General features: G+C 37.1%; 1 protein-coding gene and 1 pseudogene across 1 annotated transcript; one reads left to right on the top strand and one right to left on the bottom strand.

Moving 5' to 3' along the window:
• Positions 1–736: 736 nt before the first annotated feature.
• Positions 737–1,927, bottom strand: LOC149229099 (U-box domain-containing protein 14 pseudogene; annotated as a pseudogene).
• A 24,119-nt stretch (positions 1,928–26,046) lies between these two features.
• Positions 26,047–49,837, top strand: LOC149229098 (putative serine/threonine-protein kinase At1g54610). Its single transcript, XM_089378462.1, has 8 exons — positions 26,047–27,332; positions 42,981–43,265; positions 43,606–43,923; positions 45,177–45,404; positions 46,494–46,594; positions 47,742–47,850; positions 48,351–48,968; positions 49,061–49,837. The coding sequence occupies exons 1-8, from the start codon at positions 26,847–26,849 to the stop codon at positions 49,451–49,453; spliced, it is 2,538 nt and encodes an 845-aa protein (XP_089234588.1). The 5' UTR covers positions 26,047–26,846; the 3' UTR covers positions 49,454–49,837.
• The last annotated feature ends 22,252 nt before the right edge of the window (positions 49,838–72,089 follow it).

Below are 72,089 nucleotides of genomic sequence, written 5' to 3'. Positions count from 1 at the left end.
GTAGGACATTAGGAACAAGGAAATTTTATAGAGGTTGCTCTCAATGCAAACCCAACTTCACTGCAATATGGGTTTGAACCTCTTTCACTTCCCTATAATCTCAATTTTCCACCTTCCTTAGCCAGAGGCATTGCAACTGAATTGCAATTCAATTCATACCCTTAGCAGCAAACTGTGACACACCTAGATTTTATTAACTTTCAATCATAATTGCCCAATGCCAGAGGAAGAATGAGAGTGAATGATGGATTGATTAGGGAGGGGAGCATAAGCACATTTGTACTATTAACGGAATTATACTGGGTTTGTATGTTGATTCAATGGGTGTTGTGAGTAAAGGAAATGGTACCATTGCAAATGTCCTCTCCATTGAATGATTGATCAAACCCAACAGTGATCAAGGAGTCTAAATGAAAGAGAGAAAGCGTTTATCTTTTTAACCAATAAAAATCCTACTTTGCCAAAAGGATGTCCTGCTTCAACAATTTTATCCACACCACATAGCCTTCACATATAACAAAAGAATATTACCCTCCACACATCCCTACATCCTCATCTCAAAACCACTTGGAGTATTTCACCTTATGGCTATGACACAAGTTTCAATTTTCCAATAAATATACAATAAAACCACAAGGAGATGATCTTTGACCACCATACCAAAAAGGAATGCACAAATGAGCCAACCAACGCTTATCTTTTCCAAATATTGTAATCAGCTACTTGGAGCTTGCTCTCATATGTTGATGTGCTCTAATAATGAAGCAGCCTTACGCTTAGCTCTTGTTGTGCCATTATGGACCAAATATGACAAGGGTTCATAAGCTCCAAGTTCTCGGGCTACAATAAGATGTTGTGGATCACTTGTACATAATGCAAGCAAAACAACAACTGTGTTTTCCCAATTTCGAGGTGAGCCAACTATGATTAATTCTACCAATATTGTGATTGCATCAACATCGTCGATAGTTATTTTCCCCTCCTGATGAATTGCAACAATTTCTAGTATCGCAACTACTTCATCAACCATCCTTCCACTGGGATCTACCAGCAAATGCATCAACAGGGACACAACACCAGCTCTCACAGCCCTTGCCTTGTTACCTTGATAGATTGATAAATTGAAGAGTGTTGTGGCAACATCTTTCTTGCCTCTCTGGCTCCCCTCACAAAGCAAGCCAACCAAAGCGCACCAGATGCACCAATGGTTATCTTGTTCTCATCAACAACTAACAAACTAAACAGAGTTGTAGCAACATTTTCTCTTGCTTCAATGCTACCAACCTTGAGAACCTCAACAATAGGAGGAATTTCCCTAGCCATAACTATTGCACCCTTGTTGTTTTCATAAATGGAAAGGTTAAGAAGAGTTGTCATAGAATGCTCTTGTGTTCTAGCATCTGGTGTGGACAATGGATTAACTATTAAAGGAATAGCCCCGGCCTCTGCAATACAAATATTGTTACCTGCATTTATTTGGTTAGAAGACGTAGCTCACCAGTTGCTGCTCTTTGGTCTTCAGGAGTCCCACTCGACAACTTTTGTAGAAGAACATCCACAGTTGCTCAATCATCAGAGTTATCAAGCATAGATCCACATGCCTTTCCATATCTGCTACAACCCGATCTCTTTGGTAGTTCAACTACATTAGTTTCACATCACTGTGCAATCAGACTTCGCAATACATAATTAGGTGTCAAAACTACATGCATCAACATCCCTGTGCTTTTGGACAAGTTCTATGTCCAGAATCTATCCATTTCTATATGCAAGATCGTTCATATGTCTGTCTTGTAGGCATAACAGGAGAGTTAGATTTATTTGTAAGACCACCACAAGTATTCAATCCTTTCTCACTATCAAGGGAATCCATCTCAGGATTCTCTGTCAAAACTAAGTCCTTCAACCTCCTCATAATACCTGACATTTTCTCTAACCTCTCACTAGCATCTCCACGTTTGATAACAATATCATGTAGTGCCAGTGATTCTTGCTTAAGATCGACAATGGTCTTGAGTTGTAACTTTTATGCTAATCTTCTTAATACTAGTTGGTCAACATCTCTGTCACTCCTCTGAGACAAGACAATACTTAGATCTTTCTCGAGTTCCAAATCAAGTGTGTCAACTCTTCCTTTAGCTCTTTTGAACTGGGCTTGTACAAGTTCAACTTGTTCTCAAACTTCACTTGACAAACCAAGTTTTTCATAAGCCAATTCACTTAAATCCTGCTCCAACTGAGTACTTACACAGTGAAATTTTCTTGCAAATTGCTTTCTTTCTAGAGCCATGAACAACTTGCTGCCCTCGTCGCTAAATTTGAGTATCTCCGCAGCATGTTTAAGATCCGAGCTTAGAGATTCCAAGGTCTGCAGGGTATTATCCTTAAGCAGGGGATCCTTCAGTTCCTTGAGTTCTTCAAACATGGTTGCTAATAATTTAAGCCTTCTCACCAAATTAGCACCTTATTTCTTCAAATAGTTTCTTCATTCCCCGACACCTACAATCTCGTTCACCAATTCCATGCATGATTCCACCACCACCATAACATCCCCGTCATCTCCTCCTACTTCCACTAAATACATCTCCAAATCTGGCACCCCTACTCCCATAATTTTTGGTGCCATCTTTGGCCGATGATCTATTGGAATCCCAATTCAAACTTAAGTGTCTGAGAAAACAAAAACATCAAAGAAACAATCGCTTCCTTCTTCACGCGGCCCGGTTTCCTCGACCTATGACTTCTTCAGCTTTCGTTGGACCTTAACACATTGTTAGTATGAGCTTCCCTGGGCTCTAATGTCGCTAAGGTTTGTTGTCACTGTCAGTTGACTCGAACCCTGGTTAGCCCACTTACATCTGCCAAGCGTCTATCTATGTATGCCCTACATGCATGTTGTCCTCTATCTGGCATGGAGGGTATGACACCGCCCTGAACATGGAAGATGACAAAGCCTAGTTCTTCACCACGCCACACATACAAATATTTGAAAAAGGATTTACATTTGTTATATTTTCACTCGCTAGAACGACAAAAATAGAGCGTTGGGATTGGTGGGAATGAATAGTGGTTGCCGGTGAAACCCCACAAAGAGAACATTGTCAGTGTAAATATAGTCATTTACAAACAATCTTTATTGTGATCAATCTAGAACTATTTTATTCTACTGTTCTTATTGTCACATCTATTAGTTTTTCCATTTTCTCATATTGATCATATGAAAAGGGCAGTTGAAATCATAAACCGTTCAAATATTTAACTCGAGTTGTTGTAGTAAACATCATACCTTATCTATGTTGTTCTTCAATATTAATAGTATTATTCTCCAAAGTCAATCACTGTGAGAGAAATGTTAGAGAGAGAGAGAAGGGGAAGAGAGAGAGGGGGAAGGGAAAAGGGAGGGAGAGATAGATAAATAGATATGGAGAGAATGTGTGTATGTTTGGGGGGTGAGATATAGAGATAAATAAGGAGTGACAATGGGAGATAGAGATATAGATGGAGGGGGCAAAGATGTGCTTACACTGAAATCAATGCACATTATTAATTTAATTACTTTGAAATTAATGTACATCATACATCTAGTTGCATCAAATCAGAAATCAACATCTACACTCAAATCAATGCATCTAGTGCAAACAATCAAATAGGATTAGAAATCACCATCTACATTGAAATCAATGCATCTAGTGCAAGCAATCAAATAGGAGTAGAAATAAACATCTACACTGAAATCAATGCATCTAGTGTAACGTATTAAATAGGATTAGAAATTGACATCTACATCGAAAACAATGCATCTAGTGCAAGCAATCAAATAAGAGTAGAAATCAACATCTACACTAAAATCAATACATCTAGTGTAAGGTATTAAATATGATTATAAATCTACGTTTACACTGAAATCAATGCAACTAGTACAAGCAATCATATAGGATTAGAAATCAACAACTACATTGAAATCAATACATATATTTTAGTGAAAAACCAAAATATTCATGACTTTCTATATTAGCCTACAAACATACACACACAATCCACACATATTTATCTATCTATCTCTCCCTGTTCCTCTCCCTCTCCATCTCTTCCCCTTCTCTGTCTCTCTCTGTCTCTCTGCCATCTGTATATATATACCTCCCTCTATCTCTCCTTATTTGTCTCTCTATCTCAGCCCCCTAAACACATGGCACTCTCTCTCTTTCTCTCTCACTATCTCCATATCTATCTCTCTTCCTCCCTCTCTTTGTCTCTCTCTTCTTCCCTCTTGCCCCCTCCATCTATATCTCTACTTCCCTTTGTCTCTCCTTCTTTATCTCTCTATATCAGCCCACAAACATACACTCTCTCTCCTCCTCTCCATATCTATCTATCTATCTCTCCTTCTTCACACCTCTCTCTATTTCTTCCCCTTCTCTCTCCTTCTCACTCTCCTCTCCCCCCCCCCCCCCCCCCATATCTATGTCTCCCTGCCTCTCTCTTCCCCTTCTTTCCCTCTCTCTATCCTCTCCTTTTCTCTCTCTTCCCTCATCTCCTCTCTCCCTCATTCCATCTTCATCTCGCCCTTGCCATTCCCTCTCTCTTTCCACATCTATCTCTCAATGTCTTTGTTCTTCCCTCCCTCTCTCCCCCCCTCCAAATCCATCTTTCTCTCCCTCCCTCTCTCCTCTCCCCCCCCCCCCTCTCTCTCTCCCACCTCTATGTCTCTCTTCCCCACTCTATTCCCCCTCCATCTTAATCTCTGTCTCTTAAATATGATCCCATTGTATTGTATTTAAGAAAGTATCTAAAAAAAACATAATTGGTTATAAAATATTAAACCTATATTTTGTATCAATGATGTCAAAGCAAATACAATAATAAAGAACCTAAAAGAACCATGCACTATCTTTCTTTTATCATTGTTAGTCACTTTTCTTTCTCTCTTCGCTTGGACCCTTGGTTAAGATGCATCTATCCTGGTTCTTTATAATATTATTTATATTTTATAAATTCATATATGTATTTATAGAAGTATTCTCATTTTTAATTTATTAAAACCTAGATTTAATCTTTATGGGAATGTTTTTAGTAGTTGTGAGGGTGGAGGGTTTAGATATACCTCAAAAGTAATTATAACCTTTATGCTTTTACATTTAATTAAAAAATGCTATAAAATTAAATTAAAATAAAGTATTTGTAAAATATTTTGATTTTGAAATAAGTTATGGTTTTTGGGCATGTGGTATTGATAAGCCTTGATATTGGCCCATGGTATTGTAACAGAATAATTAAAAGCCTAGATCCTTAACATAATAATCAAAAGCCTAGCTAGCCCATGGTATTGTAAAAAAGTAAGCTAATAATATCCACGATAAATATTCATGATTAAAAATCTTGTTATATTGTAAATATTAAATTTGTATATGCTTATTAATTAAATTTAATGATGGTTATGGAATCATTATTTTAATTTATATAGTAAAGCAGATGTTAATTTATAAGTACTATTTATAGGTTATATATTTTAATGTGATATGTATATTATATTTTCTTTTATCTAAAAAAAATTGTTCGTAATTTTATTAATAAAAGGGATTCTGCTCATATATATATATATATATGAGCATTTTCTTTTATCTAAAAAAAGTTGTTTGTAATTTTATTAATAAAAGAGATTCCGCTCATATATATATATATATATATATATATATCAACCAATATTAAAATTGTTTACATACAATCTTACATCTTAGCTTAAATATATAAGCTCTAGGCGGGGCTTGAAGAGATCATGGTTCCTCTTGAACTGAGGATTGTGGTGATCCGCCACTACGACATTGCCACCAACGAAGGGTGGTCTAAAGATATTAAATGTAATATCAAGGTTAAGCAAGGTTGTTCTCTTTCCCCTACCCTTTTTGGTGTTTGCATCGATAAACTAGAGGAGTGTCTGGAAACTGCATGCCGCAAAGGCACCAAGCTTGGTGGTATTATCATTACTCTTCTCCTTTATGTTGATGATATTCTTCTTCTTGCAAGGAGCCATGATGACCTAGACAAGAGCTCGGTGATATTATCATTACTCTTCTCCTTTATGTTGATGATATTCTTCTTCTTGCAAGGAGCCATGATGACCTAGACAAGAGCTCGGTGGTATTATCATTACACTTCTCCTTTATGTTGATGATATTCTTCTTCTTGCAAGGAGCCATGATGACCTAGACAAGAGCTCGGTGGTATTATCATTACTCTTCTCCTTTATGTTGATGATATTCTTCTTCTTGCAAGGAGCCATGATGACCTAGACAAGCAGCTTAAGACTCTTCATGTCTACTGCTCCAAGATGGGTATGACAGTTAAAACGACAAGACTAAAGTCATCTTAAATTTAAAAATAAATAAATAAATAAACGGAAATCATAGAAAAAAAAATTCAAAAAAAAAAATTCAATTTTTTTAATAACTATCATAAATACAAAATACTAAAGAGAGAGTCTATAATAAGACGTCAACCAATCACCTTACAAATAAATAAATTTAAATAATAATAAAAAATGAATTCTCAAAATAAACTATAGATAAGAAGCGAAATTTCTTTTGATAAAAAACAAACTAATAAACAACCTAATTTTTTGATTAAAAAAAAAAAACCTAATACACAATCAAAACAAAAATAAATAAATAATACATATTTTAAATATAATAAACCAACTCCGTTATATCATTATTTACTAATACGCCATCAAAACAAAAATAAATGAATAATACATACTTTGAATATAATAAACCAACTTCATTATTAATTAATTATATCATTATTAACCATAATTATTTTTAAAATGATTCCTAAATTGAAGAAACTTTTAATACAAGTAAAGTCTCATAACTTCTTTGTCTCTTTTCATTGCTACAGATATAAAGTTATTCGGGATACACGTACGAACTTAACGTGGGAAGTATACTAAAGCGTCTACTTCCATTTCGTTTAGCTTAATTTTTTTTAATTGATTTAAAATTCACCTATTAGCATTCAAAATTTCCACTTTTTTAATTCATGGCTCTTTATTCATTCATATTTATTTTATTTTATATGATTTATAATTTATTTTATTATTATTATTATTATAATTTAAGTATTGAGGGGTTTTTGCAGTGTATTATATTAGATATTATTTTTGGGATCAATCATTTATGACCATTTTCATGAGAGGTAGTTGTAACTCACTAATTTCTCATGATTTTTGAATAGTTTACTTAGTAGCACTCCTTGCATCGGGTGATGCTCACAGGGGTGAAGAAGTGGGATTGAAACTAGTGAAATGAATTACATAGCGTCAATCTTCAATCATAGATGATTGACTTACTTAACAGAATTGAATCCCAAAAATAATATCTAATAATTATAATTATAATTATTTTATATGGGTTGTAATTTTATTTTTTTCCATTATAATAATAAAAATAGACGTTTTAAATTTTCATTATATTTATAAAAAATCATACACTTAAATTCAGAGGTTGGGGTATATATTCTTTCATATATTTTAATAGTCAAATCATTATGTAAAAGAGATCTCTTATCTTATTATTATTATTACATTAATAATAATATTATTATTACACTAATAATAGTAATAATAATAAGAGAAAGAGTAGATGTTTTAAAATTTCATATAATTTATTTATAAAAGATCACAAATTTAAATTTAGGGGTTAGTATATGTATACCTTCAAATATTTTAAGAGTCAAAAAAGATCTCTTATCTCACAAATAGAGGGTTCCAATTTACTAATTTGATGTGTGGTTTGGTTGTGACCTTAAAATTACACTATTATAATTATTATTAATTCCTTAAGCAACATAATATAATTCCTTCAAAACTCACTCATTACGTCAAGAGTATTGAGGTGCTTTACAACCCAGTATGGGGGAGATGTCACAAACAAACATAACGTTATTGTAACCAAAGTGGGACGAGATGTTATGACAAACGGATATAATGTTATTGTTGCAAGAGTATTGAGGAATTTACGACTCAATATGAGATAGATGCTGCCATGAATGAACATAACATTTAAATATTATTAGACTCACGAGAATACAAGAGAGATTCATGATAAACGTGAGATTGCATATTATTTATGAGATACACATATAAATACAATTGCATGTGACCTTTGGATTATCATTCCAAGGTCCCTTAGAATCCCAGTGACAGTTCACATTCCTCCATACCAACCCTATCGGATTAGGTGTCCAACATTCCCCCCTTAATCCGAAGGGGCTTATTTGAGTCGAAGAAGATATCTAGAATATAGAGGTGGATAAAAACCAATGACTAGATATGTTTTTTGAATATGGTGGTCAAACGAAGGCCACAAACCAAATGAGGTAATGGAAGTTGGAGTCTTTTATCGGTGGTGGTTTAAGGCTGTCCACCAACTCTGGAACTTGGCTCGAAGCAGTTATTGGAACGATTTTGAATCTAGTTAGAAGTTGAAGTCTTTTGCAAAATGGAAGTACTTCCTAGTGATGGTTTAAAAATGACCACAAACTAATGAAATGGGTAGCAAAAGCCAAGGTTTTTTGCTAATGGTGGATTAAGGCTAGCCACCAACCAAATCGTGCTCATGGAACATGACTCTGTCTTAGACTACAACTTTGACTTTGTCTCTGGTTGGCTCTTGCTTTGGCTCAAGCTTGTTTAATATGACTTCGAAGCTAGTAGTTGTCGATTCCCCCTGCCCTATCAGATACAAGGTGAGAAAATGAAGATCTATCCACTGTAAGACATGTAAATACTCAAGAATGAACTCTACAGTATGATTGATATATCTTATTGGCTATTGAAGACCATTACCAAGAAGCGATCCATCTAAGATTAATATTTTCTCTTGCGGAAGTCTTGTGTCTAAAACATATGTTTGAATGATGAGTATGTTTTCCACAATGCTCAGAAAGGGTGAAGATCAAAACATTAATCTTACATGTGGTCAACTCAATCACAACATTGGATTTGATAATATGAAGTAGTTGTGGAGTAGGGGAAAGTAAAGATGATCTATCCTGAAGAAACCCAACACTCAGAAACTGGATTGGTTTGGAGTAGTGTGAAATGTGAAAAGTCACTTCCCTTTCATATCTGAGATCGGATTTATGCTCGTTATTGATGACTTCTTCGCAAGGTATGATGGTGGGCTTGGAAGTGCAAGTGGAACCTCTGCATCTTCATGTGAATCTACTCCTGGCATGTCATCATTGATCTGATCATGTGGAGTATGCTAACAATATTATTTCTTAAACTTAAAAATAGAGTTACTCTGAACAAGAACCAATTCAAAATGTTGACTCTTTTGTTGTAAATCATCTTGCTGGAGCTATGACTTGAGTTGAATAAACTCGATTTTTTCTTGTGCATCTTGTAAACAAGTTAGAATATCAATTGGGGAAAAAAGTTAGAATATCAGTGGGAGTGGCTTTACTAATTATGATTGTATCAGCAACAATAAAGACTATTAGTGTGTTTAATAACTCTAATAACTCATCAGTTCTAACCATTTTCTCAACAATCAAAGCTTAGGCGCCCAAGAAAGTGTATTATTCTATATGAAATTTATCTTCATTGATGATATAATAGGAGTTATATGAAATCCACCCGAAGAGTTTCTAAGTATATAAGGTCTACAAGTTTTCGAAGTTTCCCCTATCTGTCATGCAGTTGTATGCTTTGTTGTCTGTGTCGAGGTTGTGTCTAGGAGCATGAGAAGACGTTGAATATGGGATGATTTTTGTGACATAATGTCAATAATTTTACATTGTATTTTATTAGAGCCAGCTTCCGGAGCAAGCACGACCAACATAATCCTTCAAGAACCCTTAATGTTGCTTGTTTTGATGCAAGAGAGAACTAATTGAACATTTTACTAATCGAAACCCTCATATTTAAGCGGTCCAAAAATTAGTGTATTTTTCTTGAACATTATACTAGAAGCCCTTGGAACAAATGGGATGAGTAATGCTTGTGCATGATTAACTAACAAAAAGATTCCAAAGCTTATCTTTTATTTATTTTTTAAGTTCGACATTTGAGCACAAAACCTTTATTCCAAGAAATTACATTTAGCGTTATAGTTTCTTTTGTTGCTGATATGTTTTAGCCAAAATTTGCTCCTCCAAAATGTTCAAAAAATTGTAAAATTTGCCCTTGACATACTAAAATGCTCCAATAGTTGACCTCACAATACTTCAATCAACATACAAGAAAAATGTCTATGAATTACAAAAAAAGAAGGTGAAGCGGAGAAGTATAAAATTTGTTAGAGCGGTTTCCTGCTCTTCCTTGATAACGAGCACAAAATTGGTCTCAGTTGCAGAGAGCAAGATGTTTCACCTCAAGCAATCAAAAAAACTTGTGAGAAAACGAACTTCAAAAAAAGTGCCCATGGTTTCAGATTTACACAATTCATGGTTCCATAATCTTTTCCTTGGGCATACACTGGGTGTAGACATTGATATTCCTAGATGCAAAGAGAAAAAATGGGTGTTAAGGTTACAACTGAATTGTTGGAGGAGTAATGTCATTTCAACTAGAGAAGAGATGGGGAGAAAATCTGCTCACAGTAGAATGATAGATCTAACATGTGTTATAGAGTGTCTAGGCTTAGATATTGTAGAGACAGGTAATTTATAATTGCACACACATAGAGAAATGGTTATTAATAGAGGTAAGGAAATGTCTAATTTGTAGATAAATGTTACCACAAAGAGGTGATGCAATGGATAACGATCAACATGGAACGCCAAACCTAACAAGGAAAATGTGATAGGCTCTATACAACGCTCAAGGCTATGGCCAATTCCATAAATTTGTGGCTCTAATACCACTGTTGGACTCACAATAATGAAAGATAGATTTAAGATAAACGTGAGATCGCATATTATTAGCTAGATATACATATAAATACAATTACAAAGTCCCTTGGTACTCCTACTGACAATTCACATTCCTCCACACCAACCCTAACAGATTAGGTTTCCAACAAATATAAATAAATAAAATAAAATATAAGTAACTACATATGTACATAATCCAACCTGAATTCAATAATAACATTGAGTTGTTATTGTTGTTTTATCTATTGAAATTTGTTAGTTCCAAGAATTGTCGCACATGACGGGTGATTCAACTTTAGTGATTATAACAACCCCTGGTTAATTTCCTATTTAAATAAATAAAAATAATAACCAAGGTCACGAGACATGTATTCCAAGCTAAATGTTGGGAAAAAACATAGTGATGGAGATCATTGTTGATTAATAAATGGCTATGGAAATTGGCAAAAGAAAAGTGGCATTAATTGGCATTTATTTATGAAAATAATGGAAAATAGGAGAAAAGGAAGGTGAAAGGTCACACAATTGCATGAGGAGGAAATTGAAGGAAAAATGAGGGAAAATGAAGAAAAAAGAGGCCTCAATGATAAAAATGATTTTGAGGATCAGTTCGCAGCTTTTGTCAGTTTAGTTTTGGAGCTCTCTTCTATTCTCTCACTCTCTCATACTCTTGCACACTTAGAGTTTTCTTGGAGAATTCTTGGAGCAATTTGGAATACATTTGATTTGGATAAAGAAGGCAAAGGAAAGTAGGAAAGCACAAGGCACTGGTGGATCAACAACTATAGTGGGATTGCCTTATAGGTATTGAGTTTCATTTATGATTTCCTTGCTAGTTTTGACATGCATGGTATATGAATGTGGCTATTTGGTTATGATTTTTCATTGGCATGGAGGATTGTCTGGATTGACCATGGTTTTGCCTAGCCTTGCCATTTCCTAGATAGCCACAGTGTCATGGGTTTTCCACTTGTTGTTTCTGATTGGTGCTCAAGTTCTTTATGGCTGTGGGTTGAGTTACTAGTTCCTGGAGTTGTTGGTTGGAACAAACGCTTTGGAGCCCTGGAACAACTTCGGTTGAGTTACTAATCCTAGAGCCTTGGTTAGAAAAACGCTCTAGAGCCCTTGGTGGGTTGAGTTACTAGTTTTGAAGCCTTGGTTAGATAAACGCTCTAGAGCCTTGGAAGGTTGTGGGTTGAGCTATTAGTTTCTGGAGCTGCGGTTGGGACAAACGCTCTAGAGCCCTTGACAAATTGAGTAGAGACCAATATGGTTGGTGTTAGTGGTGTCTAATCATGAGGTGGTATCATTGGTTGAGGGTTGAGGTGTTTTGGCCTTTGGAAGCCCTGGTTTAGTGTTGTTTGGTTTATTCCATGAGATCCCACATTCACACTTGGAATATGGCGCAGGGGTGATTGGCTCAAAGAGAGATTTGGTTCAGCCCAATCTATGGTCGAGTGGTACGTGGAAGTCCCTGACTTGGTTGGATTTTGCATATGTTACTAAGAGCTCTTTTCCTCTTGTATTTCCATAAGTAATTGTACTTGTTATTATGTGGCTTTGATAGTTGTTTTATCATGGTGTATATGTTGTTCATTTGTTGGTTATATACTGGTTATATGATGTATATTAGTTATGGCTCTTGATGCGTCTTGCTCTGTTAATGAATGGTTAATGAATGCATGAGCTAATTGATATTATTGCAACTATTATGAGAGGGAATTATACCTTCTTGACGATTCTTAGATAAATATCACACCTCTATGTTTAAATATGCTTTCATGACCTGCAGATTACATGTCCTCAACATGTTTGATGAAATCATTGTCATAGTCAAGCCTGGTTAGGTCAAGTACTGATCAAATTTTGTATGAATAGCTTTATCCTGATGTCATTATTGATTCTGAAAGGTATCGCTGAGTTTTGGGCAGTGGTCTAGAGGCTGACCTGGAATTTAGGCTCGGCATGCTTTGAACTAGACATTTTAGATTGCAACTACATGCATGCAAGCTTGTGCATATAGTTGGAGGCTTCCAACCACATGGATGGCTTGTTGTGGGAGAAATTGGGGACCCAAGTTAGTGAAAATGGTGTCCAACTCAAGTTTTGGCCACCTGGGGTGGTTACTTAGCCTCTGAGTGACCTGTAGCCCCTGTAGAATGTTATGAGATGTCAGTTTGTCTTCTGTAGTCGGCCCAACTTCCTTAATGGAACCTAGGAGGTCGGGTCATGTCATAGTAGCTCTTCCTCACATGTTTACCCTAGCAGGCTGGTGAATCTGGGTAAATGTGGGAGGGGGCGGTTACAGCGAAGAGGAGTATGAAGGATGAAATACATGTGCTAAACATTAAACTTATGGTTATTGCTCACCAGGTTAAATAATCTTTGTGTCTTTTTGACGAACTAGATTTTCTCCACATATATAGAGAACATAACATGTTGTTTGATACATTATCAAAGGAGGGTTTACTTCTCTTAACAAGTTCATACTAGTTGTTTTTTTATAAGGGTGGCACCAAGTTCATGACATTTGGCAGTTTGGATGCTTCTCTGATGTCTTGAAATTGACGCTTCTTAAGCAACAAATACTATTTTTTGCAGTCGATATTTTTGTTTGTTTATTACATAATGTGAGTCTTGAGGTGATTGACACGCCTAACTTGTGGCTTGAGTAGTTGCGACCTAGGGGCATCTAAACCGTCAAAATCACCAAGGCATCGCACCAGGCCTCGGCAACACCAGCCCTTAGAATCGCTGGATTTTTTCCCACGAGGTTTTGAACTAATGACCTTTTCACAATGAAGTGCCTTAACAAAACACCCTTTCACTATGAATTTTACACCCTGTGGGCTTTTGGTAGTCAATATTTAAATTAAGGTTTTATTCGTTGCTTTATGTATACAGACAACTTATTTTTTTAAAGTTTTTATCACATTGATGTATGATCATCAGTTATATTTTTAAGACCCTTAAATAATCCTATTAAGGAGTACTTTTACAGTGAAGGTGTTCTCTCAATGGGCTTGGGCTGGGAAAAAATGTGCAGCCCAGCCAATCATATTGATCTATTTTCATCTTCCTTGCGAATCATTTTTCACTATGTCGCAATGTCCAGTCGGAGTCATTTATAGCTTGTATGAGGTCCATCAATATCATTCAATAGAGTCGACCTATAGCTTGTATGAGGTTATGATGTTGTTGTTGTTTTTTACTCTCATCTCCTGCACTAGAGAAGCGAATTTGCCCCTAGTGTTCACCCATTACTTGCTCTATGAAAATGATAAAGTGCAGATGCTGAAGGTAGAGATACAAGTTGCAATGTCCAATTTCCTTTGTCTTTTTCTTTTTCCCAACTAAGAGTCAATAGGCTAGATGGATGAGATAACAACGATGGGGAATATCTCTATATATTTATCTCTGTTCAGGCAGGGTTCAAAAGTTTAGTTTGCAGTGTAGGTTCCATCTTTCAAGACCCCAAGTGGCCTAGCTCCGCAACCGAGGAGGTGACACACTTCAACATGAGTTGGGCAGGCCTAACAAACGATTCATAATAACTGGATATGGTGCGACACTTTCCATGGATAGTATAACCGGAAAAAGACGAAACACTTGGTATCAACGCTTTCACCCTCAATCAATGTCTAGTGCCCAATGCTTGCCACTAACATCTACCAGGTTGCCTAAGAGGTCAGCTCTGACTTCAAGCTTTTCTTCAATGCCAATATCCACAGTGGCTCTAATGGCAACCTTAGCCCCATAAACATAGATGACCAGATACAAAAGCCACCCAAACCAGTTGACATTCTAAGGAAGGTATTTCTCCGCCTAGGTAGGGAATGACAACTCTTGGTGTCCCAACCGCACTTTAATTCATCCGTCAGTTTTGCAAGAAAAAATTTGCCTTTCTGAGAAGGAATTGCCATGGATTCCTTATATATAGTTCCATTTGCATCATGGCTTGTTTGAACAACAATTTCCCTCCATATCAATCAAATTTTAGAGCCCCTCTTAGTCATTTTGAATTGTTGGTTTTTCATTTTTAACCTTCTAGATTCACGACGTCGCGAAGTTGCAAAATTAGTCCAACGGGAAATCGCTGTCGAGGCTTAGTATCCTTCCAATCTCCTACTTCCTAATTTCGGAACAAGGTTGGTACTTTCTTCACCTTTACTCAAATACACACCCAATCCATGTTCATTTTGGATCCTCTCACACATCCTTTCCTATCTAAAGGGGTTTTCCCATACCCCTAAGATGATAACGAATAAAATTCAACCTATATGGAATTCCAGTTTGAAGATTTATGCAGTCTAGCTTTTTTGATGCGTCTCAATGCTTTTAGATTCAAACAGGAGCATTACATTCTTTATATTTCATTTCTTTTCCCTACAATTAGATCCTCATTCTTTCAGCTATGTGCTAGTTTGTTAGGGAATAAGGTTTGGGTTAAGGCCCATTGGGATATTCATGGCATGTTTTCTGTCATTCTTTTGCATCAAAATTGCTTTGTGAAACAAGCCTTGAGGGGCTGCAATGCATAGAGTGGGCTTTTTTGGAAGAAGGACTGGGTCTGAGGGATGAGTCTTATGCTAAATTGTATGAGGAAGACCACACCAAGATTGAAAATATGGTGAATTTCCACCCCACCAGTGAAACGACATGCCATTGAGATGGAAAAGTATTTGTTACCTAGATATTTTCCTCTATTTCTAGATCTCAACAAGTGTTCATTAAAACAACTGCAATATTGGTTTTCTTTTGCAACCCTTTGGATTTCCAAGGTTCATTTGAGGTTGCACAAATCCCTGTTTCCACCCCTACAACATTGGATTATTAATTTTTTACTTCATAGTTTTTGTTTAGGTTTACCTCTTTATTCTAGCATATTATGATTTAAAAACCAAATGAACTATGTTTTTTAAGTTCCAATTTATAATGGATCAGGTCACATCCTAACTATGCACATTCTAAAGTCGAGGCCTGTTTGAGTTTTCATACTTGTTATTTATCAAAAGTATTACACACCCAATCCATGTTCGATTTGGATCTTCTCACGCATCCTTTCCTATTTAAAGGGGTTTGCTCATACCCCTAAGATGATAATGAATAAAACTCAACCTATATGGAATTCCAGTTTGAAGATTTATGCAATCTAGCTTTTTTTATGCGTTCCAATGCTTTCAATTCAAACAAGGGCATTATTTTCTTTATATTTCATTTATTTTCCCTACAATTAGATCCTCATTCTTTCAGCTATGTGCTAGTTTCTTATGGCATAAAGTTTGGGATTAAGGCCTATTGGGATATTCGTGGCATGTTTTATGTCACTCTGTTGCACCAGAATTGCTTTGTGAAACATGCCTTGAGGGGATGCAATGCATAGAGTGGGATTTTTTGGGAGAAGGACTGGGTCTGAGGGACGAGTCTTATGCTAAATTGTATGAGGAAGACCATGCCAAGACTAGAAATGTGGTGGATTTCCACCCCACCAGTGAAAAGACGTGTCATTGAGATGGAAAAGTATTTTTTACCTGGATCTTTTCCACTATTTCTAGATCTGAACAAGTGTTCATTAAAAACAACTGCAATATTGGTTTTCTTTTCCAACCCTTTGGATTTCCAAGGTTCACCTGAGTTTTCACATATCCCTATTTCCACCCCTACAACGTTGAATTATTAAATTTTTACTTTGTAGTTGATTTCTTTAGGTTTACCTCTTTATTCTAACATATTATGATTTAAAAACCAAATGAACTCTGTTTTGTAAGTTCCAATTTATAATGGATTAGGTCACATCCTAACTATGCACATTCTAGAGTTGAGGCCAGTTTGAATTTTCATACTTGTTACTATCAAAAGTATTGCTTTGTGGGTTAATATTGTTATTATATGTCAAATTTATACAAGAATTTGGGTTCAATTGTCAAGGCGGTGTCATATATCTTTTGTTTTCTCTGAAAATTTGTGATTCTAACGTTAAGGTCCATTTTCAACTTTCAACAACACATTTGTTTGATTTGATTATGGGTGACAGGGTAACGATTAAATTATGGTTTACATGGCCTTTTTAATGGATGCATTTTCTGTATACTTATATTAACATGAATGGGAAAACCAGTGATTATAAGGGCTTACTCGAAGTTGGGTTTGGTTCACCAGCTCTATTAGACAAATATCAAATAGTCGGGATGCACATACAAGCTTGTATTTTTCATTGTAGATGAGCTTATGTATTTACATTTGAATATTTGTAATAAATTGCACAATTTGGATGTTGAAATGTTTATCTCCTTCAAAAACTGTAGGTTTTCTCAACAATTTTTTTCATTGAATTTATTTTGCAGCACCACTCATCGTTAATGAGTCCCTTCAACATTCCCATTTGTTTTTCATACTCCTGGAGACCAAACATGCAACATGAAAAGAGCAAGAGAACCCATATATCTGCTCTCTTTGCAATGTAAGAGACATCTTTAATGAGATTATTAGATCTCAGCCAACAAACTCCTAGTACAATTTTACCTGGACTGCGGTTAGCATTTGAGGATGAACATGGATCTTCAGCTCCAAACAAAACCAAGGGTGATAATGCTTCTATATTTTCTTGTCTTTCATATGAACTCAATACAAAGTTACAACAACAAGAGATACAATTTAACATGATTCCTTTTAATGTGAATTGAGTAAACTTTATTTTAATTTAAACAACATTGCATGTGAATTTGGTTATATTGCCATGAAAACATTGCCCAAGAATCTATAATGGAGCCTTATTTTGCAAGATTAACAGGAGAGTGCATTGAATTTTTGAATTAGTTGAATTTTTGAATGAACTGGATTCCACGGAGTAACTTTTTTTTATATATGGAACTCCTTCGGTAAAAACGTGAGTCAAATTTCCCCAACTCTTCTATAGACTATTATTTAAGACTCACGTCCATCGCATGATTAGGTGTTATTATCTTTTAATTAACACATATAGCAACCTTTGTTTGTTCATTTGTATGTTCAAATTGTAATTTGTTTTGTGATACTTCATCATATTATTTTTCAAAGTGTTGGATAACGTGTTCAATTTTATTAGCTTTTTATATTTGTCTAGAGATTATAAATTACAATACTAACATCAATTTTTTTGTAACTTATTCTTTATGTGAAAAGAGTTTGTTTGCATAAAACTGATTATCTCACACGTTGGATTTGGACCTTCGTTGGGATTTGACAAATAATTGATGTAACTTTTCAGACACATATACGAAAACCTTTAATGAGAGAAGACAGTTGGAATAGTCTTGTTTTCTGGCATTGAATGAATATATACCATTATGTGAACACCAAATAAATTTACAAGATAAAATTCAACAATTATTACATACTCAAAGAAACTCTAAATTTGTATTTGCAAAATTCTGATTTTCAAGGATCAACAGATATATATGTAGGGTTGGAATTTGAGTATGAGAAGAAAAATCTTGATCTTGAAAATATGAAATATAGGACCCATAAACTTATATACAGTTGTTCTTCCATGTTAGGGTCTATGAGGTAAGGACCCGCTCCACATTTTTCAGTACTTTCAACGTTTGAGGATTTCTTTGAAACTTGTAATTGTTAGATATTGAGTAGTCCCTCAAAAAGTCAATTTTTCTTTTAAAATGCACATATTTCAAATTCACTTACAACATGCATGGAAATCCTACCTTAGCTGAAATTAAGTTTATGCTTTGAATAGTTTGGTTTAACTGGACTACTCTGTTTGACTTCATGGTTCAAATTATGACTTAAAAAAATAAATTGAGAAATTGTCAACAATGGGATTAACTCGTTGGTTGTACTGTCGTTCTTGCATTTTTTTTATATTGTTATGTTTGGCCATAAGAAACATTAATGAGAAAACACAAATACCATGTATCTAAATATTTTATATTTATAATAATAATAATGTAACACCCTCCTCCCACATCTACCCAAGTAACTGACCAACTGGGGTAAACATGTGACAATAAGTTAGTATGATATGATTCGACCTCCTAAGTCACCTTAAGGAAGTGGAACCGATGGAATCACACCATACAAACCTTCCACATCAGCAACAAGACTCTCAGGAACCATCCCAACCTCTCAGGTAACCAACTCCTGGGTCCCATTGAGTTTTTAGACAAATTAACCCCGACGCGCCCGTGATCTGGGCATGCATGTGTCCAAAAGGATTTCACTGCTCCCACAGCATGGTATTGCAACATCCAAGGACTATTCTGCTTAGTGTTGTGTCAACGTCCTTGGGATTTGAGCCACATTTTCAGGTCCAGAGCCCAGGTCGCTGCCCAAAACTAAATCACCTTTAGAACAAAAAGATAACAATGAAATGATGATACAAATACAATTACTTGAACACACCCTTGACTGGACCCCTACTAGCCATGACAGGCATTTCGTCAAACATGTCACAAATATGTAATCTACAGGTGTAAACAATAGATCTAAGCATAGGGGCCTCATACTCATATGAGAATCGCTAAGAAGCTTTGATGCCTCAACACATTAGTTGTTGTTTCATCCATTAAGCCATAGATACATTGTTCAATCATTTACAAGAAAAACATGATAAGAGGCGTACATAGCTACTGTCATAATACATGTTCATAACCAACATAATAACAACAAAAATACCAAGGAAATAACAGCCACATAATCCACATATAAACCAATATAATACTCATGAAATAACAAGGAGAAACAACCTCATAATAATGATGCAAAGGCAAACTAGTTGTGGGACTTCCATGAACTACCCGACCATAGACATGGCTAAGCCAAAACTCTCTTCAGCTAGTCACCCATGTGCCATATTCTAAGCATGAATGTGGGATCTCATAAAACACATCAATCCAAAACCATCCAGGGCTTCTAGAGGCCAACCACCTCAACCCATCAAACAATGATTCCACCTCACAATCAGACATCACAAAACCATCATTAGATTGGTCTCTACCCAAGCCTTCCAAGGCTCCAAAGCGTTTGTTCCAACCAAGGCTTCCAAGACTAGTAACTCAACCCACAGCTTACTTTGGGCTTCCAGAGCGTTTGTCCAACCAGGGCTTCTAGGACTAGTAACTCAACCCACCAAGGGTTTCCAGAGCATTTGTCCAACCAAGGCTTCCAAAACTAGTAACTCAACCCAAGCTGTTACAGGGCTTCTAGAGCGTTTGTCCAACCAGGGCTTCCAGGAACTAGCAACTCAACCCAAGCTAAAGGAAACATGAGAACCAAGTAGAAAAACAAAGAAATGAACCCATAACATCATGGCTATCCAGGAAATGGAAAGGCTAGGCAAATCCACTGTCAATCTAGACAATCCTCCATGCCAATGACAAATCATGACCAATAAACCACATGCATATGCCATGCATGCCAAAACTAACGAGGAAAAATACATGCAACTCGGTACTTGCAAGAAAAAACTGATGTAGCTACTGATCCCGATGTCCTCTTGTGTTATCCTGATCTTCCTTTGCCTTCTTTCTCCAAAACTCCAAGTATGCCACACTCCTCTAAGAGTGCTCTAAGAAAACTCTAAGTGCCCAAGAGTATAAGAGAGAGAGAGAATAGAGAGAGAGCTCCAAAACTGAACTGACAAAAGTATGTGTACTGATCCTCATAAGCCTTTTTATTAATGAGGCCTCTATTTTCTTCATTTTCCATTATTTTCCTTCATTTTCCTCCTCACATGCAACTTGTGACCTTTCACCTCCCTTTTCTCCTAATTTCCATTATTTTCATAAATAAATGTGCCAAAATGCCATTTTGCCTTTCCAAAGCCTTTGCCATTGCCATTTTCCTTAGCTATTAATTAACCATAAGTGATCCCCATCACTATGATTTTGCCCAACATTCAACTTGGAATAAGTGTCCCATCAACTGTGGTTATTATTTTGCCTTTATTAACTTTTATTACATGGAATTTTCACCAGGGCTATTACAAATAATGATATTTAATGAAGGTCACAACTCAACCATAAGCAAAATGATGTATGAGATCACCTTTGTGGGATAAGGGACCCCTCTATGCTGTGATTTACCTGATTAGTCTATAGAGGTGTATACATCCCGCCCTCACTAGATTTGAACTGAAGAGAAAGCATATATTCTTGAACATTAAGTTTACTCAAACTGCATCACATTTCTACACACAAGAAAGAAGTTGACACACAATCACCATACTCGCTATCTATCATATGTGGAATTTAGGCTTCCACCGAAGTTCTTTGTTTCTTGCTAAATGATGCACATAGGTGATTTCTATTTTATTTTGTCACTAAGGTTTTACAATGATGAAATGACATCTAATGTGACAATATTTCATATTGCATTGTAGAGCGCTGTTACAGAATGAGAGAGATTTACCAGAGTTAATGGTACTTCTGCAAAGAAAAGGCAATCCTTACATGCTAAGATAAAAAACAATCACAGATAGATTCCTTGACGCATCTTAACTTTTTGTGGGCTATTTTAGTGATATAATTATTTTTGTTGTAGATTTTCTCTCAAAAATTTAGTTCATTCAAAAATTCAACTAATAGGTGCATTGAGTGTCCATGAATGTTGAGATCCGGGTTTTGTAATAGTTTCCTTTATCACTAATTTATGATTATCCATCATTCTGTCTTACTGATCAACTCCAAAGAAAACATTGGGTCAAACTATTTTAAACAACACCAACTATTTGTCATTCAGTTTCATGGTTGCATACAAATTATAATGTAACTTTACATGATGAATTAGATAGTGGTTACTCCATTTATTATGTTAATCTTTCCATGGTTATTTGACTCTAAAAGGAGTAAAAAAAAAGTGTCCAAAAATCTGGATTCTCTTCTTTGTAAACTACTAATTCATTTTTGCCGTTTGTATCACATGCAATGTAAACAAGATTGCAACAACAGCTCTTAAGGTGCTCAACCTTTCTTCAGATGCACTTTATCTTCCTATTGATCAACTTTTTGTTTGATAGTGCCGAGATCACCATATTTAGTGATTTAACTCGCTAGAAGTGGACTGAATTAAAATTGCATAATTTGAGTTTGGATAGACTTGAGAAACCCTATTGTTGCAAGATTTTCATCTATGTTTGATTGGATGTAATTTATAAAATATGTTGTGTTGCATTTTGATAGAAATAAAAATGCGTCAAAAGTCACATAATTTGTGTTCTAAATCAAATGTGATTTGATGCTTTGAAATGAGAGTGGATTGTTTGAGAAAATCTCTCATAAAGAAGAAGCAAAGGTATTTGATCTCCCTTCTGAATGTCATAGAAGGAGGTCTTTCTATGAGTCTTAGGGATAAGGACTTGCAGATGGAAAAGTTGAATCACGTAAACATGGAAATGGAGAGGGTGAAACAACTAAAACTATAAGCCCATTTATGGCAGAGAAAAGCTAAGAATCATGGAGCGATGGTGGCAACCATAAAAAGTAATCTTTAGCAGGCTATGATGCAAAGCAAGGAGAAAACTACAGAATGAAGTGGCAACAATGAAGCAAATGGTGCAGAAATAACTTATTTAGATCCCAATGTGGAGGTTAATTATGCTAAACCATTTAGAGGTAGCAAGGATCTCGAAGATCAGATAACATGCAAGATTTGTCGAAAAAATGTTTTCAGTTTTGTTCTTGCCATGTAGACACCTCTGCCTTTGCTGAGACCGTGAAATGGTGTTCGATACATGTCCTGTTTTTCATGCTACAAAGAATGCAAGTGTCGAAGTCTACATCTCATGAACTATTCTTTAGTTTATGTGTTCTTTTGTCACTTCTAAAGGTACACAAACTATTGTTGGATTTCTTATTAATGTTAAAAAACACTTAAGGAGGGGTTAGGCCTGTGGGATATCCTTGAAAAAATAGAATTCATATTCATTATCTATTCACATCAGTTATTATGTTGTAAAAAGAAGACATAACAACAGTTCCACAAGTGCACATGAATGTTGAGTCAAGGGGTGAAAAGTATTAAGTTTGTTTCATTAGATTGAATGATGCTATGGAGAGAGGAGATTATGGAGTTTTTGTAGTGCTATAATGTTTTCTCTTTCTTTGTTGCCCATTTTCACATACTAATTGTAGATACAATTATCCGATCATGAGAGGCCCTATATATGCACTACTCCATGAAGATATTCAAAGAAACAACATGATAATGGGGAAAAAGAAAGCACAAGTGAACAAAAAGGCTTGGCCTTTGTTATTTGAATCATGGTAAAATTCTATTGTTCTTTTCTTCCCTTTTTGGTGTGATCCTCCTAATGGACCTATGAAGATATGACCGTTTTTAATAACTATACAAACTATTGTAAGCAATTTGCTTGAGTTTTTAATAAAAGGATATGGAAAATCCATATAAGTGGTCCTTAACCTTGTGATTATTTTCAAGCAAACTTATGTTTTGCAGCTTTGAGAAGGATTTTACAAAAGCTTATAGACATGTATAAATATTGATCTTATAAACTTCTTCCTCACCCTTTCATATTGATTGCATGTTTCACTACATGTTGTCGCTAATTCTAAAAGTGGCTATTGTTGAAGCTAACTTATGTTTTACATCTTTGAGAAGGATTTTACATAAGCTTATAGACATCTATACATATTGATCTTATAAACTTCTTTCTCACCCTTTCATATTGATTGCACGTTTCACTACGCACTATCACTAGTTCTAGAAGTGGTTGTTGTTGAAAGACGTTCATTAAGCCTTTTGCAGTCAAACCTACCTGAACTTCATATTTGAAGTAGTGCTTTAGCCTACAAGACTAAAATATTAGCGATAGAGTTTTCACTGTTTGTGATTTTGTATTCAAATATAAACTAACTTGTATTCAATGAAATAATTGTGTCAGAGATTAGTTTGTAGACATAAAACCATCTGCTTTCTTGTCTTATCCAAGGTTGTTATGCATTATGAATTTACCATTATGATCTATCATTTTTCAAATATAACACAACTTATATTCAATGAAAGAATTGTCAATGGCAGTGTGTCATAGATTGCCCTGTAGACATAAAACCATCAGCTTTGTTGTCTTATTCAAGATTGTTATCTATCATGAATTTACCATTATGTTTTATCATTTTACAAACATGTGCTTTGTGAATATTATTCAACATGTTTTGCAGAATGCTAAAGTCGAGATGATCTTCCCAAAGATTTTATTCCTTAGGTGTACCTTTATACCTTTTAAGACAATTGCTAATTTATCACATAAATGTATGAAATATACTTTGTTTCAAGTCATATATATATGTTTGTAAATATTGAACACCAGTTCTATTTTTAAGATCTTTAAACAATTCTATTAATAAAATCACATAGATGTGTAAAATATACTTTGTTTCAAACATATATATATATATATCCCAATTTTTAATTAAAAAATTAACATAATTTAAACTTTATTTTATTAATAAACAAAATAATCAAATTTCAATTTATATAATTTTTTAATAATTAAAAAAATTAAATAATAAAAATAAAAATTATATAAAAAATTTAATTCCTCTTAATAAGTTATAAAATCAAAATCCAAATTTAAAATAAATTTAATTAATTCAAATAAACCCTAATAGAACAAAATTGAAAATCCACAATCAATCATGCACTTAATCATCATCGTATTTAAACAAATATTTCATTACAACGACCATATAGATATTATATTTTAAACATTAATAAACTAAGTTAAAAAAATAACTATTATAATAAAAAAACAAAATAAAACATACCTAAACTCATTTTATCTTCCGAACTTTATATTTTAAACATTAATAAACTAAGTTAAAAAAATAACTATTATAATAAAAAAACAAAATAAAACATACCTAACATAACTAAACTCATTTTATTTTATGAACTTTTGAAATATTATATTTATATTTTATTATATTAAATAATAATAAGAAAAGTTGTTTTTAGTTTGATTTTTAAAAATTTTTTGGTGGTTTTTTTTGTCTAATTTTTGTAAAATTTGGCAAGAATTTATTGAAATCACAAACTTGATAGGTAACCCCTACACAATCAAAGTGTCCCAGGTTTCTGTTGCATCCATATATACATTAAAAAAAACCAGTTTAAATAACACAAATCAAGATTTCACTTCAAAATTTTTCAACTGATTCCCGCACTGAAAAGTCCAAAAAGTTCACTAAAGACAACCGATTTGTCTTTACTAAGACTTTTTGGAACCTTTTTCGAGGGGTTTTTTTCCGGTCTAATTTCTCTAAACTCCTACAGAGAATTATTGAAATCACAAACTTGATGGATAACCCTTGCACAATCCAAGTGCCCTAAGGGATTTTCAAGGTGCTAAATCCATATATATATAGTCAAAAAACCAGTTTAAATAACACAAATAAAGATTTCACCTCAAAAGTCCAAAAAATTGCACTAAAGACAACTCCAAAAACAACTCCATAACCTGAGTATTGCAGTGGGTCTAGGCCACACCAGAGCTTCGCTGATTGGATTATTTTAGCATGTCTCCTCCCCTAGTGCACACCTGCGTATGCCACACTAGGGCTTAGCTGACTGGATTATTTTAGCATGTCTCCTCTCTTAGTGCATAGGGCAACCACCATCGTGAGGTTTGACCCTGGGTCACCATGCTCATGAGGCCCATCCTCAACCAGTTATATTTTTTTGTACAGATGGAAAAACTATCATAACTTAATTGTCAAACCAGTAGTGAGGACAACCATCTCTCCCTACTTACTGTACCTCTAGATCTTGGAATTTCCTCACGTCGAAAAAAAAACTCTTAAAACGTACATTACCTTATTATTAGCCCATTATACTAATAAAACTTAACATATTTATTATATCTATAAAATTCAATTAACAATAATAATAAAATAAATCCCTATTAAAACGGAATCCTATCAAATTTATAAACCCAAATTTTCCGTCGGCGAATTACCATGAAGATTCCAGTGCCATCAGGGTATTTGCCGTCCCGAAAATACGCCATCAGGGTATTTGCCGTCCCGAAAATACGTATGTATAGGACCTATACCGAAGAAGTTACGCATGTGCCGGCCATCTGCCGGCAGCCGGACGGCACGGAAAACGACACAAGGAAAAATACAAAACCAAAATAAAACGAAAAAGAAATGGAAGAAAGAGTGGAAATGAATAAAATGAGGAATGAAAAATAGCCTGCAATGGCAGAGGGGATACAGAGAGGGCGCGCGAGGCGTGCAGGTTGCGAGGGTGGGTGAGTGGAAATGAATGAAGGAAAGAGTTGCACAAAGTCATTTATTTGCACAGAGAAGGAGCTAGACATAGATCTTTGAGGGATTCGAACCTGCACCCTATGGTGGCCACGGCCTCCCCGGATCCAGGGGACTCTCAACAAGAAGACTATGGTTGTCGAAGTTAACATGCACTTTAGGGCATTAAAACGCGGGCCGTTCGGTTTGGGTCGGCTTTGCACCTCCTCGGTGCGCAGCTCCCGCTTTTATTGAAGCACTCCACATCTGGGATTCGAACACGGGACGTGCTGGTTCAGAGGAAACGGAAAAAAAATCGTGCCATTTAAGTTCATTTGCATCTCTGGGATTCAAGCGGTTTCTTCGGTTGCACGTCATGGGGTTCGAAACCGCGACGTGCGTTTATGAAGAAGAATACTAGAGGACCAGGAGGAGGTCTTGACGCAACGCGGCCTGTTTTATTCTCCCCACAAAATTATGCGGAGATGAACTGGTCGGGGTTTTTTTGTGTGCAGCCTTTGTTATTTCTTTGACAGATACGAGCCGAAGACTTGCTCATTAAAGAGCAAAGACTGGAAAAGGAAGCCTCGGGTGCAGCACTGTCTGTATATTTTTTCTTTTTTGGGTTTAAATTCCATGTTTTCGAGGATTTTTTGGGGGTTTTAGGGTTGTCAGACGAGGGCTTTTGGAGTGGGTTTTGTAATTATTCTAATGGGGTGCGTTTGCGGCAAACCCTCTGCGACGGCCGCGGATTATGCAGAGAGCCCTGCAGAGAAGGGGGCATCCTCCAATAGCCGATCTTCTTCTATGGCGTCTCGGCGGTTGGTAGCCCCCGCTGTCATCGACCAGGGCATTGATGCCGAGAACGGACACGAGGGGGATTATAGGACTAAATTGAGAGGAAAACACAGCAATGGTGCTGACCCAGTTTCATTGTTGTCGGACGACGCTGAAAAGCAACGGCACTATCGGCACCATCAGCATCAGCAACATCATCCTATTCGTTCTCATCATCTGCGGCCACAGGGGGAATTCGTTCCCAACGCCAATTCTAATCCCAGGTTCGGGAATCCTCCCAGGCACATCGAAGGCGAGCAGGTTGCTGCAGGATGGCCAGCCTGGCTTACTGCTGTGGCTGGCGAAGCGATCAAAGGCTGGATCCCACGCCGGGCCGACTCTTTTGAGAAGCTCGATAAGGTCAGTAGGCTTGCTGTATCTCTTCTTATGGAGTCACTATTAGCAGAATGATGTGCTCTTCACACCGTGGGATAAAATATTGAAGGAAAATATGCAGCTTAGAAAATATGCAAAATTAGAGGCCACTTTGAGATTTGATGTTCTCAGATCATGATTTCATTAAGGAATAGTGCGTCAACTCAAACTAAAATAATCTCTGAAAAATAGCAAACCCTTACCTGCTTTAAGGTGTGAGTAAAGCTTGGTCAAATTTAGTCAAACTCATATTCACTTGTACCTACTACTTGCTTTATAGTTTGTGTAGAACATGGTGAAATTTAGTCAAACTTATTTTCACTTGTCCTGTATTCTTGTGGGAAAATTTAAATTAATGTGTTTTTACTCACTTTATCACCATTGTACGTGGATTAAAAAAGGTTTTGAATGTTTAATTAGCTTATCTTTCTTTACTTTACTCAATGTTCTTAACGCTTTTATTGAGATCATTTGTGGGCTGGGGGCAACCTTACAACAATTGTTAAGATAGAGTAAAGAATTTAGATGATCAGATGTTGACTAGAACTGCAAATGAGCAACAAGATTTTATAGCTTGCATTGGATAAAAAATGGTCATAAAACGACGTTTCCCAAAGAAAACAAACGAGAAATGGCAGGAAATCAGTTTCTAGAAACAGGAATGGCTGGGGCCAACTATGGGCAAGAAATATGGGGTACACATTTATAGGAAATAGCAAGGAATTGAATAAATGCTAGGAAATAAGAGAGCAAATCACATGAGATGTTATAGAGCAGAGTATTTTTTCATATATTTATGCTTCATTCATACAAGGCATTACACAAGTTGAATACCGATGCATAGATGAGAGATCATTCATCGCTAAGCTTCACATCAAATTTTGAGTGCTACATGATGATTAAGATTAACATCTTATCAAACAAAAATAAATTAAATAATATAGTTGGAAACTGTATCAAAGTGCTATTTTAAAAGGATAGAAAAATGCCTGATGGAAATATCATACATGACAAAATTTGATGATTCCATTCATCTTTAAAAATATGAAATCACTTTTCTCAGTTGTGTGGTGGATTGTTTTCCTTTTTGTGTTCTATCTATTTTCACCCAGGTTAGCTGCACTGGGGTTTAGTTGTTAAATATCTTTATGAAGAAATAATTAAAAAACTAGTTTTTGGATGATAATCCTTAGAACCTTTAGCCAAAGAGGGCTGAATATGCTTGGGAGGCTTGGGCCTTTTGGAAATTCATGTTCTAACTGCTTTTGAAATTTGATAGCTTATTTCAGGTGAGCTAGAAATAGTTTCACGAGTTTATAGGTCTAAAATGATTAGAGTTGGTTACATTTCATCCTTTTGGGATTAGAGAAAGAAAGTTAGAATTAATATACTCTTAAACACAAGGATTCCTTAGGTTTTAGAAGTTTTCATGAGATTTATCATAATATGCCCCAACATATCTTACTTTGACTAAAAAATTCAAAAGAGAAGGAAATCAAGAAAAATTTCTTCTATGCTACCTACCTAACCTTCCATGTAGTAATATTCTTTATATAACCGGTACTTTGGGCATTTGTTAATATAGTTGAAATATTTCAAGCATATTTTTAAGCAATTCATCTATTTATATTTGGTTCTTGTTAATTAATCACAATTTTTTTCTCATATTTTTCTCCTTACTTCCTCGAGGTACAAGTTCATATATATATATATATATATATTATTTTTTATTTTTAAGCAATTCATCTATTTATATTTGGTTCTTGTTAATTAATCACAATTTTTTTCTCATATTTTTCTCCTTACTTCCTCGAGGTACAAGTTCATATATATATATATATATATATATATATTTTACTTTTTTGGTTCTAGTAATTTTTAAATTTTCTTATTTTTTTTTTATCGGTCAAAATGCTTCTATTAATTCATCAAAAGATTACACCATAACTGTTAAGTTCTCCCAATTCTTCTGACCTCAGTCTTATAAGATTTGTTGGCCAGAAGAGAAACACAAAAACTAATTACAAAATACTAAAGACAACCAAGAACCCAAAAATGAAAAGAACAGAAAGCCCAAAATACTCCTAAGATTGAAGATACAACCCATAGACATTAGGGATCAGAAGGATTAATTGGAGTTGGATTGTCCGGTCCATTACTAGGTGACCCTGAAGGCTTGAAATCATAATGAATATGAGTTTGCAGGTGAGCCAACCTCCCCTCCATACACTCCATTTTCTCACACATTGTCCTCTAGGCCCGCTCTAACGTAGCCAACCGATCTTGCATGTGCCATTGGTTATGCTACAGGTCATTCATAAAACCGGTGGTTGCATTTTTGCCATCATGTTGGTCTTGTCCCCATTGCTCCAGAAGAAGAGTGACATGCCGTAGTTGAGTTTTTAAAGCTTCAAAGGGTGGAGCAAGATCAACCCGACCAAGAGAGAGATGGATTATGGGCCACCTCCTCCCCTAGCTTTGCAACATCATTTCTATGCTTTGCCCTCGGCCCCCTGGGGCCAATTCCTCTCCTTCCTCTACCATGTTGCCTATGCATCGTTGAAATTTTACGGGCTGACTGAGGCCTCCACCCCAACTGCACCAATAAGAGGGAATCTTGCAAGTCCACCACAACTCGGTCCCTATTGACACAACTCCCGCAAGGCCAAATCAAAGCCCCTTCCAAGCTAGAATAATACGGGTCACCTTGTGGCCAAAGTGACCTCGACCGAGAATTGCCCCCCTATGCTACAGTATTGCCACCACAGTTGAGTGGTATCCTCCGCACCCCCATTGGTCTTGTCTCTCGCCATAACTTCACAGCTCACCTTTGACGACACAAGCAACCCTAGAACACCAAGGTGGAGATTTCTCACAAGAAGCTAAAAACAAGGGTCAAAATGAATTATTCATCTAGGTTCAAGAGTAAATCATCTACGGTCGCTACAGGCTGAAAGTTCAAACTCGAAACATGTGCATAGAGACAACAATGCAACAAATAAGAACTGTGGATTCCCCACACTCACCATAACACCAACCTCCAACCACAACTAAGGCTTGGAAGTATTGAATGTTCAGACAAACCACACAACCCAATTTCAGACCACAAAAGCCATGCACAGGCTTTAGACCCACAATTACAACCCTGGTTAAACCAGGTGCTTGCTACAAAACTTCAACTTAGAGTCTCCCCACTGTCATTCGCATTCAATTTTCGCCTCATCGGAATTGAGCTTTCCCAACAACATAGCCAACCCAAACTGTCTATCTCGCCAGGGTCTCAATTTCGATAGATATATTCTATCCGAATTGAGCTTTCCCAACAACATAGCCAACCCATAACCAAGCTTGCAAACGTGAAGACCATCTTTGCCAACCTACACATAAATCTAATGCTCGAATTCTAGAAAGTTCCCCTCATAATCACTTGCATGTTGCCGGAATGACACGTGTTCTAGGATTCAACTTAGGAGAGAGGGGCAGGGTCCTCCCCTCCTTAATATAACCTTTGAGCCTCCAACCCCATTGGGGGACATGTTATTGGATTTGAATAATATATGTCAAACAACTTAATATTTGTTTAATGTTCTTTTCTCGTAATTTTAAAGATGCACATACACTTAGCTTGTGACATTTTTAGTTACACTTTGTAACATACATTTTGTTAAGTTGAAGATCTTACATATATAGTCTATATAACACATGCACATGCATATGTTCGTGTGCGCTTCACACTCATGCAAATGCACACCCACATGTCCTAGTTGCATGTGTGTGTGCACATGTGCACACACACAAACGCATATTATTATCTATTATAGTTCTATTTATATGAATGGCCAAACCTCTCGTAGGGAGCCCATGCATAACTTCCATGACATTGAATGAGAACATTATTTTTTATAATTATCATAGTTGAAAAAATTGCAGTCATTAAAGTATACTTGAGTCAAGCTCTGTTCAACCCCATTGTAGTGCTAACTCAGTCCCAATCTTGAATTGGTGTCAAAAAATCAAGCTCACCATCAACTAGAGAGATTGATTTGTACCTGTGTGTTAGACACTAACTTGCAAGTAACTTGTAGTTTATTTTTACTAGAGAGTCTAAATCATGAGTGGATGGGCAAAACTCCTCAAAATCAAATTTAAATGCTAAAAAGGAAAAGAAGATCCTCCATTTTGAATTATTTACGTGGCCAATTTTTATCAGGATTTTGTCGAGTTCGTTGATCTCTTCCACTCCACTCTGACTTCATTGAGTAGTTTGTTAAGTCGAGTTTTTCAACATTGGTACTTTTTAATCAAAAAGAGATAGCTATATTATTCACATTTTAAATTACAAAATGGGATAGTCTAATCAATCCCTTGTTGCTGATACAAACGTCATGTGTTTCCTATGTGTGTTTTGAAGGTTGTTTTCTGGCTATGTTTAGGTCTTGGCCTTATTTGATGATAATTGCACCTTAAGCTAATCTTTGTGAAGTATCCAACCCCATGCAACTCATTCATCAACTTGTCTATACAAGGGATAGGATATCTATTTTTTGTTGTGTGCTTATCAACTACTTGTAGTCAACAAACATCCTATAGGAGTCATCCTACATTTTAGCAAGTGACAACAGTGCCAAAAAGGGAGTCTTGTAGCCTAGCTACAAGTTTTTCTATTTCATCTTTAAACTATTAAGGATGATGATAGTGAGTAACAACATTAGGTGGTGTGCTTGGCATTAGTTTGATGACATGATCAATTCATGACGTGGTGACAATCTCTAAAGCAAATCATTTGATACCATTCTTACTTAAATGAATTCTTGGATTGCATTGGTGTCATAACCTGTCGTCTGTATCTATTCTTTTGACATCTGTTGGCATAGTAATGGCATCTTTCTAGATTTCCAGTTGAACGATAAATGTTCTCTCTTTTCCTAATGCACTTTTCCTTGCGATGAAAAGTAATTTTCATCGGTGATTTTTTAATCGCTTTAAAGCTACATTGTTAGGAGTGAAAGCAAAGTGGGAAGTGCCAATTTAAAAAGCATATGGGAGCCAAACATTTTGGGAGCATTTTTTATATAATATATGTTATATTATTATTTTGATGCATATATATTACAAAAACATGCAGAAAACATGAAAACATAGATTTGACTATTGGATTAGTGGTGATCCTAAAAGCATCAACCATTTAGAGTACATATAATATCAGTCATCTAACAATTATAACTTATAACATTGCAATCGAATGATCAACCATAGTCAAGATAACATTTGTCAACAAATTGTAATATATAACATCAACCATGAAATGAAACAGTGCTTCATATCCATGAACCAAGGGTTTTAATATCTATTCAATAGTTCAAAGATAGTTTCAAACTTCAAACATATATCGTCATATACAGTTTGCAAAATAGGCCATAATAAAGACAAAGTACCCACTCTTGAAACTAGATTCTCAAGAATCTAAACAGGAAAAAGGATGAATAAATATACTATCTTCTAAGCTTTCCTCTTGCCAAAAGAAACTTCTAATTTCTTTTCCTATGGTCCATGGACAAAAGGTGGAGGAGTGTTAAAATTTTCTCCAAACTGTTGAGGAATAACCTCCTTATGATCTAAAGTAAAATGGCTAGTTGAAATTTAGTTTTTAAACAGAAATTTCAAACCATAGAATTATCACACAATTTGCTAGAAAAATAAATCAACGGAAGCAAAAGAAATTTCCAAATACACAACTAATTATTCATTGAGATTAATGGTTGAGGTTAAGTCCCAATCTCACAAGCGATCAATGTTGGAGATTTATCTAAATCACTAGTATTAGTATAATTAAATTACACTTTATTAGACTTTTCTTGACTTTAATAATTCACTTTAATAAAGTGAATTACAAAATAGAAAGGACTTCAAACAACTTCATACACGTTTGACACAAAACCTGTGTAGAGGTACCTCTTTGAGCTACAGTCACCAACCCCTCCCTCTTAGCGAGGAAGGAATTCTGCGCCAATCCAAGTCTGTCTCTGAAGAACTCAAACATCTCTTTGACCAAGGACTTGGTCAGAGCATCTGCACCTAACTGATCTGTGGAGATACACTGGAGCGTCATTGCTTCTTTTTGAATCCTGTCTTCAATGAAGTGGTACCTGATCTTAATGTGTTTGGACATGTCATGGAACAGTGGATTCTTAGAGGGTTTTGATGCAACTTTGCTTATCACAATATAACACCATAGAATTCAACTCTTGATCAAACAACCCTGCAAGTAACTTGCGAAGCCAAATGGCCTCACAACTCACTGCATTCGCTGTTATATACTTTGCCTCTGCTAAACTAAGTGCCACAAAAGTCTACTTCTCATTGAACCAGGATATCATATTTGATCCCAAATTAAAGCAACACCCTGAGGTGTTCTTCTTGTCTGCTGGACAGCTTGCCCAATCTGTGTTTGTATACCCCTACAACGTCACTTCACCAACTCCAAGATACCTTAGACCATACTCCACGGTGACCCTCACATATCTTAGCACATGCTTTGCAGCTACCTAATGCTCATGCCTTGGCTCCAATATGAAGTGACTCAAGGTGTCTAGTGCAAACAATGTTTTGGTGCAAACAATATATTGGGCTTGGTGTTGACCAAATACATCAAAGAGCCAATAAGTGACCTTTAAAATGTGGGATTCACCAACTTTGAATTTGATGTAGTCACGTTCTTTAGATTGGTGATCATAGCTGTGGCCATAGACTTGCAATACCCCATTCAAAATCTCTTTAGGATCTCAACTGCATGCTTCCCTTGTCCAAGATCTCTCCTTGTCTCTGGCATCTGCCAACCCTCAAACCCCAAGAAGTAGTGCATCAAATCAATGCCCTTCATCTTGAACTTTGCTGCCAAATCTACTTTGCACATTACAATGAGCTTCTCTGCACCTGTAAGCAACAAATCTACATACAATACCAAAATAAGCAGATCAATCCCAACAAATATGTAATACAAGTTAGGATCTGCTTCACTTTTGGTGAAGTCCATCCTCAACAAATATCTATCAATCTTTGAATACCGTGCTCTAGGTACTTGCTTTAGTCCATTCAAGGCTTTCTTAAGCTTGCATACATGAGATTCTTTACCATATACCTCATAGCCTTGACATTGCTTTATGCACACCTCTTCCTTAATGAACCCATTAAAGATTGTGGTCTTCACATCCATCTGATGTATCCTCCATCCCATCACTGAGATTGTGGACATCATAGCTCGAATAGAAGTGCACCTAGTGTTTGGAGCAAATATCTCCTCATAATCCACTCTCTCTTTTTGGGAAAACCCTCTCAGCACAAACCTTGCTTTAAACTTCTCAATTTTGCCATTTGTAACATGCTTGATCTTGAAGAGCCACCTAGATCTCATCATTGATTTCCCCTCTCGTCTTGGCACAATGTCCCACAGATCATTTTTCGTGATAGAGTTGTACTCTGCACCATGGCATTTTGCCATATACCGGCTGGTTTGCTGTCTCCAGAAACTAGAAGGCTTGAAATCAGTGATGCTGCTCACTAATGCCATTTAAGTCCAATACTTCTTTGGAGCTCTGGTATCCTTAAATGTACTCCTAGGACCCTCATCATACTTTTGAGCATCCTTCAATGTCTGTGTAAACCATTGAGGTCTCTTGATAGAACTAGGAGCTACGGACTCCTCACTTGAAGGTTGACTTACCGAACTGGAAGTTGTTGGTGTCATGGCTGAACCAGTCCGACTCTCAACCTGTGGAGCCTCTTGCTCCTCGTCATTTGCATTGGAATGGGCTCATGTGATCTGCTAGATGCAAGGTCCTCAAACGTCACATCCTTGCTCACTGCAATTATCCTAGATTCCTATGTGTTGGAATACAAATCTTGCAGGCCGTAAAGGTCTCATAGTATCCCAGAAAATATCCTTCATGGCGGAGGGTTCTGGCTTCGTCCTCTTCTTTGCAGATACATGAATGTATATTGGACAACCAAAGATGCGAAAATGGCTCACCTTTGGCTTCACACTACTGGATGCCTCCTTTGGTATCTTGTCCCCCAAGACCCTTTAAAGACTCCTGTTTTGGGTGTAGATTGCTGTATTACATGCCTCCACCCAAAGAAACATGGGCAACCCCAGATCATTGATCATGGCCTCAGGAACCCCTATGATAGACCAATTCATCCTCTGTGCACCCCATTCTGTTGTCAATTGTATGATACTGTTAAGTCCCTGCAGAAATCCTTGAAGTCATTAGAGGTATAGTCACCCTCATTGTTTAACCTCAGCACATTGATCTTCCTTACCGTTGGTTCTTCACAAGAGTCTTAAACTCTTGAAACCTATTGAAGATTTCATCCTGTCTTTGGCAAATATATCCATGTCTTATGAGAGGAATCATCAATAAATGACATAATACATGCCTCCCTATACTGATGCTATTGACATTGGTCCTCATACATCCAAATGAATGAAGTCTGAAATCTCTTTGGACTTGTCTGTGTTGCTTTGGAAAGTAGTCTTGGCATACTTGCTAAGTGTGCATCCTCTGCATACACCCTTCTACTTAATGCTGAAATCTGGAAGACTTGTGACCATCTCCCTCAGAATTCACAACACTCTATAATGCAGGTGCCCCATTCTCTTGTGCTACAACTCGCACAAATTGTCACTCCTATGAACTGGAGCTCGAACAGGCTCACCCTATAACGTGTACAAATTACCTTCTCTCACCCCAATCACCTGACCTGTGTTTGGGCTAGATCCTTCCAGCCTAATAAATATTTGCCCTTTCTGGAATTCCACAACAAAACCCTTATACTCCATGACCAAAACTGAAAGTAGATTCTTATTGAGCCCTGAACATACAACACATCCTTCAAGTGGAAAGAGCTCCTTGACTCAAGTTGAAATGAGATCAAACCATCTCCAGCTATTGAATAATTGCCATGATCACCAAACACCACCTCTACTACTAAGTCTTGCTCCATGAGACTCCTAAACAAATGTCAGGCTGACGTCATATGTTAAGATGCCCCATTCTCCACTTACCACGCGTTCCTTGGAACTGTGTTTGTAGAAAGGCAGGAAACTAATGAGAAATCTTTCTCGAGCTTTGTAGCAAACTCGCTCATCTGAGTTTCTGTTGAGGCTGCCACCTGCTTCTGTTGCTGCTTCTCTTTGCCCTTATTCTCTGGACAATATGATGCATAATGTCTGTGCATATGACATATGAAGCACTTGATTTTACTCAAGTCCTTCTTTGGTTGGGAGGGTTACTCCTCACTCTTTCCGTTACCTTTACTGGAACCCTTTCTTCTGTCCTTTATTTGACCGATCAGGGCCAGGTTCTTGTCACCTCCCTTCTTGCTAGCTTTAGACTCCATCTGAGTCTCCTACTGGATATTGAGCACAAACCCATTCAATGAAAGAACTCGGGAAACCATTCAACGCCATGTTAACTAGCTAAGTGCCCTCCACCTTCTCCTCGACTGTTGCATGCTGATTACGGATTTGAGTGATCTTCATGAGGTAACTAGTAATGGTGTCAGATTTGGACATCTCTATGGATATGAGCTTATTTCTTAGGATCATCTTCCTGTTAATGTTCTTGCTTTTGCAGCGGCTGACCATGTCATCGAACATCTCCCTGGTTGTACTCTTCTTGGAAATGTGAGGAATCAAGTGACACTTCATGGCATCCAAGATCACCTGCTTGGCTTTAATCTCCACTTTCTTTCTTGCTGTCAATCGCTGTGAATTTGTCAACAATGGAACTGTATGCTCAATAATATCCCACAGATTGTTTTCCTCCTACATCAATGTAACCCTAGATTTTGATGACAAGAAATTTGAGGCTCCATCCAGCTTGTCCTCTAATCTAAGACTTGCTGTTGCCATCGTTCCAGATCCAAACAAATTGTCCTACAAACGTGTTTAGTCTTTCAAACACCCAGTAAAATATAATTGTTAGTTTTCAGATCTAATAGATATGTTGCTGTAAATATTTGGAAGGTTTGATCAGAGGCCTAGCTCCAACACCATGTTAAAATTTTCTCCAAACCCTAGGTGCAGAAAATCCTTATGACTCAAGTAAAGTTATTGAAATTTAGTTTTTAAACTGGAAATTTTAGAATTATCACAATTTGCTGGAAAAATAAATTAGTGGAAGCAAAATAATTTTTACAATACATAGCTGACTTTTTCTGCCTTTCAAATTAATTTTCATAAAAAATCGTCCAACCTTACAAGGGCTTCTTGGGAAAACTCACCCACTGAGGAAGAAAACCCACAGCAAAATCTTGGCCACTGTATGACCTTGTATGACTCACTCGTACATATGACCTCCTCCTAGCAATGGTACGGCCGAGTTTGCTGGGTCAAACTTTTACAACTACTGCTGCAGCGCTGCTGTGACCAATGCATATGTCCCTCTCCACGGTTGGATCAAGTGGGCTCCACAAATCACTGAAGTTGATTTCCTTGCTACAAATACCATCTCTCCCGGCTTGTACACTGAGAAAAATACCTTGTTACTCTGTGCATTTGAGTGACTGCATCTTTCTTTGTGTCGTTTCCTCTCACTTTACTCTTGCTTTATAATTTTGAGTGAATGACTAAAAGTCTCCACAACCCTGATCACTCATTGAGATCAATAGATTAAATCCCAATCTCACTAGTGATCAATGATGGAGATTTATCTAACTCATTTGTGTGATTAAATTATACTTTATTAGACTTTTCATAACTTAAATTAAAATGTCATTCACTTTAATAATTTACTTCAATAAAGTGAATTACAAAATAGAAAGGACCTCAGACGACTTCATACACATTTGACACAAAACTTGTGCATATTTTCTTGTTCGAGCTATAATCATCAAGGAGTAGGTGGAAGTGGTTGCGAGATATGAACGTGAGCTACATGGCTCCCAAGCAATGCTGCAGGTTGTGAAGCTGAAGGCAAAAGCCACTACGTTTGGAAACTTGTTGATGGATGGGGCATCCTTGCTGCATGATTGCCCTCATGAATCCCATCACGATCTCTCAAAGTGCATCCTTGAAGCACTCTAAAACTATGACTCCAGCTTCTAAATTAGCCTCTTGTATTGTATCCCAAGTGATATATGTTATATCATTCTTTGCAACCTCACAATAATGGGATAACAACCTTAAGTTGTAGTGCACATAAATCAGGCTGTTTGCATAGTCTACATTTAGGTTATTTCTCATCATGATGTGGATGAAATTGTAGGTGGTCCAACCCCTCCTTACAGAAGAAGTTTAATAACCTATGAAAGCATCCTCATTGCCAATTTATGCAGATGTGTGGTATAGGAGCCATACATGTCTTATAATTTGATAGGATTCAACCTATCATGAACTTTAGTTGCATGCATATTAGCAAAGACTCCATGTTCCTTGATATACTTTCTCGATTTGCTTCATACTTGTGCACACTCTTCTTCATTAGGGATCAACTTATCTGTTGAAGCATATACCCACTCTATACCTTTGTATATGTGTGTGATTTTTCCTAACTGTCCTCCTAGGTGTTGTTTGGGCCAACCAAGATGTAGAATAATATTTGCATGTAAGGATATATGGTAAGGCATGGAATGGAACGTTCAAATTATCCCATAGAGTGGAAAATTCAAGTTATCCCATGGAGTAGAACATCAAATTATTCCACTTTTCAACAACATGTTTATGACTACAATCATACAAGACTGCATCTATTGATTAAACAATGTCTCTGTTTTGGCCTAACATGCTGTCCATTTTCTCATATATCTACCCAATCATCAATCGAAAGCATCTGTGAACTAAATTGCATTATAAATGGGCTTGGCGAATTGTAGAACATGCCTACCTTGTGCCCAAAATTGACCATTAAGAACAATGCCCTCCAAACTCATGTCTATTAGATGTGGATGTAGGCATTTCTTTCAAACCCTACCATGGATCACTTGCAGATCATATTAGAGAATGCCTATCTTACCTTCAAAAGATGCTCCGAAGTGAGGTAATAATTAACACATATAGTTTTTTAACCTTGAGCAGCGTAAACTTTGAGTTATTTTAGAAAATGGTTAAAAAAAGAGGTTCAATGTGTGAACCAAACACCTAGACCAAATTTTTTACATATCCTTAATGACTACTCTTATATTAGTGCTTTGTAATGATGTAAATTATTGTATGACCTAATCTCCTAAATGGTTTTGAGTGTTGCGATATTAATTTTGATCTTGTAATGATTCAAGTAGTCATGCAGTGAAGGGAAGACTACAACACTTGTAGTCACACTAATTTATGTATTGTTATTAGCATATTTACAGCTATATATGCCCAAGGTTGCTTGGGAGCGGGAGCAGAAACGAGAGTGACGAGCGACATGTTCAAAAGCTCCCGGGCCAAGAGCAAATTTTTATATAATATATATTTTTATATATTTTGATGAATAATATGTCAATAAAAGCATGTAGAATGATGAATTAGATATAAAAAGCATAAAAACATGGATTGAACCATATAACATCAATCATCTAGAAATAATCTTCATCAACCAAGTCCTCATGGGTCTTATAAGAGTCGTGGTACGCTGCTGTGGACTTAAGTGGCTTTTTGTGCTTTTTCTGTTGTATTTTCCTGTAAGTATGCAACATATTCATGTGGAGTACACCATTCCCGCAACTCAGAGTTGCAGGAATATTTATCCTTTAAGGTAGGATTCTAAGCTACACTGATCCTGTAATGTAGCTTTGCAGGGTACAGGTCATACAGTCTGAGGTTGTAGGAGTATCTCCTTATGCAATGTAGGATTGTTGGATGGCTCAGTTTCACAACTTCAGGTTGTGAGATGTTCAGTCCAATATCATCTGAACCAGATTAGTCACCACACTGGTTTATCAAAAGTACAGACACACACAGACATTTCCACGTGAGTGCAAACCTTCAGACACAAATACATAATTTTTTTCTCATGTGAACATAGCAAAATGACAATGAGTGCAACATAGATCTGAGTGCATTGAGACTCAAAATGGGCTGAAAAGTAAAAAGCAATCATACTTTAGTTGGCAATCAAATCAAACTACATGATCATCCAAATTTAGGTTTTTTGGGGTGAAGCAAGTGCTGCAGTACAAAATTGGTTAACCTCGATATTTCTGATTGGTTCAGAGGAAAACTGGTTATCTACAATATGAGTGGTCAGTTCTGCCCGGGAAAACCCCAGAATTGGTCCAACTGGTGAGTTTAGCTGGTTCTGGTCTGGTTTTGAAAACATTGATTCAGTCCCATAACTTGGGGTTGTGGGATGGTCTCAACTTGAAGCTCATGTTGTCGTTTCATGCTTTTTCATGTTGTCGTTTCATTAGGCAAATCAAATTCATTTGGACATGTATAAATACAATTGAGGTGACAATATACAACTTGAGTGGGCCTAATGGTTAAGAGCATGTGTTTCCTCCTAAGAGGTCACAAGTTCAAAACTAGAGGGGGGTAGAGTATGTATGCCTTCGTAGGCTTAACACTCAAATCACTGCGTGGAGGTGGGCCCCTTGTCCCATAAACAAGGGGGTCTCATACACCAATTTGGTGTCTGACTTGGCTGTGACCTTAAAATTGGATAATAATAATTTCATCATCATTACTTGGATTGGATCATATCTTTTTGTGAGATTTTCGCTATCTTTTGAGGATGGGACTTTTTGAATGAATGGATGAATTTCAATCTTTGGTTATTCTTCTTTGTCTTGGAGCTTCTATGATTGGCATATCTTGGTGATTGGATATATTCTTCGTACATGTAAGTACTATGTTAATGCTATTTTGATTCTTTATGTTGCTGCATTCATGATATTGGGATTTTCACTATTCTAGGGTTAATTTGTTGCTTTTCTTGGAACGAAAATGTGGAAATTAAATCTCTAAATAATGTTGTATCAATATTGGGCCATGTTTGAACGAATGAATGTTCCTAGAGACATCCTTATCTTGACAAGTCACCAAATATTGTTGAATGAAGTATAAATGACCTTGAAGCTACTTCCATTAAAGCCCTAATGCCCAACAAAGTTGTCTTTTAGGCCTCCTTGACACGTGGAAATCAATCCAAACTCTAAATTTTCCATGACTCCATCTCTGCCAAAGGACAATGCACTGGTCCTCCTTTGGTGATCACTTTAAAACTGATTTCTTTCACCTTCCCCTCTTTTTTTAAGCCTAGCCTACATAGGCCACCTAGGGCATCAATTATGTCACAATCTAGCCATCCAAATACTTTGATTTTTGGGCCACAACTGCGTTGGTGTGTCTTCAAGAAGCCCTCTAAATTTCATGAGAGTCTGACGGTGGGATCTTGAGATATCACAAGCCTTAGCTCGAAGACCAATTCTTGCCCTTGGTTTCCCTTAGGCTAGAAACCTCACTAGGATCCTTGCATTGCCTTCCATTGAAAATTCATTCCTTGATCCCTTTCCCCTCCCTAATTAGGTTAAGTATATCATTGGTTGCTAAATCCTATCCCCTTGACCTAACCTCGGGTCCACTTGGTCTCGTGTGGTCCCATGCACTATCAAAGTTGATTCTTCAAAGATCACCTGGAACCCAAGTTTCCACAAGAATTCTCGGGCTTAGGGATGTCCTTTTTGAAACACATACACAAAACCTAACCCTTGAAATTCTCCCCAAGCCCTTTCCAGAGAGCCTTCCATCTTGTCTTCCAAGACAAACAAGCCACAATTTTGAGCCTCTTTTGTGAATAGACTTCTAGGATCACCCTTCATCTTATCTTTTGATCTATTCATTTTTGTGATCCTTATCATATTGGGTCTCCTCCCATTGGTGAAAGTCCGTAAAGATTAGGGAGCTTTAGCTGAGGTGACAGTGGGCTATTGCTCCATTGTTTCCCTTGACCTAACAATTGTCCCTTTAGGATTCCCTCATAGGACCACTGCTAGTTTGAGCGGTCACAATCCCCACTTAGCATCCTTAGCAAACTAATACACAACTTGTATGCACACCCTATAAATTAGGGCGAACCTTTCACACCTGTAGTTGCAACTCATGTTCAGAAAGAGACATTCCAAACTGGTCTCAGCGACGTAACATTTAATGTCATGTTCATACCCCAAATTTAGATATTTCCTTGTTGTAAATGAATGCTGGAGTTTACAGTTGGGTTTCATCCTTTTCTCTCTGCTTTTGAAATTACTGAACACAAATTGACCACATCAGCCCATGCTGCTTGCTTGCTTGCATCATTAATGAGCAGAGGTGGGTTTATTTGACCAATTCATCATTTTCTGAAATACAAAATATTGTTTTTGCAATTCTGTTGAAGGGGTAGTCTCTCCGTACCTCTCATCTGCTCGTTAATTGGTTATTAACTGCTTTGCTATGATTAGATTCTTAAACTAAAGATCAATCAGTTGCAAGCAATAACAAATTAACAATATGTTATTTTTTTTCTTTGATAAATTGAAAGCACTCTGGACTGTTGTGGGATGTAGTGTATCTTGGCATCTTTAGATGATTGATTTTTCTTTAAGATTTTGATCTTGTTTGTGTGTTTGCATGGAAAAGAGCATTGATCTATAAAAATTCTGCTTTTGCAGATTGGACAAGGAACTTACAGCAATGTGTATAAAGCACGTGATTTAGATACTGGAAAAATTGTTGCCCTAAAGAAGGTGCGGTTTGACAATTTGGAGCCTGAAAGCGTGCGCTTTATGGCTAGAGAGATACAGGTTTTACGTAGACTTGACCATCCAAATGTAGTGAAGTTGGAAGGATTGGTCACATCAAGGATGTCCTGCAGCTTGTACCTTGTATTTGAATACATGGATCATGACCTTGCTGGCCTTGCTGCATGTCCTGGTATAAAGTTCACAGAACCGCAGGTTAGCAAATACCTTTTATAGGATCACTGTTTTATATTTTGACATTCTTGTTACAGTGGATTTCCGACACGTCAGTCTTATGCTTTCTCAAATAGATGTATAGGTTAGTAAATATTTCTCAGAAAGATTAGTATTTCAGACTTTGAGATTGTTGTTACTATTTGTGAAATGTCTTTTGCTAATGCAGAAGTTGTATTCTTTGACAACAAAAATAGAGGCATGGAATTTGTGTTTTTTCTTGCTGGTCTTTTTGTATGATTAGTTTTTGATGGGTATTAGGAGCCTGAACTATATTCAGTCCTTTCAAACATAAAATTTGGAGTTGACTGCTTCCTTACAGGTGAAATGTTATATGCAACAATTGCTTCGAGGTCTTGATCATTGCCATAGCCGTGGTGTGCTACACCGTGATATCAAGGGTTCAAATCTTTTGATTGACAATGGCGGTATTCTAAAGATAGCTGACTTTGGCCTAGCTACCTTCTTTCACCCGGATCAGAGGCAGCCCTTGACAAGTCGTGTTGTAACACTTTGGTATCGACCTCCGGAACTTTTACTGGGTGCTACAGAGTATGGAGTTGCCGTGGATTTGTGGAGCACAGGTTGCATACTTGCAGAGTTGCTTGCTGGAAAACCTATCATGCCAGGAAGAACAGAGGTGAATTAGCTTTTCAAGTTTGAAACCATTTGGTTATTGTACGTGAGCTATGGTGGGCCTCACAGAACTAAATTTGCAGTAGCGGAAAACTTCTTTAAACTAGTTAAATGAGCATTAACGCCAGTTTCAGTCCTTTTACTTCACAGGTGCATTGTTCTTTTTGGTCCAAAACCAAGTTGCTTGTTGGGCATCTCATGTATTGTTTGTTTTGCACTGCTATTTTTATATTTGCTTTCAGCAGGTTATTGTTGAAAAATTGTTTTGATAGTCTTTTTTATGCAACAGTTTGGACAAGAGCTGACGACTAGTGTTAGCATCTGTGTTTGTCATATAGGATGTGTTTTGACAATTTGACTGTCATGGTAAGCACAGACATGGAAAAATTCATTTCATGTCTAATCTCGATTCAGTTGCACACGGTGAATATTGCTATCAGGCAAAAGCCTTAGTATGTTTAGATTAAAATTGGTCTGGTTTAGTATCTCATAGAATTTTTTTAATGCACCACTGTCCAATTATAATGGTTCTAAATTAAACTTTTTAATATTGTTCGATGATTCTAATATTTTGGTATTCAGCAGATTCTTCCTCCCCCCCCCCCCACCTAAAGTTTCCCTTTGTTATATTGGTTGAAATATATGGAGAATGGGAAGTCCATTCCAAACTGAAAATCGACATAATCTTAGGTTTTATTTTTAAGTTTCTCCATTTTTTTGAAATTGCCTTTATTAAGTTTTGTTGCCGCTCAGTATGAATTTCGCTTTTGGTGTCATTGATATAGCCAGGTTTTACTCTGTCACATTGCTTGTTGTTCAGTTTATTTTTCTATTTGATTTCACTTCTGCTTTATGAATACTATATGGCCCCACGTTACCAAAAACAGCTATATTTGACCTGTACTGGTGAGTTTTCTGTGTAAACTAGGTCTGTATGTGTATCTTCCTGAGTTTGTAATACTTATTATGTTGCCTCATATTAGTATTCTCCTCATTACATCTGTGTGCAATGTAAAATGATTTTGTGTTGCTTAGAAACTTTTCAGAAAGTCCATTTGTTTGTGGACACACCCATTTGTCTGTGAAAGTCCATTTGTTTGTGGACACACCCATTTGTCTGTTTTTTGTTAGCTTGCTTGAAAGCTTATTATTAAATTTCTCATCTCTGCAAGTGTTAACCAAAATTTCTATCTGATGTATTGTCTTTTATTTTTGCATTTCAATAATGTGGCTGAAGTTTTATGCTCCATTTTTCAGGTAGAACAACTGCACAAAATTTTTAAATTGTGTGGTTCACCATCTGAAGATTATTGGAAAAAGTCAAAATTGCCACATGCAACTATCTTCAAGCCACAGCAGCCATATAAACGTTGTGTTGCAGAGACGTTTAAAGATTTTCCACCATCGGCTCTGGCACTGATGGAGGTTCTTCTTGCCATAGAACCTGCTGATCGTGGAACTGCCGCTTCAGCATTAAAGAGTGATGTAAGTTTCATATTTTGGCTCCCCTGTTGGTTCTTGTAATTTTGCCAATCATATTATCTGAGCATAAGATACCCAGCTTAACTCATAATGAAGAGGTTATGTGAGCTCAAAAATAAGGAGGAACAGTGAAAAAGCCTGGTACAGTGTGTTTCTAAAATTTTCATTATGGGCTTGATAAAAAAATGGCACCAGGACCTTTATTTTATTATTTCTTTTTGAAGACTTTAGTGGCAATTTGTCAATTGCATATCAATATTTCCTTATCCATGAAAATTAGATGCTGCATTATTTTTTTTGTTTGCTAGTTTATGTGAGTCCTGAGATGACTGCACCCGGCCTGGACCACACCAGCCCTTAGCATGGCTGGATTTTTTGCCCACGGAGTTTCGAACCAGTAGCCTTTACACCATGGAGTGCCTTAACAGAACACCATGTCACCGTTTACGGAGATGATGCATCATCAGATAACCAGCTTGGCCTTCGAAATAGTGCAAAAATGGAAATAAGCTCTGCAATTTTTTTCTAATTGCATTTCGAAATCTCTATTAGTAAGGTTGAAGACTGAGATTTTGGCGGTTGATGGTTGCAAGTTGCAATGATGCATTTAGAAAAAAAATGATTTTTATTTGCATGTTGTGATGTTTCAGCAATGTCCAACCTTTTCATTAGTTTATTGATGGAGGAAGCATTCGACTTTATTAAGACCACTGCAGTCTTGTTTTCCCCCAAATAGATGTATACGAGCTTCATGGGCATGTCATAAGTAGTATTCCAGTTAATCATGAAGACAATTATGCAAATAAAGTTGGACTTAAGAAGGGATGTATATCATCAGAATTGAACTGCCCATATTAAACATTTCAAATAAGATGACCCTTCCAGATTTACGTGAGAACCAGTCAACAGTTATAATAATAGTGCCTTTGTCAACATAAACATTTCAAGTCAGAAATATATTAGCTTCATGCTACAATCATTTTTAGTGTTAGTTCTTATTTTACTGGTTTATCATGCATTAAAAGAAATGATGTTATGAATGATGATCTGACAAGTTTATCTGCTTTTGGATTAATGTAATATACTGTACAGTTCTTTACCACCAAACCACTCGCTTGTGATCCTTCAAGTTTGCCAAAGTACCCACCAAGCAAGGAGTTTGATGCAAAAATTCGTGATGAGGAGGCAAGAAGGTATGCAAGATCTATATGAAGGACCCGTCAAAGTATTTGTTTTAAATTGAAACTCTTAATTTTTTGGATGAATTTAAAGGACATCAATTGACAAGAAGAGGTCAATTTTATTTCAAAGAATATCAAGTATCAAGCGATGTTAACATTTAGAGTCCAAGCTATCAGTGCATTTTGATTTTATGCTATACTAGAGGGTTCTTTGTGTTCGTTTATATTCCTCAGCTCTCTTTCTGAAGAAAACATTCATGCTAAATTTCAGTCTTGACTCTTCAGCACTGGAAACATCAAATCTATTTTTTTTTTTTTTAAATCAAAGCATCTAGCTACTATTTTGTTCAGTTAATGGCCAGATATTTTATGACAGGACAATTCATGTTTAAGTAATTAGCCCTAAACTCCTTGAATGTTGTGTTCTACATGTGTGTTGAAACTTGAAAATGCTTATTCCAATAAACTGTCTGTATAGTGGGACGGTGGTGGTTGAGTGTTGGTTCATGATATATTATCTGAACCAGTGCACAATGTGCATTTCATGTTTAAATTTATGAAAGTTATTAGGCCTATATTGTTAAACGTTATTTTGCTTTAGTATTGAAAATGCTCATTTCATTAAACACTAGATATAGTTGGATCGTCATTGAGAAGTGCTACATGATAGATATAACTGAACCAGTGCACAACTATGTCCTTTCCAACTAAGCCTGTATTGAGCCGATGTTCATAACTTCATAGAGGGAAGGCCGTAATTAACTCAAGTGCAGTCAGAGGTGAGCTGATAGGCTTCTCTTCCCGCTCTTAGAGTAGGTGATTTAAAGCATGCCCTGGGCCACAAGGGACTTCTACTTTATACTTTTATGTCTAGTATTGGCCTTCTAAGCCACAGTAAGGGGCGCCTTATAAGTGTAGACATTAGAGTTACATCTGTATGCTGAGCCAAGGAAGCACAAAATTGAAAAAAACTAACTTAAGATTTTTTCTTTTGTGTTAATTTTACCATGTGTATGCAGTCCCACTCTCTACTGAGGTCATCCTTAAAGAAACATTAATGTCATTTTGCTCACTAATGAACAGCTTAAATTTTCTCTTGGGTTCGCTTATGTTCTTGTTTGTGCCACTGCATAGATTGCTCATTTTCTATCTATATCAGGCAAAGAGCAGCGGGAGGAAGAGGGCGTGATGTAGCTAAGCGCCCATCACGAGAATCAAGAGCAATTCCAGCACCAGAAGCAAATGCTGAATTAGCAATTTCCATACAGGTACTAAACATTTCTGTATGTCAAGTGTAGGGCTTGATAATGAATATTCATGACAGATATCAGAACTGTAGATTTAGGACGTTCTGGAACTCGATAAATGTGTATTAGCTAATCTGAGTGTGGGTTAATATTTGATGCTAATAACATGACTTGTTATAACTTACCTACAGGTTTAGCATTTGGTACTAAAACACATGAATTACTATCTGCAGAACTACTGAAAGAATATAACTTTTTCTCAACAAATAGCTAGGGTGTTCGTGAAGTCAATAACTTGTATGAAAGTGATTTGAGTGTAGCTGAACATTAATACTACTAATATGGTTTTTATCCAGCAAAAACTGTGAAAGCATATATCAAATTTCAAGTTGTTCAATAAAATCTCTGTTTTTTTGTTTCTCAATCACCTTTGCACACCACCTTCTTTTGATGATTTTTAGATTATCTGCTTTCTTTAAGCGTAACCTTGGACTTGATAAAGCTTATTGTATTGTTCTCAGAAGCGGCGCTTAAGTTCACAAGGGCCTTCCAAAAGCAAGAGTGAGAAATTCAATCCCCAGCAGGAAGATGGTGCTGTGGGATTTCCTATTGAGCCTCCAAGGCCTATGCATATTGGCATTGATGCAGGTGCCACTTCTCGCATGCATTCTCAACAATTTGGGCCTTCTCATTCTGGTCCATTATCAAATCAAATTTCTAGTTCAATATGGGGAAAGAATCAGAAAGAGGACGACATACAAATGGCTCCAGGTCGTCCATCACGGTCCTCAAAAGCCACAATATCTGATTTCAGAAAACCGGGGGCCTCTGCACCCCAACCTGGAGCAGATTTGTCAAATTTATCCAGTTTAGTCGCAGCAGCAAGAAGTAATGCTGGTATAGATACACATAAGGACCGTAGTGGCATGTGGCAACATAATCGTATTGATGCAATAGATGGTGTACATAATAATGGGAAGCATGAATTTCTTGAAGTTCCAGAACATCCAAACAGACAAGATTGGACTCGGTTCCAGCAACCAGAATCATTTAAAGGTTTAGATAATTATCACTTGCAGGATCTGCCAGCAACTCACCATCGCAAAGATGAAAGGGTTGCTAGTAAAGAAGCTACCATGGTAAGTTGAAAGCTGGCTTTTGATTTGTATAATTTGAACTTAAATTCTATATTCTAGATACATAATCGGTGTGCTTCTCTGGCTTTACACAGAACTGGCAGGGTTATGGTGGTCAAGGGGGGGACAAAATACATTACTCGGGACCATTGCTTCCGCCTTCTGGAAATATTGATGAAATTTTGAAAGAGCATGAACGACACATTCAGCATGCTGTGCGTAGAGCTCGGCAGGACAAGGGTAGACCACAGAGAAGCAATTTATCACAAAATGAGAGGAAAGCATTCGAACACCGAAGTTTTGTTTCTGGGGTGAATGGAAATGCAGGGTATTCTGATCTTGTAAATGAATTGCCCATTTCAGTAGGTAGTAGTAGGTTGAAAGTGAGCAAGACGAGAGGGACTGAAGAAATAGTTGAGCTGAGGGAGTTGGAGAGGGAACCCCTCTCATCAGTAATGGAGAAGTATGAAAGAGAGCATGAAATGTGATACCTTCTATGTAGTCTTGTTTTACTTCATTTTAGGTTCTGCAGGTGAGATAGAAGAGATGAGACTGTTCTGCTGTGCATATACCTCAACTGGTTAATTGCATCTCAGAAAGAACTTTCAACATCTGGTTTTGTATGAAAGAGGCAGCGGAGTTCAGAGCTTAATTTAGTTTAAGCTCAAGGTTCAGAGAATTCTTGCAGGACTGGGACCTGGGGTATCTGAAAACAACATATAGGTTTTCCCTATGAAAATGTACTGAATTTATTGTATTTTAGATTCTTGATGGCCATCTAAACTTCCGGCTGCTTGGTGCAACATTGATGGACTGAATAGTTAAGGTCTTGACCTTTGTTGCATTTTGCTTTGCATGCAACCATGGTTGTAGATCTCATGCATGTACGAATGTAGAGGACCTGGTCTCAAAATGTTATTTGCTGCTTTGTTTTACCGTTGAAGTGAAATGCAGGCAAGCTTCACCAAGGTATTCCCACTAATATCATCTCAGAACTTTTGGATTAAAAACTGGCCTCAAGAAATTGGTCAACAAAGTAAGAAGCTATTATGTTGGTTATTTTGTTCTTAAGCTTCGCCAAGGTTTTTACCACTAATATCATTTCAGAATTTTTGGATAAAAAAACTGGCCTCAAGAAATTGGTCAACAAAGTAAGAAGCCATTATATCTGTCATTTTATTCTTTAGGGCAATATATCTTGACATTAAATTGTTCTAAGAAAGTGTTCTGCTGCGTTGCCTTACAAGCAGCGACCAATTGACTTCCGGCAGCACTATGAACTTTAGCTGAGGAGCAACATTTTTAAGAGTGTTCATGAAGGATCAAGATTTGGGAAATGGGAAAATTTCCCATCCTTGCAACATGTTTACACTCGAAGGTGAAGTGTTAGAGAATCGTTATGTACATGAAAAAATAAGTATTTGGATTTAATTTGAAATAAGCTTGTTACCGTAAGGCTCATACTGGTTAAATGACAATTCACAGCAAATTTCTATAATTGATATCTTGTGTGAGTTTTATCCCGTACATTAACACAGCCTATTTATTGACTGGATACACTTCGTCAAAACTTTTTCTTCAATTGATTGGCAAAAATGTTGACTGTTTCAAGGCCGTTCCTTTAAACTGACACGTTACAAAACATCATATTTTGTATTTGTCTTGATTAGTTAGTTAAAACTTTATTATCTTATTCCTTTCCTAATTTAGATATTACTGATTTTTCCTTCTTCAGATAATATCCACTCTCGATTTTCCCATCATCCTTACCGTGAACAGCATAATAAAAATTAAAGAGCCCACATAAAATCCCAAAAATCAGATAATATCCACTTTCGATTTTCCCATCAACCTTACCGTGAACAGCATAATAAAAATTAAAGAGCCCACATAAAATCCCAAAAATCAGATAATATCCACTCTCGATTTTCCCGTCATCCTTACCGTGAACAGCATAATAAAAATTAAAGAGCCCACATAAAATCCCAAAAATCTGGACAAGGAGTTTCATGGCATCAAAACACATAGCATGATACCAACCAAACGTACCACAAAAACAGAAAAAATATACGACCGACAATATCCAAGTAGCTTAGACATTTCCCACCTCATATATCTGTTGATTTTCGTGGTCTTTATTTGCATGAAGCACCATCTTGAAGAATATCAATGGGTTCATTTAATGGTAGCTCTTCTTGTTCAATCTCTGATCTTTAAGACTGTCTTGCTTTGCACTGACAAATCGCATTGAGAATGAAATGCTTGGAGGAAGTAAAATTATTTTCCAGATTTCCAAAAAGAAAGGGATCACCTTGTTTTGCCGCCTTGTACTCAGCTACTGATTTTTCAGTTCGAAGATGTTTCTCCTTGTGCTGGTCGTTGAGTTGGTCCAGCTAACACCACATGTGCCTGAACATTCTTGAACCGAAATGGTAATTTTGCAATTACATCTGTCTGTAACTCATCGTAGATGCCAAAAACAAAAAAGCGTACTACCTCGTTCTCTCAACTACTTGAGGCCCTTGTCATCGTTCTAAACCCCCACTTTTCAAAAACTTCTCCCTGGATTGTTGTCTTTTGCGTATCTTCCCAAGAACCTTGAAGGATTTCCATTACTGAATTCAAGGTCTCTTTACAATTTCTTGTCTGTCCACATTCCTACGTCTCCTTGTGCTATACTCTCGAGCTTTGTAAATTATATGACCCTTATTCCCATGATGCTACCTCAGATGAAAACACTAAAAAATGATCATAAACAAATAAAAAGTTTCGAGAAAATCAATCTTTAATGGGATGAGCAGTAATAGTATTTTTAGCAAATGTTCTAAGGTTGTTCCCCTAAATCGACACTAGTACAAGGCACCAGATTAATTAGGACTCGGACTAGCTGCTAGCTAAAATTCACGTGGTTTAAAAATGAAGGAAATTGGCCTGGAAAACAATGGATTTTCTGGTGAGATTTTGGTAAATTCTGACAATTGTTTTTGGAAATTCCAGGTACAGCTGTCAATTTTGAAGATTTTGGGTGCCTTGGGGTTTTTGATGGTGTGGAATCCATTTCCACCATTGAAAACAAGATTCAAGCACTCCTACCATCAGATTTTTTACTCCGTTGGTGGTGAACTTTGTTAAAATTTTATCTTTATCCCTTTCCTGATATAAATACCATTGATTTTTCAGGAATACAGATACTATTCACTCTTGATTTTTCCATCATTAGCACGAATAATATTATCCAAAATTCAAGAGCCGAAATAAAAAGACCCTGAAATCCCAGCAGGGATTTCTTGACACGAAAACACGTGCCAAAATCATAGCAAAAACGACGGGACTGACAATATCCTTACAGCTCTGAGATTAACCGCTCCATCTGTCGCTTGAGCTTCTTGGTGTATACATTGCTGAAACATCACCTTGAAGACTTTATGAAGTTCATTAAAATGATCTCTGCTTTTTCAATCTCTGTAAGCGTTTGGACCGTTTAGGGCTGTCGCTTTGAAATGATAGATCTCATCCAAATTGAAGTGTTTGAAGGAAGCGTTTGTTTTCAAGATACTCGACTGTCGACTCAAGAGACCTTGTTTTGCTGATTTATCTTCTGCTTTTGAATTTTCAGATCCATGGTGCCTCTTGTGCCTACTATTGAGTTGGTCCAGCAAACCAATGTTGTATGAGATTCCTGATCTAAATATTAATCTTTGCTGGTAAATCCATCTCTTACTTGTCATGAATATCATAAACAAAAATGCTCAAGCCTCTAACTTGTGAATATAAGAAACAAAAATGCTTCTTCAGGAAAGGTGTTTCCTCGTACTTATATCGTTGTCAACTAATTCCTCCCTTCTGTCTGAAAGGATTTTCTTGGGTGGATGTCTTTTGCATATCCTCCCTGTAAAGGTCGCAATTTTTTCAAATTCCATTTGTTTAATTTTTTCTGCCCAAATTTCCCAGGTCTATTTCTGTTAGATATTTTTCCTTGTAATTTTTTTTTTCTCCTTGCTGTGCTCAGAATATAAAACAAATTATCAATATTTTGAGCTCTCCTTTGAAAAGCCTTTTTTCTTAAAGGGGTAAGCTCTTTAGCTTCCCTTTGTATTGCTATATCCATTATTATTATGGACTTATCCTTCAACATGTATATGTAAAAATGCTTACTATCTTCCTACCACCAACAAAAATAAATAATCTCGCTTAATATATTCACTATAAATTTCCTTGAGATTTAGTGCTGTTTTAAGTATCATTATTCATGTATGAAGTTATTGCTAACTACTACACCAACACATGCACCACCACAAATTTCCATAAGGTTATTAGTGGCACTTTTAGGTATCATTATTGTTCAGAGAATGAGGTTTGCTTCATTAGGATCCTTAATAATAATTGTCACTTTTTAATACATTCCTTTCATGTCTCTGCATAAAATTTAAATAAAACTTGATATATTTTTCTCTCCACGATTAAATAAAAAAATCATATTTGTGTCATTTACTGGAAATGGTTAACAACATTTTTGTTTGTGTTTTCGTGATGAACACTAAAATTCGCTGGTTCTTTAACATTAAGTGAACACAACTCATTTATTTTGAGAATATCACTGTGCAGGGAAAAAAAGGAGATTCTTAGCAAATTGTGTTTGCTTCCCACTCATTTTCATTTTTTTTAATATGCATACACAACAATTCAATCTGTTGTTTACAAACTGCATATACTTTAAAATTGTAGTTAAGGATAACCACCGACCTATGCATCACCCTCTTTTAGAAAGGTAAGTGTTAGTTTGAGATGTTTTTCTGTATGTGCACATGTTTACGATGTTTTAATTCAATAATATTTGATTTTTCAGTTATTTTGGGTATTAATTTTTGAAATAAGGTAAATAAAATAATTGCATTACATTTTTAAATGTGTGTAGTCACCAATTTTTTATTTTTATTATTATTTTTTAAATTATTATGTCACATGAGTATTAAAAAAAACTGAAAACATCTTTTTTAAAATGACCGATACTTTGAAAAACAAATACAAAAACAAGAAAAAGAAATTGAGTAGTTGAGGGATTTTTTAACAAAGAATGAAGTTAGAGATTGGGACATCAATTTAATTGTAAGAACTTTGGTTGTCCATTTGATAGAGATTACTAATGTAAGCCAAGAAAATCATATGTTGGAACATTAACTTGTAGGTCTGGCTCTCCCCTCAACACTCCAGAGGTATTACGCAAAAAGATCAAATATGAACGTAGAAGAGGGCACAATCATGTAGAATCAATTAAGGGTGGAATGAAGGTGACACACCTAGTAAATCTAGAATTGAAATTGTAACTACCATTCTCTTTTGATTTTTTTTTAAAGCCTATCTAATTCAAGGGGATATATGTTAGGATGTATAGAAGTAGATGTTTTAGGAAATCCCGTGTCTTGTTTTTATTATTAAAAGATGGTAGGCAGTTTCAGCGCCATTTTTGTAATGACGATACTTCAGACATTTTGTAGTTATATACTACACAATTTTGACTACAACTTTTTAGTAATACAAATCTCACTGTTTCTCTATATATATTATAAAAAGAAGAAAAAAGAAGAAAAAAAAAAAATGGGGTTTGTGATGGTTGATTGTATGACTTGAGGTCATGTATCATATCAATGTGCATATCTAAGATAAATGATTGAAAGTGCAAGCTCAAATTTTGTCGTTTGGTAACAAAGTGACACAACTAAATCATTAAGCATTAAAATCGACAAAGATCCTAAGGTAAATGTTGAGTTATAAAAAATAGCTTTCACGCTCTCTTCACTTGAACATGGTGGATCCATTGATGGATGTAGAGAATTAATAACACATGTTATTGCAATAGGTACTTCATTGAATCATTTGATATAAATCATTGAAAAATTGTTAAGAACCTTAATGAAAACACTATGGAAGCATAAAAATTAGGGTTCAATTATATGAGAATAATGAACATGTTTGGCTATTATTTGATGCAGGGAACATTACCAAAATAGACTTCCATAAAATGCCAGGTTTAAAGTGGAATATTTGTGGATTTTTAACTCTCATGGTTTACCAAATGAAAGGGACGTTGTGTAGCATTGTATATCAAGAGGTGAGTATGAACCACATGTAGATCATATAATAATAGCTACTCAAGTGGAATTGTTTCAGGAGAATAATATTGATATTAAGATTGCTCTTAACACATTTGTGGAACTTAAACCATGCTATGTTTGGGCTATCACCATGTGACCCATGTGGTACTATGTATAATGTCAATTTATTGCAAACAAGAAGGATAAATGACCCTTTCTTTCCACTATTTGCAATTTTTTCCAAGATATGTCAACAAGATAATGATCAATTATTTTAAGTAAAATGTGTCAAGGTGGTAGAAGATACAAACAATGTTATGGTTTTATACTCTATTACTAAATATCGTATTGATCTTAATGCTCCTTGATTGTTAAACATCAATGTGAAGTGGAAGAGATATGAACATGTTATGTACAATCCCACTAAATTGTAACCTATGCAGATATTGTTTTTTTTGAAGATGATATTTTGGTGATAGATTCATATAGAATATATAAATATGTCAAGCACTTTTATAGAGCCGAGGAGCAAGATTTAAAGATCAAGAAAATGTGTGGGTATTTCCTACATGAGCAATATATCAATGGTTGATTTCACTAAGGATTACACATTCATTGCACAAAGAGAGATACAAAGTCAATTGTTTTTCCTTTAGAGCATTTTTCTATATTGATGCTTAATTTTTTATAGATATGAAGAGATCAAACATGATGGTAGTGATAATAGTGCATATAATTGTGATATGATTGATAAGTATAATTTTTATATTAGTGATAATAGTATCCGTGATATATTCTTTGTTCAATATTGTTTTGATTTACATTATAAAGAATTAAGGAGTTTAGGGGTTATTTTTAAAGAATTTTAGGCTGGTCAAAGGATTGTGTTGGCCTAGTTTAAATCTATTTTCCTTCACAGGAAAATGAACATTAGTAATACCTAGAGCATCTTGAGATCGGGCATAGAATAAAAGAACATGATGACATTGGGGCCTATGTAAGCCAAACATTGAGGAGATGCCAAATGAATCAACTTGCTTCTCATCTTGTAGATTCAAGTGATGTTATTTTTTTTTGAAGAAATATCCAGGAAGATCCACCCGAAGGGATCACATCTTGCTGGCTTATTAGTAGAGCCTAACCCCAAGGGTGTCCAGGAGAATTGACCCCATGACCTCCCAATAGCGAGGTGCTTTAGCAACGAGAACTTGTACAATTAAGCTAACCCTTAGGGCGATTCAAATGATGTTGTTGCCTAGTGCAAATCAAATTTAAGCCATGAATTCAAACCAAGGATGAATCATGTGCACAAGTAAATGTCGATGGTTCTTGTAATTTATTTTTTTGTGCTTCAAATTTGATAGAAGTATTCATCAAGTGATCTTTGCACATTCTAAATCCAAAATTCAATTCAACCTAAGGTTGAATCATGTGCACAGGTAAATGTGGATGGTTCCTGTAATTTGTTTTTTATACTTCAAATTTGATATAAGTATTCATCAAGTGATCTCTACACATTCTAAATCCAAAATTCAAGTCTTATGTAATGTACACACACGCACACACACCTTGCTTCTCGACTTGTAGATTCGAGTGATGTTTTTGACTAGTGTAAATGAAGTTTAAGCCATGAATTCAACCTAAGGATGAATCATGTGCACAGGTAAATGTAAATGGTTCCAATAATTTGTTTTTTATACTTCAAATTTGCTAGAGGTATTCATCAAGTGATCTCTACACATTCAAGTCTTATGTAACGAATTCAAGTGTGTGTGTGTTTATAACTTTGTCGTGCACGTGTCTCAAACAAGCTCTTCTAAAATATTGCAATGGTGATGTTTTTTCCGAAGGAAAAAATCGTAATTTTATTCATAATGAGCAAAATTACATGTTGTAGATGCTAATAAGCATATGCATAATAATCATGTCCTGATTTCTCAGGATCTATAGATAATCCAAAAGACTAATCTATTCTTTTCTACCTTTATTTTTTTCCACTTTTTGCCAACCACCAGTGTTGGGTGTGGATGTAACAATAGACATTTGTGTCTCTTTGGTAATTGATGGGAGTTCTTTGTCAGAATCAAAGCCTTCTGATCCATGTGTTCTTTTGCTGCCACTAACTTCTTTCCCAGGGGTGTGTTGTTCACTTTGCTGCTGTGGGATGGATGACCTTGGAATTAAAGTGGTGTAGTTCTCGATCTCGTCCTTCTGTGAATTGTTCTGGGTGGTTTGTTCGTTGATTTTTGTGGAGTTTCCAGGGAGTTCTGCTTCTTGATATTTGTTGTTGGAGGTGTTTTCTGTAGGTTCTTCCTCTTTTGGATCAACTGCCTGTGTATCAGAAAATTGCCATCCTTTTGGCTTTTGTGGTTGTCTTTTTTTCCTGTCTTTTTTGTTTTGTGGACAGGCACTTTGTAGATGACCAGTTTGTAGACATATGCGGCATCTGAAGGTTGTATTCTCATAGTCCAGGGCTTGGGACCATTGCTGATTGTTATGATATAATAGCATGCGATCTGGTAATCCTTGACTAAGGTCTACCTCCACACAGATTCTAGCAAAGGTGAAGATATCCTTAGTGAGTCGATCTCCATCTACTTTTAAGAATTTACCAAGAGAATTTCCAATGCCTGCTAATACTTTGTGGTGCCAAAAATGTAGAGGTAAGTTATATAGTCGTACCCACACTGGCATTTTGGAAACCACCATGGTATTTGCGTCAAAATCTAGAAACCATGGTGTTATGAAGAGACCTGCATTACCCCAAAACCATGGTCCTTCATGCAGTGCATATTCCTTGTCTTTAGCTGTGTCAAACTTAACAATGAAGAAGCCTTTTGAGCATAAGTGTATGTCACAGTTTTCTGTCCATATGGAGAAAATCCATTGTCTTAGGGCTTCCGGTTTGGGCCAAAATCCATTAAATCTATAGATCACAGCTTTAGAGATAAAATCATTATGGATCTCATTTACCTCAGGTAGAGTAATTGTTAAGGCTGGGATCTGAGTCATCTGCTCCATAATGTAGGGACCAGGAGTGGTGGTTCACTGTTTTGTTTGTTTTTGTGGCTCCGTCTTTCCTTTGATTGCATCTTTGAAGGTGGTTGGTCCTTTAGAGCTTGTCCCAGGACATCCTCCTAGAAGTCTTGTAGTGAGGAAGATGGTTGAGTCGCAACCGATGTTATAATTTTGTAGCTTGAGTTCCTCCTGTAGTGATTTCCCTGCATAGATCAGGAGTTGCAGGCCAGCTGGTATACCCATCTTTTCTTGAATCCTGAGTTTAAGAGTTTTTATCTCCTCCCAGCAACTGATCTTTATACAGACAGTTTTCCCTTCGAGGGTTCTGATAAAGAGATTTCTCTGTGTTCCTTCATGTGGTTCTGTTGAGGGGTCTTCAAGATCCGACCGAAGATTGTTGACTGCAGGGCAGTGTTCTCGCCCAACCCTTGGTGCTTGGTTGTGATTTGAATCCTTGTGTATTTTGTCTCACAGCGCCTACAAGCTAAAGCTATGTACAGTCCCAAGCTCCCGTTGTAGCGAACGATTCTCTGCCCCAGAACATTGTGTACATATTGTTTCCCCGATATTGCGATCCCAGTATTGATGCAGAGTGTAATGCGCAGTGTGATTTGCAGAGATCCTGCATTGATCTGGAGGTGCTGCCATTAGGAGATTTGAATGTGATTTGGGCTTTCCATTTGCAGGCGAAGATCTTGAATCTGGATTATATGATGCAGATATGTTGGTATTCGCTGCGACTGTTATTCTTTTTGTAGCGAGAAGAGTAGATCCGTAGATCTGCTCTACCCACACCATCAATGCGTCCCTAAAACTTCCTTCGATCGAGTGTTTGAGGTATAGCATGTCAGGTTCACGTCAATTGCCCTGATCCGTTTCCATTTGCAAATATCAGACAATGCTTCGTCCATATCATATTTATAGTAGAGGTGTGTGAAGCGAAATAGAGATCGGGCTGTAGAAATAGGGAAATGACGAGAAAACCCAACATGTAGCACTGCTACCCAGTGCTTCAAAAGAGATCCCGTTCCCTGTGTGACATCATCAAGAAGGAGGCTCACACCATGCAGTGAGAGGGCTTCCATATCTAGCTAGAATAGGAGCCGATCTACATTACGAGGGTCTAGATCGGAAAACCAGAGTTATGATCTATGCATAATGCCTCGGATCAGGGGAGATGATGCCTGATCAGGGCACAATGGTGGCCGCTCGAACAAAAGGGAGTCATGATCTGCACCATAGTAGTTTAGATCGGAAAGTTGGCATGCAAAAAATTGTATGCATCTTCATATCTTTGGTGGATTCGCCGGTTGTCAGTCCTACGATCTCCATTGATGATCAAGATGGCACCATCACAGAGCGTGATCTCAGAAACCCTCGCCATTCTCTCCGCCCGGATCTTTTTTTCTGCAAGTTGCATAGGCACAACTTTCATCTTGTTGCAATGGCGATGTTGCTAGACAAAGGACATGTATTGTTTGTAGGTTTTAACCTTGTACAAAAGTTACTTGCAAACAAATTCTTAAAAAACAAAATAAATATACAATGGAAAGAACATAAAAATATACACAAATATTTTCTCCTGCAACCCAAAACTGGGAAATCCAGATTGACTTTTCTTTATATTCCTTTCAATGTTACAATACATTATATATATGCTGAAGCATTCATAAAACCTAATTCATTAACCTTGAATTAGAACATAACCATAATTCCCTTGACCAAATCTACAAAATACTATGGGAAAAACCATCATGCCCAAAACCATGTGCAAAAAACCATGCACAAAACTGTGGATAGGTTTTCCCATCATCTTTGGGTCTACCCCCATCCTTGGGTCCATCCAACCATTGTTGGGTCTGCCTAATTTTTTTCCCTGGGGTATTGCCACGAACCTCGTGCAGGGGGGCAGTAGGGGGACTACTGCCACCCTGAAAACCCCTCAGAAGCGGGGCCTACCACCCTCCCTGCGACCCCTTCGTTGCACTCGACACAATGTAAAAACGCTTGCCACTAGTCATGGAAATAATATAACACATACCCAACATTGTTCAAGAGTACTTAGACCAATGTATGTGGAATCTATTAGGAGAGAAAAAGACAAATGTACAGTCAATTGGGGGGTAGAGGTACCCTTTCTTTAATATAAGATTGTCATGTATTACTGCAGAAATGAAAGGAACAATTTTGTTAGAGCATGGAAACATGACAAGCTTAGTCCATTGCTACCATCTGGAAATGGGTGGTCTACCTTTCCGTTGTTCAAGAAATCACTTTAAGTGGAAGAAGAACTAGGGTTAAAAAGGAATAAAGTGGAACATACACTCTTGAAAAATGCAGCAAGAAATTCTTAATTTGATTTTTCCTTAATTAAATTGAGAAGATTCAAAAATCCACATCCACACACAACTTGGATGAGTTAACTGAGATGACATTGTTGTTATCACTTAGTTAGCTTAGTTAATTCGAGTTAGGGGCATGAACTTCAGTTGTGTGCAGTGATTCCTAAATTTTAGGAGCCTAGGTTGAGATAATTTTAGTTGTAGCAATTTAAATAAGTTAAATTGAGTTATGGTCAATTAAGCTAGTTTAAATTGTTAGAGGAACTAGTGTAAGGTCAAGTTGTGGAAGTGTAACTTCAACTCACTCAATGATCAACTAGATAACTGATCAATCAACCTAAATTAGCTCATGCATGCAGAAAATTCGAGTTACCCAGTTGAGATGGAGATTCCAAGGCAGTGTACTATCAGTTGTAGACTATTCCAAAGTGTATAGGTGGTGCATGCAGTCAGAGGATGAGCCTAAAGGAACTGTGCAATCCAATGGAGGAAAATTCCTAATTAATAGGGGCTTAATTCCTCAAGGAAAAAAGCAAGGAAATAAGAGTTTGGAGGCTTGAAAATTGGCTAATTATTGGCTAGAGTCATTCAGTCAGGAAGAGAGATAGGATATTCACTTGTAGGTTGTGCTAAGGCTTGAGCAAGCATATGTAATACATATCTATTCTCTGATTAATGAAATACATATAGGAAGGGGTTTTGAGCAGTTGCTTTCCCCTAGATAAATATCTATGTATGCGTGTTTAATATTGAGGCATGTTTATGATTTGTGCTTGCGAGCGTGAATTGAGTTCAGCGAATGATTAGAGTAGATTTGAGTCTCGTGTTTTTGTAAATTACATGAGTAGTTTCATATCTACACATTAAATTTCTACATGGTATTAGAGCAGGATTCACAGTAGAGCAAAAAATTCGAAGTTGTTATTGCAAGAGGTTCAAATTTGTAGGATCAATTCTTCAGAGCTAGCAGGATGACATTCTATGGTTTAAGGCTTGAGTATGCCCTTGAGGGTAGCTTGAACTTTGTTTCTTGGAAGGACTGCATGGAGGCGGGACTTGAGGAAAATGAGTTGAAGGAATTTGTCGAGATTGATATTCCAAAACCAAGATCATCAGACACCAATGCTCTAGCAGAATGGACGAAGTGTGTAGCCAAGAAGAGGAGAATCAAAATGGAGGGAGTAAAGGACCACAATGTCTCCAATATTCAAAGAAATAAACCCCGTATACAATGTGGAAAGCAGTGACAAATTTGTTCCAGAATAGAAACGATCACAAGAAACTGACCCTCAAAGATAAGCTTCGAAATATCAAGATGTAGAAGAATGATTCTATTCAGCAGTACCTGAGCAGATTCACACAATGTCATGATGGACTTCAAGTGTAGTTGGTGTTACTGTTGTAGAATATGATTTGGTAAGCCTAGCCCTTCTAGGCCTTCCCAAGAGCTGGCACAACTACCAAAATTTAGTGAACGGGAGGGAGAAACTACCAAATTGGGAGCAATTATGGTTTCATTTGGTATAGGAGGAGATAAGGAAGAATATCAGAGATGTGGCGTCATCCAAAAAAGAGGAAGAGGACTTTGCATTAGTCAACAAAGGAATGAAGGCTAAGGGAAAGAAGTCCCAAGGTGAGGCTGATTCCAGCCAAGAGGGAAAGAAGAAAGACTTGTCCAAAATCAAGTTCTTTCACTGTCATGAATTCAGGTACTATGACACGAAGTGTCCAAACAAGAAGGCAAGCAAGAAGGAGCCTGCAGTAGCAACAACAGGTGAAGCTTTGGCTTCACATTTCGAGCTTGATTTCTCCCTTATAGCATGCATGGTGAGCATAATGATGTGGAGCATGTGGTACTTGAACAATGGTCCCTCATTCCACATGACGGGGAATAGAGAGATTTTCAATAACTTAGAGGAGAAAAATATCCAAAGGAACATTGAGTTTGGAGATGACGAAGGGTACAGTTCTACCGGGATCGGTACAATAACCTTTCAAAGGGAGTCAGGCTCCCCTCTTGGGATCAAGGGTGTGATGTTTGTTCCAGGTCAAAAGAAGAATCTAATCTCCATTGCAGTTTTGGAAGAATATGGTTACGATGTGATCTTCAACAAAAGGAAAGTATTCTTGAGACACATAGCCATGGGGTAAGTGAAGCAGATTGGTGCTCGCATTAAGAATATGTATGCACTTGAGGTAGAAGATGCATGTAAATCCTTGAGGAGAAAGACAAGGGTTAGAAAATTTGTGGTTGAGAGGGAGCATGATTTACCTCTCAGAATGGAGCCTCAAGAAGTTGTGGAGCAACCATAAATGGAGAAGCAGACAAGAGGAAGAGTGGAGATATCCACTCAAGAAGAGACCTCGAGTAGGGGGAGAGTTCGAGCTAAGTGGGAAGAAGGAGCACATGCATCCATACCTCCAGGTGTGAGGTGGGGCGATGTAAAGCCCTAGTCCCAGGAGTGCAGAAATTTGGGCAGGGTCCATTTAGGTGTTCTCCTCATGAATCATTACCTTTGCTACAGGGGCCCATAGTATTCAGTGGCAGGAGGATCAGTGTCAGTCAGATATTGAGTTGTGCAGAGCAGTGTTGACAACAAAACAAGAGGCTCAGTAGCAGAGTCATCAACAACACAATTTTCACAGTAGACAATTGCAAATTGATTCAATGATTATTTTTATTAATTTTTTATGTATGCTTCTTAGTTGCAGAGGTTGCAGTAGCAACAACAACATAGATAAGTGTCAAATATAGTGCATTCCAAAGGTGCTGGATTAGGGTAGATGTGAATCTTTCTTGATGAGAGGGAGCGTTGAAAAATGCAACAAGAAATTCATAATTTGATTTTTCCTTAATTAAATTGAGAAAATTTGAAATTCCACATCAACAAACAACTTGGATGAGTTAACTGAGGTGACATGGTTGTTATCACTTAGTTAGTTAGTTAATTCGAGTTAGGGGCATGAAATCCAATTGTGTGAAATGATTCCTAAATTTTAGGAGCCTAGGTTGAGTTAATTTTAGTTGTAGAAATTTAAATAAGTTAAATTGAGTTATGGTCAATTAAACTAGTTCTAATTGTTAGAGGAACTAGTGGAACGTCAAGTTGTGGAAGTGTAACTTCAGCTCACTCAGTGATAAACTAGTTAACTAATCAATCAACTTAAATTAGCTCATGCATGCAGAGAATTCGAGTTACCTAGTTGAGATGGAGATTCCAAGGCAGTGTACTATCAGTTGTAGACTATTCTGAAGTGTACATGTGGTGCATGTAGTCAGAGGATGAGCCTTAAGGAATCGTGCAATCTAATGGAGGAAAAATCCTAATTAATAGGGTCTTAATTCCTCAAGGAACAACACAAGGAAATAAGAGTTTGGAGGGTTTGAAAATGGGCTAGGTGTTGTTTAGAGTCAGTCAAACAAGCAGAGAGATATGATATTCACTTGCAGGTTGTGCTAAGGCTTGAGCAAGCATATGTAATAAATCTCTATTCTCTGATTAATGCAATACAGATTAGATAACTATATGTGTATGTGCATTTAATATTGATGCATGTTTATAATTTGTGCTCGCGATCGTGAATTGAATATAAAAAATGAGTAGAGTAGTTTTGAGTCTTGTGTTTTTGTAATTTACATGAGCAGTTTCATATCTACACATTAAATTTCTACATGGTATCATAACAGGATTCACGGTAGAGAAAAAAAATTCGAAGCTGTTATTGGAGGAGCATCGAATTTGTAGGATCAATTCTTTAGAGCTACCAGGATGACGTTCTATGGTCTAAGGCTTGAGTATGCCCTTGAGGGTAGCTCGAACTTTGTTGATTGGAAGGACTGCATGGAGGCGGTACTTGAGGAAAATGGGTTGAAGGAATTTGTGGAGATTGACATTCCAAAACCAGGATCATATGACATCAATGATCTAGCATAATGGAGGAAGTGTGTAGCCAAGGTGAGGAGAATCATATTGGAGGGAATAAAGAACCACATTGTCTCAAATATCCATGGAAATAAACCCGATATGCAATGTGGAAAACACTGAAAAATTTGTTCCAGAATAGCAACAACCACAAGAAACTGGCGCTCAAAGATAAGCTTCGAAATATTAAGATGCAGAAGAATGATTCTATTCAACAGTGCCTGAGTAGGTCCACACAATGTCATGATGAACTTGGTGGAGTTGGTGTCACTATTGTAGAAGATGATTTGGTAAGCCTAACTCTTCTAGGCCTTCCCAAGAGCTGGGACAACTACCAAGATTTAGTGAACGAGAGGGAGAAACTACCAAACTGGGAGCACTTATGGTCCGATTTGGTACAGGAGGAGATGAGGTGGAATCACAAATATGGGACCTCATCCAAATAAGAGGAAGATGAGTTTGCATTAGTCAGCAAAGGAATGAAGGCCAAGGGAAAGAAGTCCCAAGGTGAGGCTGATTCCAACCAAGAGGACAAGAAGAAAGACTTGTCCAAAATCAAGTGCTTTCATTGTCATGAATTTAGGCACTATGCCACGAAGTGTCCACACAAGAAGGCAAGCAAGAAGGAGCTTGCAGTAGCAACAAAAGGTGAAGCTTTAACTTCACATTTCGAGCTTGATTTCACCCTTATCACATGCATGGTGAGCACAATGATGTGGAGCATGTGGTACTTGGAAAATGGTCCCTCGTTCCACATGACGGGGAATAGAGAGACTTTCAGTGACTTGGAGGAGAAAAATCTCCATATGAACATTGAGTTTGGAGATGATGGAAGGTACAGTGCTACCGATATCGATACAATAAACTTTCAGAGGGAGTCAGGCTCCCCTCTCAGGATCAAGGGTGTTACGTTTGTTTTGAGTCTAAAGAAGAATCTAACCTGCATTGCATTTTTGGAATACCGTGGTTACGATGTGATATTCAACAAAAGGAAAGTATTCATGAGACACATAGCCATGGGGTAGGTGAAGCAGATTGGTGCTTGAGCTAGGAACTTGTATGCACTTGAGGTAGAAGATGCATGTAAATCCTTGAGGAGAAATACAAAGGTTAGAGACTTGGCAGTTGAGAGGGAGCATGATTTACCTCTCAAAATGGAACCTCAAGAAGTTGTGGAGCGACCATAAATGGAGAAGCATACAAGAGGCAGAGTGGAGATATCCGTTCAAGTAGAGACCTCCAATAGGGGGAGAGTTCTAGCTAAGTGGGTAGAAGGAGCACATGCATCCATGCCTCTAGGTGTGAGGTGGGGCGATGTAAAGCCCTAGTACCAGGAGTGCAGAAATTTGGGCAGGGTCCATTGAGGTGTTCTCCTTATGAATCATTACGCTTGCTATAGGGGCCCATAGTATTCAGTGTCAGTCAAATATTGAGGAGTGCAGAGCAGTGTTGACAATAGAACAAGAGGCTCAGTAGTAGAGTCATCAACAACACAATTTTCCCAGTAGACAGTTGCAAATTGATTCAATGATTATTTTTATTATTTTTTTAATGTATTCTTCTTAGTTGCAGATGTTGCAGTAGCAACAACAACAAAGATAAGTGTTGCATGTAGTGCATTCCAAAGGTTCTGGATCGAGGTATATGTGAATCCCTTTCTTGCTGAGAGGGAGTGTTGAAAAATGCAACAAGAAATTCTTAATTTTATTTTGCCTTAATTAAGTTGAGAAAATTCGAAATTCCACATCAACAAACAACTTGGATGAGTTAAATGAGGTGACATGGTTGTTATCACTAAGTTAGCTTAATTAATTCGAGTTAGGGGCATGAACTTCAGTTGTGTGTAGTGATTCCTAAATTTTAGGAGCCTAGGCTGAGTTAATTTTAGTTGTAGCAATTTAAATAAGTTAAATTGAGTTATGGTCAGTTCAACTAGCTCTAACTGTTAGAGGAAATAGTTGAAGGTCAAGTTGTAGAAGTGTAACTTTAGCTCACTCAGTGATCAACCAGTTAATTGATCAATCAACCTAAATTAGCTCATGCATGCAGAGAATTCGAGTTACCCAGTTGAGATGGAGATTCCAAGGCATTGTACTATTAGTTGTAGACTATTCCGAAGTGTACAGGTGGTGCATGTAGTCAGAGGATGAGCCTAAAGGAGTTGCATAGTCCAATGGAGGAAAATTACTAATTAATAGGGGCCTAATTCCTCAAGGAAAATTGCAAGGAAATAAGAGTTTGGATGGCTTGAAAATTGGCTAAGTGTTGGTTAGAGTCAGTTATTTAGGAAGAGAGATAGACTATTCACTTGTAGATTGTGCTCAGGCTTGAGAAAGCATATGTGATACATCTCTATTCTCTGATTAATGGAATACAAATAGGATTTGAGCAGTTTCTTTCCCCTAGATAAATCTCTGTGTATGTGTGTTTAATCTTGATGCATGTTTATGATTTGTGTTCGCGATCATGAATTGAGTTCCACAGATGAGTAGAGTAGATTTGAGTCTAGTGTTTTAGTAAATTACATGAGAAATTTCATATATACACATTAAATTTCTACATGGTATCAGAGCAGGATTCATAGTAGAGCAGAAAATTCAAAGTTGTTATTGCAGGAGGATCAAATTTGAAGGATCAATTCTTCATAGTTAGTAGGATGTCATTCTATGGTCTAAGGCTTGAGTATTCCCTTGAGGGTAGCTCAAATTTTGTTGCTTGGAAGGAACACATGGAGGCAATATGGGAGGACAATGGGCTGAAGGAATTTATCGAAATTGACATTCCAAAACTAGGATCATCTAACATCAAGGATCTAGTAGAATGGAGGAAGTGTGTAGCCAAGGCGAGGGGAAACATATTGGAGGGATTAAATAACCACATTGTCTCTGATATTCACAGGAAATAAACCCCGTATGAAAGGTGGAAAGCACTAACATATTTGTTCCATAACAACATTGATGACAGGAAACTGGCGCTCAAAGATAAGCTTCGAAATATCAAGATGCAGAAGAATGATTCTCCTCAACAGTGCTTGAACAGGTACACACAATGTCATGATGAACTTGGTGGAGTTCGAGTTACTATTGTAGAAGATGATTTGGTAAACCTATCCCTTCTAGGCATTCCTGAGAGCTGGCACAACTACCAAGATTCAGTGAACGAGAGGGAGAAACTACCAAACTGGGAGTGCTTATGGTCCGATTTGGTACAGGAGGAGATAATGTGGAATCACAGATATGGGACCTCATCCAAAGAAGAGGAAGATCAGTTTGCAATAGGCAACAAAGGAATGAAGGCCAAGGGAAATAATTCCCAAGGTGAGGCTGACTCGAGCCAAGAGGGAAAGAAGAAAGACTTGTGCAAAATCAAGTGCTTTCACTATCATGAATTCAGGCACTATGCCACAAAGTTTCCACACAAGAAGGGAAGCAAGATGGAGCCTGCAATAACAACAACAAGTGAAGATTTGGCTTCACAATTCGAGCTTGATTTCGCTCTTATCACATGCATGGTGAGCACAATGATGGGGAGCATGTGGTATTTGGATAGTGGTACCTCGTTCCACATGACGGGGAATAAAGAGTTTTTCAATGACTTGGAGTAGAAAGATCTCCAGAGGAACATTGAGTTTGGAGACGATGAAAGGTACAATGTTACCAGGATTGGTACAATAACCTTTCAGGGGGAGTCAAGCTCCACTCTCAGGCTCAATTTTGTGATGTTTTTTCCGAGTTTAAAGAAGAATCTAATCTCTGTTGCAATTTTAGAAGACCGTGGTTATGATGTGATCTTCAACAAAAGGAAAATATTCCTGAGACACAACCACAGGGTAGGTGAAGCAAATTGGTGCTTGAGCCAAGAAACTATAAGAATTTGAGGTAGAAGATGCATGCAAAGCCTTGAGGAGCAAGGCAAGGGTTAGAGACTTGGTGGTTGAGAGGGGGCATGATTTACCTCCCAAAATGGAGCCTTAAGAAGTTGTGGAGCAACCAGAAATGGAGAAGAAGACTTGAGGCAGAGTCGAGACATCCACTCAAGTGAGACCTCTAGTAGGGGGAGAGTTCAAGCTAAGTTGGCAGAAGGAGCACATGAAACCATACCTCCAGGTGTGAGGTGTGGCGATTTAAAGCCCTAGCCCCAGGAGTGCAAAAATTTGGGCAAGGTCCATTGAGGTGTTCTCCTCATGGATCATTACCCTTTCTATAGGGGCCACAATATTCAGTAGCAAGAGGATCAATATCAATCAGATACTGAGGAGTGCAGAGTAGTGTTGACAACAGAACATGAGGCTTAGTACTAGAGTTAGCAAACTCAATTTTCCCAGTGAACAGTTGCAGATTAGTGTTGAAATTTTTTATTTTTATTTATTTTTTTTATTTTATTTTATTTTATTATTTTTTTTAAATTTTATTTATTTAATATGCTTCTTAGTTGAAGATGTTGTAGTAGCAAAACAATAGAGAGAAGTGTTGCATGAAATAAATTCAAAAGGTGTTGGATCGGGGTAGATGTGAATCCCTTTCTTTCTGAAAGGTGTAGAAATTCCCACTGTACATCAACAGATTATGCAATATACTAAAGAAAAATACAAGATCTACTTCTACAACAAACTTTGCAGAAGCTTAATCGAATATGAGCAAGATCAAATAGAACACATATAACTGAGAACGAGAAATCAATCACACATGAACACATAAAAATAACCTGGGGAAAGCCTCAGCCTAAAGCTCCAATCTCTGTATTATCATACAAGTGGAAATATGTTCAGTATTACAAAAAGAATCAGCTCTCAAGCTATCTTGCTCTCTCTGCAATCAAACAATACAGCTCACAGACTGAGTAGACACCAGATATGCCTTTCCTCAGCTCTCCAAACCTCCTATTTCCTTGCGCAGTTTTTCTTGGGGTCCAATGATGCCACCTGTGTGATTGGCCTCATCACACACTCACTAAAATGAAGAAGCAACCGTGCAATCTCCAAGGAATGAATTCCTTCTGCATGCAAGAGATATTCACAATGGAATATTCCTGCAACTGATAGTACACTCTCCCTCCATTTGATCTCAACTGGGTCTCTGTCTGAACTGACATGCATGAGTTATTTATGAGAGAATATTCAATTATCTGAAATGCAGTAGTTACATGCATGCATGCATTAACTCACTGAACTCACAATTAAACAAACTATTTGAACTAATCTAACTGGACTTGACTCAGTTAACTGAGCCAACTAATTACAACTCAATATTACAACTCATCCTTATCTCTTTAACTGATGGATAAATTCCTCAATCAATGGAGAAACTGTTGCATGTCTCCACATAGACTTCATGTTTGATTTTCTACAACTAATTAACTCAAGATGAATTAATTAATTATTTTACAAACAGCTGCTAAGATCAAATTCGAATTTTTACTTCTCTATTTTAGTTTAGGGACTAACTAAAATAGGAAGGTATCCTGAAATTCTATTTATAGTAGTGCTAAATTTAGCACTTCTATATTTAACATTTCTTGTTGCTATTTTCAACACTCCCTCTCAACAAGAAATGGATTATCAGTAACCCTAATCCTGTCTCTGTGGAACTCGAACATGCATTTTGACAATGCCTTAGTCAAAATATCTGCATCCTATTCCTCAGTTGAAACATACAAAACGACATGATCCTCTTGACCACATAGTCTCGAAGATGGTGATACCGGATATCAATGTGCTTGGACCTGTCATGAAAAATTGGATTCTCAGAGAGTTTGATACAACTCTAATTATCGTAGTAGATCACAGTTGGATCCATTATTTGACCAAACAATCCCACTAGAATATTCCGCATCCAAATGGCCTCACATGCAGCCTAACTAGAAGCCATGTATTCAGCCTCTGCTGAGCTAAGTGCAACTGATCTCTGTTTCCTGCTGTACTAGGAAACTGCAGCTGAACCAAGGTTGAAGATTCCTCCAGAAGTGCTCTTTCAGTCTGATGGACTTCTTGCCTAATCCACATCTATGAAGCCCTGAAGCTTGACTCCCTCTGTCCGCCTGTACCACAATCCGCACTGAGATGTGCCTCTAAGGTATCTCAGCACATGCTTCGCTGCATTCCAAAACAGCTTGGTAGGTTGAACCATAGCTTGACTCAGCTGGTTCACCGCAAAGCATAAGTCGGGTCGTGTGTTCACCGGATACATAAGTGAACCCACTAGCTGCCGATAAACAGTAGCAGCTACTACCTCACCTGAAGTGGCATCCTCCTTCCTCCAGTTTCCAGCTAGAGGATTCTGCATGGGTTTGCACTTCTCCATGTGAAAGCACCTGAGTATCTCATTGGCGTACTTGCCTTGAGACACAAATACTTCACCATATTTTTGCCACACCTACATGCCTAGAAAGTAGGGCATAAGACCCATGTCTTTCATTTTGAACTCTCTTGCAAGGTACTCCTTCAAGACTGGATCAGCTGATCATCACCTGTCAAAATCAGATCATCGACATAAAGAACAATGATCAATGGCTTACCTTCTACCATGATGTGGTAAAGGTTCGCATCTACTTCACTCTTGGTGAAGCTAAACGCGGTGAAATAGCCATCGATCCTGGTGTACCAAGCACGGGGTGCTTGCTTCAGCCCATACAAAGCCATCTTGAGTCGGCACGCATGCGACTCACAATCAAAGGTCTTGAGACCCTCTGGCTGCTCAATGTACATCTCCTCCTCAATCTTCCCATTGAGGAATTTTGTCTTCACGTCCATCTGATGGATCTTCCAACCCATCTGAGTTGATAGTGCCAACATTGATATGATAGATGAGTACCTTGCTACAGGAGAAAAGGTCTCATCGTAGTCGATCCCCTCGACCTGTGAGAAAGCTCGGGCAACAAACCTTGCCTTATGTTTCTAAACACTGCCATTAGCTGCCTGCTTTACCTTGTAAATCCATCTGGAACTCACCATTGACTTGCCTTGAGGTCTTGGGACAACATCCCACACACTGTTCTGAATGATACAGTCGTACTCCTCTACCATTTTATCAACCTAGACTGGTTGTTGCATTGCCTCCTCGAATGAAGAAGGTTCGGTCGCTACACACTCTCCAACCAGGGCCATTTAACTAGTGTATCGCTCAGGAGATCTCCTCTGTCTCCGCTGAGAGGATGGTTTCCCCACATTATCTCACGCATCTAGCATCAACCTATCAGCTTCCCTTGAGCCTTTCCGCCCATCTTTGGAAGTCTTAGCATGAGTGGATGTCTCCACTCCTGGATCCTCTGCATGCGGCTGATACACATCAATCTGAGGCTCCTCCTCCTTAGGAACTGTAAGTTCCTCCTCTGCATGCAACTTGAGCTCCATCTCAAGTGATAATCGCATGGATTTCTGCTTGTTGAACTTTAGATCCCTGCGTACCACTGTCCTCTGACTGGTAGGCAGGTACACTCGATAGTTGTGGGGTGTATCCGTGTACCCCACAAGTATTCCCAACTCAGCGTTTGGATCTAGCTTTTTCTGGGTATCTTTGGTCACATGACAGTAAACTGATGATCCAAGGATTCGGAAGTGACTCACATTTGGTCGCTTCCCGGAAAAGGCCTCCATAGGTGTCTTCATTCCCAGTATACGGTGCAGGCTTTTGTTTTGCAAGTATTCTGTTGTATTGCATGCCTCAACCCACAAATGTAGTGGTAGGCTTTGGTCATGTAACATCACTCGAACTGCTCCCATAATTGACATGTTCTTCCTTTTGGCCACCCCAT

The sequence above is a fragment of the Pinus tabuliformis genome, chromosome J (genome assembly GCF_031772625.1).
Source record: "Pinus tabuliformis cultivar Carrire ecotype Pingquan chromosome J, CPIR1, whole genome shotgun sequence".
In the NCBI taxonomy this organism is placed as follows: domain Eukaryota; kingdom Viridiplantae; phylum Streptophyta; class Pinopsida; order Pinales; family Pinaceae; genus Pinus; species Pinus tabuliformis.
The sequence above is the reverse complement of the archived record's forward strand: the minus strand, read 5'-3'. Positions and strand labels throughout refer to the sequence as shown.

Excerpts from the sequence above, each read along its gene's own strand:
- LOC149229098 (XM_089378462.1), top strand. The coding sequence starts at position 26,847 with ATGGGGTGCGTTTGCGGCAAACCCTCTGCGACGGCCGCGGATTATGCA. Across the intron at positions 43,266-43,605 it reads TAAAGTTCACAGAACCGCAG|GTGAAATGTTATATGCAACA; the intron begins GTTAGCAAATAC and ends GCTTCCTTACAG. Across the intron at positions 46,595-47,741 it reads CGTGATGAGGAGGCAAGAAG|GCAAAGAGCAGCGGGAGGAA; the intron begins GTATGCAAGATC and ends TATCTATATCAG.